Below are 54,849 nucleotides of genomic sequence, written 5' to 3'. Positions count from 1 at the left end.
GTCCATCTCTGACCCCGACTTCAAGTATACAATGACTTCAGTGTCGAAGGAAGCTGTATCTTCCTTGTTAAAAGCAAGGACGTCACTCAGGCCAGCGGTTCCCAACCTTTTCCTTATGGGACCCCTTTTCTAGCATTGAGGTAAAGAACCGACACCCCCGGGTAAGTGGACTATTTGTTAAAATATCGATATAAATTCCAATGCATCGATAACAGATACAGGTAAGAGAACCAACCTAGAAAACAACTGTAACAATGAACCAAATTAGGAAACACAAAACTGCAGGAAGTTTGTGTGAAATGAGCGATTTGGATGAACTTTGAGCAGATTATTTCCTGTGAATACTGATCACAGATGAGTTTTCCTGATACTTTTGTACAATTGTCTGTCTGTATTATGTGTTATTTATTTTTAAACAATCATTCATACTTATTAGGCTTCTTTTTTTTAAAAATCACTGTTTTCTTCTCATTGTTCTAGACAATGTGCAAGAAAAAAACATAATTGTTCAATTAATAACTGTAATTTGATTACTGAATTAAGAACAGTGAGTTACAGACAAATGTAATGTGGTTACAGTAATGTTACATTGCAATGCGTTACACCCAACCCAGCTTCAACAGCTTTCATCAGACACTCTCACTGCTGTCATTGCTTACACTTGAACAGATAACTGACTTGTCACCTTTACTTTCATTTCTTACTCTTCAACTGAGTGTTCACCTGCTTTATTAACTTATACTCAATCTGATTTTTTTTCTCTTTAACTTACAGTTTAACTAACTGACTAAGCTGTCACATGTTGTTTCAGACCAACTGACACTCAAGCTTCAACAATCAGGACCTGCATCCGGAAAGATCCAGTGGTCTACAAGTTTATGCATCCGTATCCAGATCTGTATATCATATCATATTAATTCAAATCAGTATTATATCATATAGAAATAAAATCTGTCAAAGAGCCGGCCTGTCAACTTCTGCATACTGTCTTTATTTTAGACAAATACAAATGTATCACTATATGTTTGTGCATTTTTTCTTCTACAACAACAACTACCACTTCTCTCCGACTTCACCTTAAATTTCAATCGCTATCATCCTTCTGCTAAACAGATATTTTAACTACTTTCATCTCTTGCTCTTAAAATTACAATTTAATTGTTTTCATCTATTTAAACTACGTTTTAACCAACAGTTCAGCTGCTCTCAGTGCTTCCACATAGACTGACATTTTAGTCGCTTTCATGGCTAAGACAGCGACTGACATTTTAGCTGCTTTTATCTCTTGCTCTACAGTTTATACTTTCTCCAACTGTTAGTTCAACTACTGTCAGCACTTACAAACTGACAATTAAAACCCTACGGGGCTTGAAAATGAAACTTGAAAATGAAATTTCAGCTTTCAGTGATTATACTTCAACTGATGTCAACCTCTATCTGCTCTTACACTTGCTCTTTCAGTGCCTCAATTATAACAGAAGTGCAACTACCATACAATATTTCACACGCAAATAATTAACATTTGGCAGTGTTTATGCATGACATGTTCATTATATGCAAAGACACTAAAGTTTCCTTACAAAACTTTTTCTTTTTCTAGTTAGGACTATCTATTTTTAATGAGTTACAAATGGCCTTGCAAAACTGGTTTGTTCTCATAGCTCACGTTGAAGCACTGATTATTGGGAGGAAAAAATATTTTCAGGGTCATATTTGGACCAAATAATGTTTTTTTAGTAACCTGTGCAGTAGTATAGGTTAGGGGAAGCATCAAAGTAAAAAGTAATTGGTGCTGAAGCAATTCAGACTAGTATGACAAACCTATTTTAAGTGCTAAATCTACCAATTGGAACCTATGTCAATATCAATACATACAGTATACAAATGCAAATTTGAGCTCATTGGTTCCACTACATAAAAGGAAATGGCTGTCACCTAGATCAAAAGAGTTCATCCTTTAGCGGCCTGATTTTGTTCAATCAATTCTATTGACATATCTTGTGTGAGGTCATCAAAAGCATTAAGATTCATCGTATTGACTGATAATCCACAGAAACTTTAAGGAAGTTGTGTGTTTATTTGTTATCTGCTGTTATCTTATCAGGAGGCATCATGTGTGACCGTGTCACTTGAAGAAAAATCAGGGTATTTATATTCAACCTCTGAAAATAATGTCCATACCAAATATTATTTAAAAAATATCTATACATTTTGATATTTTAACTATGGGGCAAGTTTGCATGATGTGAACACTAAAGCCTCCCCACCAGAATGTCACTTGTAAAGTAAACTTGTTTGTTTTGTTATAATTACCACAATGCAGAGCAAGTCAAGGGGTAAACTATCTCTCACGATCTCTTGCTCCCCACAGGCTGAGGTCTGAGTCATACAAGAACTTTTTTAATATGTGCCTGTGTCTGTATTACAATACAGTAATTGCTAGGCTCCATTTGTCTTACAAAAAAATCACACAGTTATAAATACTGTAGCGACGACACAATGCTAGCACACCGACTCCCATGGTAACACACCAGTGTCTGTGCCAAAACCATCTGGATAAGGTATTGTATCAGACACTACAGTATAAGGATGTTGGTACAGCGGGGGAGACAGCTGAAACATACAGTATAAATGGGCCTCCTCCACAAACCAGGACAGAGGCCTGGCAAACAAAAGAGCTCGGAGTACAGGAGATATCAGTCCAGAGTAAAACAAACTGTACATTAAGAGGATTATTCCTAAGATGGTAACTGACACATACCACCTACTGGGTTATAAAAATGATTAAAGAGGACCTAAACGTTGATATGTGCTGTGTAGGCTTCTTTAGTATATCTGATGAGTTGTCAGAGAAACTTTCCTACATATTTAAGTTAATGAATGAACATTAATGTACACAGAAGAAAATTAACAATATCATTCATGTAGCCTTTCTCTTTAACTTATACTAAAGTAGTAAAGTAAAGTGAAGCTCATTACAAGGTTCAATTTTGCTATAGCCTATACAGAGAACCTGACAACCTTTATGAGGACAGGGGAGTGCTGTCACTCACTCACTCACTGTCTGGATTGATGGAGGCAAATAATGAACAGTGACATTTGGTCTGAAGCTAAAACGGACTACATTCAGTCGACTACACCAGCCTGCTTCATGTTCAACATAAAATGGCTGGGGATGGCTGCAGGGAGAACTCTGGAGGACTGCAGGGAACATCACGCTGAGGTCACCAGCTGAGCATCTCCAGCTGAAATGCCTCAAGCCCCGAGGGAGATGAGAAAAGAAAGAGATGCAAAAACAGGTGTGTCTGTTGACTGGCCTCCACTAATATTACAGTATGTGGAAATTTTCCAGACAGCAGGTATTACCAGGTATAGACACCACCAGCTTACTTTCACCCATTGATTCTACCACGTTGTAGACTTTTCTTGATAAAGACAGACTGCCTAAGATGAAGTGCTGCTATTTCTATCCTTCCGAGAAGAAACTGAAAAGAATTATACTTACACAGCTCTTCAGTTTGAACTTCGCAAAGGTGTTGACAGTTTATCTTCTGTGCATTAGGTGGCACTATTGCTCTTAAAATGTGGTGGTTAAACCTACAGTCAAATCTGAATGTTCTCAAGTCAGCAATAACAAGCAACCAGCATAACTGATCAACAAGTTGAAGATGGTTTCTATTTTTATCCAAATCCTGCTGCATGCTGTGTATTGTGGTATAACGGTTACAGATATGGTGTCAGTCTTGCAAGTTTCAGTAGCGATGGGTGACATGTTCATATACTAGGCTGCAGAGCAAGAGAGAAATGTTGTCAACACCATAAAGAACCAGTGAATACACTTGGTGTGGAACATGGTTGTCACAGACTGTTGCATCAAATTAGCATATGATTACTGCAATAATTAAAACAGCAAAGCCTCCTGTGGACATTATAAAAACAATATGAGTAGATTATGTTGTTCATGTTTATAATTTACTCAGAGGAACCTAAGATACATCTGCATAATTCTGATGATGTATAGAATCTGACGTGTCTTAAATAGCCTCTTTTCTCATGATAGCTCCACATTCTGTAAAGGTTGGTTGGTTTGCTTCATGTACCTGGAGTTAATATCACACAAGCCTGATCTTGTCATTTTAAATGAAGATGCATGGTGCTAAAAGGCTTACATCCTGCAGCCACTTTGGCTTCATGCGTTCTTAGTGTACTGAAGGATTACCTTGCATTCTCTGTCTTATTATACATGCTATAGGCCCCTAATTTTATGAATAGTGTCTTGATTGTGCTCATGTATTATTTGATGTTATTTGATCAAAGAGGAATAGACTTCGAAAAGAAGGATCGTGGTAATCCTATTTGCTTAGAAATAGGATATATATAATAGAAATATCTGTGAAGGTAAATGAAAGTGTCAAGACGGCCTCATTATAAATGATTCAGAAAGCAGGAAAAGTATTTTTGTGCAGAGTGCCATAGGAATACGTTACGTACAAAACATAAATATGCTGTGCACACAATAGAAGAAGCCTAGAAATATATATAACTCTCTTTGACGTCCCGAAGGATTACAACAAACGTTTGTAGTATTTCATTTAATAGGAAGAGGGTTAGATGGGCAGTGCATTTGTACAGAGAATTTAAATTATTGCAAAATTATTGAGCGCACTTGCTCGGTTGCTTTTAGACTTGCAACGGATGTTCTTTTATATTTCATATAATAGGTAAGGGTTTTTGACCCATTGCCCTATGAAATCTCTCCTGAACACACTGCATTAGGTGTATACAGCATGTCCAAAATTACAAAAACATGTCGCTAATACAGATTGTAGAATTGCAATGCCTGCTGCTGTTAAGCCTCCTGTACAAAGGTAGGGAAATTCACAAATCATGCTATAAGATTGATGTCCTCTTGGGACAATGTATTCTGAATTATTTCTCTATGAATCTGAGATCAGTTCCAGGTGTACAGTATGAACAGCAGGGGGTATTGTGCAGGAGAGAGAAAAACGCTTTCACAACCCCTACAGAGCAAGGTGGCCTGAGCTCCACATCAAAATGAAAAAATCTTCTACACCTGACAGAGCTTGTCTGACAGGAGAGCTGTGTCTCATTACAGGTGACTCATTATCTGATCTACTTGCTGTGTGTGTGTGTGTGTGTGTGTATTTACCTGTGCATTAGCATGTGTGTGCTCATCTGTGTGATATGACATTTTCCCTTTTAACCATACATGGCAATTACAAAGGCATCACGTGTTATCCAAACACACTGTGTGACCATCAAAGGGAAGGCAAGTTTTGTACATTGCCCATAAAGTGACGACAGGGAGAATGGAAGTCAGCGTTTTACTAAACATGACAATTCTCTGACCTTTACTGCATGGTCGTTGTTGTTGCTCACACACATCCTCACATTTTCTCTAAAAATGCGACAGCCGCTCAATTTTTTTCTCTTCCCTTGAACTTTACTCATCTTTATATTCACAGGCATCTAACTCTATCAGCTCTCTCTTGCTGTGACTTTGCCTCACTGGAGAAACCTGTTCAGAGCCCCCAGTTTTACTGATTCGAATAGGTGGCGTGGGTATGTGAGCAAAATACCCTGTTTTTCAATGGAGTGGCTGTAAGGATGATATTAATTAGCATAATTGCAATGACCATGTGGACTGAGATTATTGTGTGGCTGCTAGGCTGTCTGTTCTATTGTAGCTCCTCTTAGAGCCCGTGGATTGCTCATTGACTCACCCAGCAGTAGCGTTTCCTAGCAACGCCTCTTGAATGTACTGTACAGTACTTCCCCATCTCATGGGCGCCTTTAATAATCTGCTTTGCTATTTCCATGTAAGCTTTGTTAAAAGATTTATGGTGCATTTGAAACTGTGCTATTTTGCTGCTGTTCTTTTAGTGTATATTGCAGTAAATCGTGTATATTCATGGAATAAAATGTAGTTTACAGGAGGGCTTTTCCATGCATGCCTGTATATGACAAGATCATTATCATGATGCAGGAATGTACGGACTCGAGTTCATACAATGAGGGTAAAAATGCTGACTAGCAGTCGTAGCTTTGAATGAATTGCCGCAGAATGATAGCAGTGTTCTGCTGAAGAATGGCTTTGACCTGGGCAATTTCATTAACGGTGCTGCACTCCTGATAGACAGTTTTAATAAGTGGAGATAATTTCAGTGAAGGACCTTGTTGTCATGACGAAGCTTGCTGAATGCATAGATCCTGGTGTTACACAATACAGCTGCGCTTTGGCCTCAATCAGGTATATTCCAGTAGAAAAAGGCTGCAAATCTCAACTAATAACTAAATGCAATAGTCCGGGATCACAATCTGCAGTTGCAGTCTATAAAAAGGCAAGAGTGCATTCGAAAGCTGTGAGTTGAGGGCAGTAAGAATTGAGAGAGGTTATCTGTTTGCAGGTGATAAATCCTGGAGTAACTTGTATTGTTGTTGCCTGAGTCTGGCTGTGAAATTTATGGCCAATATAAAGACTCCTCATCATGTGGCTGACAGACAGTATATATTCTCGAGGACAGGAGATCATGACTCCTGATGGCTTGTGAAATTGCGACTGAGATCTCTTTCTGAATCACCATGCAGGGATTTTGTCTGCATGTGGGTTGGTAAGTAGACCTCAAAGCTTTGGTCTTGGCATGGAATTGCAATATGTATGCCCTTGTGATTTTCCAACCACTCACATACATCACCCTACCATAATCCTAGTTGGTACATTTAGAATTCGACCACATTTATTCAAAATGCCCTGACCCAACCCTCCACGGGAAAATTTTCTTCAGGGTTTTGTCATATCAGCTTCTACAGTCCCTAACTTGATATGTATAAATATTAGGCCCTGCAACTCCCCAGCATGCAACAGGAAGCCTCTCAGGAGTGCAACATGTTTCCCCATATCGTGTTCACCTCTTCACATTGTTTTTATTCATGTCTCATATTGAAGTTCAGCTCCCATCATCCAGAGCTAACAGAGGCCCGTGATTGCCGCTTGACTGCAGCATCCAACATCCTTGTGTCAGACCCAGAGTTAGCTCCTCTAATTCAGTTTCAGTTATTTTTCTCATTCTCCCTCTCTCTTTCTTTTCACCTGTTTCCGTCCAGTGCTTTTCCCTGAGGTGAAGAAGATGTTGTCTCCCATCTGGCTGACTTCACAGCAGACTGACAGTCTGTTGCAGTCCTCTTGTGACTCCCTGCTGCACAGTGTTCAGCCCACCGCCAGAAGCCCACTGAATTAATCCAGGCATATTTCTTTTAATGCAACCACAGACAGACACCTGGTAAAATCTGGAAAGATTCTCTTTCCTCCTTTATCCTAGTATAGGTAACACACAGCACATTACTTGCTGTCTGTATCTGAATGGCCAATTTTATTAAGTGTCTGGGATAATAAAAGATGTTAACTGAGTGTGCAGTGCAGTTTTTTTCCCCCCTTTGAATCGACAGTCATCTTGCATGCTTAATCGCTCTTTAGCGTCAGTGACTGCAGGGAAGAAATGTGACACTGATATTACCCCACTGTGATAAGATTCTCTTCAAATCTGTGCCTATATTTAATTTGTTTAGCCCCCCTCGATACCACATTTGGAGCCACAGTTTTACAAGGGTTTCTGAAATCCTGTGACTAATGGCTGAGCATATGGCTTCCAGCATTAGTAAATGTTCTCCCTCAAATATTCTCAAAACACATTTTCTTCTAATTCATGTTTGTAATACAACAACTATGTGTTGTTTGTTATGTTATTGCCATGATCCGATTAAGAGAATTGTAAAAATTAGATATCTTTTGTTGTGTTTCTTATATATATAAACAATTTCCGATCAAACTGTTACTGTAGATGTGCAGCATAATACCTTGCCACGCAACCCAGCAGTATGTCTTGATTAAGCCATTAGGAGGCACATTTCCCAGACCTGGACATGTCTGGTGTTAATGAGCCACCTCAGCTGTCCACTGTGGTTACTTTCAAGGCCGTGTGGTTCTCTTTGGGCAAGGATAAAATAAAATGAGGAAGCGTGAGTCAGCAGTGAGAATTTGCAGTGAGGTGATTAAAGGTAGTAGTGAAGGCCCTTTCTGGGAGCAAAAGATTAAGACGATGCTATACTCTCTCATCTTCCTCAAAGCCAGAGCCATTTGATGTGGCCCCTACAGGCTGCTCGTCCAGAGCCAGTATGTCTCAGCAGCAGATCACAAATGAAAATACACATATTCAAATATGTTTTGATGAGAGTGGCTATCATTAGACGATAAATTGAAAGATTGGCTTGGCACATCACAGAGTGCATTTGAAATTCCTCCTGCTGAGGATCTGGCGACAGAGAAGATTTTGTATCGGGAGCCAAACATTTGCAAATACATAAAGTACTATAGCTCTTCTGACACTGGTGTATTAGACATTTCTATACTATGTGCATCTATTGCTCCATTAACAGTGAAGGCAGAAAAGGTATAATTATTAGAGGTATCATTTATTAGAAGATAAACAGAAAATGAATTGGTAAGGATTTTGATAATCAATGATCAATCAGTTTGGTCATTTAGCTGGCCAAAATGACAAATATTCCAGCCTTTTAATTGAGAGGATTTGCTGTTTTTCTTCTGTTTTAAAGATGTTTTAAATGCATTTTAGCCTCTTTCAATAGTTTTTAAAATGAAGCCTTAATAAGGTTCAGAATGTCTCATTCCTAGATCACTGGAACATTGGCACCTCTATCCAGTCATATACAGATATGATTTCCCTGTCCTAGAACATGTGTAATACAACTAATGTAGTATAGTATAGTATCCCAAGTTATTGAAAGAAAAAAAGTGAAAAGAACAATATGCCTAAATGAGACATGCAGTGACTGTAAACAAAGGAAGGAAAAAAGCAGAGGATTAATTAAGGGTAAGTAGAGACAGTAAGGAAAGGGGATGACATGCAACAAAGGTCCATGGCTGGAATCAAACCAGGGGTATAGCAATTAGCAATTACATGGCATGCCTCTTAACCATTTGGCCAAAGAGACACACCAGTGTTTTTTCTGTTTTATATAGTAAATTGAATATCTACAAAACAAGAAACTCTAAGATGTTTCTTTTAGCCCTGGGAATTGTGCTTGGCATTTTTTACATTTTTTTCTGGCATTTTATTGTCAAAATGAATAATAAATTAACTGAAAAAGTAATAATGAATGATGAAAATAGTCATTTAGCGGTAGCCCTTGAATAAGATGGCAGGTAAAGCAACAATAATGCTGACCCCACAAACTTTGTTTAAGCCTTTGGCTCTTTTCTTTTGACTTTTCTTGGTTTATCTTTAATACACACAGTTCCTGGGGTGACAGGCCTTGAGGACTTAAAATTCATAATCCTTCTGTTGAAAGCCTTTTCCCTATATGGTGATAATTTGTACCTTATCAGAGGAAGGTTAGAGCCTGCTCAGAAAGCTACACAAGCAGCTTCTTGAGACAGTTTGTTTGTGAAATTCTGTGCAGTGTTTGATTTGTGGTCATACAATGTGTATGTGAACATATACTTTATGTGTACAGCGTAGTACAGTGCAGTACGTGCGTAGGTGTATGTGTTGATTTGCCTGTTTTATGTTGTATGAGTGTATGTACAAGCTGAAAGGCCCATTACATACTCTACTTCCATATGTCCCTCATATATTTCTCTAGGGGATAATCATGTTAGAGTGAGTCATACTTAACCTCCCTTGCAGAGGTTTTAAATAGATCATAAATACTGCTGCAGTGTGGTCAAATTACTGATCTGTTAGTAACATCTATGTTTAATAATGTGGTATTTGCCAGAGTGGCGAAATTGTAATGGCCTTAATGTGGACAATTATTCGTGGTCATTGTGAAGTTTGGGCGATGGAGCAAATGATTCAGACAAAAGGTTGTTTTGAAGGCATTCATACAGCCAAGGTCTCTGTCCCTCATTGCTTTCACTGATATCCTGATGTAGAGATGGCCATTGTACTGTACGTAGATGATGCCATTAGCACAGATACATTAAACATGAGCCATGAGCCAGGCGCTGGAATAAAATGGAACAGATGGTAAGCATATTTTGAGCTGAGCCAGAATTAATAATTCCCCCAACTGATGACACAGCAACGCCAGCAACAGCTTTGAAAAACTTGTAGTGAGCAAAGTTTTAGTTTGTATATTCAAGTTGTCTTTTTTTGTCTCCATGTCACAAACCTTGGAATAACACTTTATAATAGATGTTTTCTGACAGATCTAAAATGCAAAAACATGTCAAAGTGTGAAAGCAGAAAAAAAAAGAAAAACACTGTAAAATTCACAACGCCCACAAGCTCGTTTTTAAATTTAATCTTTTTAGTTTGCGCTCTCCTCACTGTGATGATCTTTGGTTTACCTTTGTAAACAAGCCGTGTGTGACATTCTGCTTTTACAGCAGCTTAGCTTTCCAGGTTCAGATGCTGGATGTTTGTCCTTGAGGGGACAGTTGCCCTCAGACCTACCTGTCAGTTTAAATAAGAGGTGGCAGAGCATTTTGCGGTACATTTCCTGGAAGTACTCAGGGTATAATCCATTTCAAAAAAGTAATATGGCTTAATAGAATTTTTCCTGCAAAGCGAGGTTAACGTTTTCCTACAATTTTTCAAGTAAAACCCTCACATATTTTTAAATAAATGCTTTGACGGATGACTTCTTCATGGAGTCAGTGACATGGCCAAGCACATTATGTGGTGGGTCAGATTTTTTCCACATCAGCTAGCTAGCTCACATGTTCGGGAAAGGCCCTGGTTTTTGTCACTCCACTGGTCACTAACAAATCCGAGTGTGACCTTGTGCTGTCAACCATTTGCTTTAAAAAGCTCACCACTGTCCATAAATTACAATTCAGTTCACGGCACCGGCGAGCATCAACATTAACTCCTTCTAACAGCTCATTGTTTTAACAAAGTCTTACTTTGTTACTGTTTACTTCTTTCTCTCTCTCTTTCTCAATGATGATGGGCTTTGACATTTGATGATAAGGCAACGGAACCAAACCACCGTGGTCATTAGTTCTCCAACGTGGGAATATTTTTTGCAGTAAAGTTTTGTTTGACTGCATTATGCATTACAGTTGCTGAATGATTTATTCCGTCTGACAAGTAGCCCATAATTGAATGTAGCCTTCAAACGCAATGCTGTGAAAGCTATCACACTCACCCACGTTCGACTTCATTGCCTCCAGGAAGTCTTCTCCCTATTCTACCCCAATTAAGATTGTTTCTCTGTGTTATTACTTTCAGTATAAATCTCTAATAATGAAATACGGGGAAGATGGGAAGAGGAAAGAAGAGTCAAATGTAAGTTTGAGCAAACCAATTAAGCTTGATCTCACCGGTCCTTCAGAATAACAGCAGGGGAAGAACATTAAGCTCCTTTGTGCTTACATGACCCCGACAAAAAAGTAAGACAGAGAGGGGAAAGAAAACAGTGCTTCATTCTGCAACATTTAGTCCAATCAGCTCCCTGAGGCTGAACGCCGGTGGGAGGCCTTTCTCCTGTGGTGAAGGAAAGTGGAGGCTGTGAGCGTGCTCTATTTTTCTATAGCATCAAAAATGCATGCGGGTGAAGTGCATTATAAATTACATGCAGAGCTACGTCTTACAAATCCATATAACCTGCAAGCACATGGCTGTTCAGCATCGCAGTTTGAGTGACTGGCATCTTTATCATGAGGCATCCAGCGTGGATTATTAATAGTCTATTTTTACAAAAATTCAATGGTAGAGACGGAAGAATCTGACTTTAATTGTTATATACATGGTTGGTTGCTTGACAACAATTTATGCACTTGCAGCACAGATTGTTCAACAGTGATTTTACATTGTTGTTTGTAATTACTGGTTATAGGTTCAAGAAAGGGTTATAGATGCCAAAATTACATCGTAATTGCATATTAGCTAACAGCCAAGCGTTTGTGTACAGTGAACAGAGTTTTTTGGCAGCGTGTAAACACCTGACTACCTGGGGAAGTCAAAACACTGTTTACAACCAAGGTACAGAAACAAATGGAGACTCCTGAAAAATTCATCCCACTACCACAGCAGACACTGAAACGGCTGTGAAAAGACAATGACGAAGTGAACGACTAACAGCAGGACAAAAACTTTACCCAGCCGAGTGAACCCCCCCTTGAATCTGCCGTAGGTTTCACTTCTGCTGCTCAAAAATACAGAAAGAAATAATGAATCAAAACCTCCCCCCCTATAGAAAATATACAGAAAATAAATCTACACCTAAATTAAAACATGTCGAGTCCTGGCAACATACAGACACACTGTATTCTGGTTGCAGTTGCTAGGTAACAAGTGCTTCAGGGGGAAACCCTCATTATGAAGTATTTTTAACGCGTCATTAATTGCTAATTTGCAGATAGAAGTATTTGAATACTTATCTTAAATACTATTACCCACATCAGTAAGAGCTTGCTAGCATTTAACTTGATTTCTTCACATAGTTTGAATCTTTTTCAACAGAAGCATTACCTGAGTGAACATTTTATTTTTATTTTCCCACGTAGGATGTGTATGAATGGCTGGATGGGATTTTGCATTGTACTGTAGCTAGATAAAAAGCCTTCATGTTCTGTATGTCACGCTTGCAGAGGAACAGAGGCACACAGTTACGTACAATGCCTTTCTCATAGCTCCACACTTATCAAACAGTTGCCTCCATAGCCAGTGCTGAGGATGCAGCCGAGAATCCACCACCCTCGTCTGAACAGGCTTATTTTTAGCAGGCATGGATTGTGAGAGAGCACTTGTTTTATTTCAGTCCTACTGGCTCTGCCTGAAGCACCACAATTATTTGGTGCCCTTCGAGTATGCAGAGTCATTTTCCTCAAGCACACATCCGCCACATGGATGAACAAAAGGTGGTAGGATTTATGAAGGTTCGCTGCAGCTCACAGACACATTCCTCGTGGCCATGGATAAGCCTGGTTTTGCTCATTCTGCAATGTCACTTGAGTAAGCTAATGATGGGGTAATTTGTCATAATTGAACTATTTCAAATGTATACAAACATCAAAATCTTTTTTTAATTCTGTTTTTTTTAAATGCACAAATAAACAAAAGGCACCAAATTATTACACACCACACTCAAACAAGAAAACCTTGAATCATTTTTCAGTGCGAAATTAAAATACTAATGAGTTTCAAATAATTTTCTGCTGAGGAGGAGGAACAACTGGATAACATGCAGTGGCTGGGAAAAAAAGATCCTCCACGCTCCCTGTGCTCTCAATATTTTTGGCAAAGGAGGGCGACAGTTGCTTACTGATCTTAAAGCAAACATGAAATGGATGGGAGCAGATAAAGCGAGCATCAGGCAAACAGGCTCAGTATTCTACAGAGAGAGTGGGCTTGGTGTGATGTGTCCTCCTCAGCTCCTTTTTCCCTGCGCTGTTGGCGACTAAAGCAGAGATAGATTTTGACTCAGGTGCAAACTGAGCTGTTTTGCAGACGCCCACACCAGCCCGTTATCTTACAAATACAATACACCAGAGACAAGGCATCTGTTGTGGCTGTGTGTGCATGTGTGTGTGTGTGTGCGTGTGGGCGTGAGGATGTAAAAGTATGCAGGGGTGTGTTTGTGTGTTTGTGGGTATGTGGATGCTGAAAATGATGGAAGACAAACAGATGATTTTTTTTTTAGCATCACTTGTCCTCTCCACCTTTCTGTTACCATAATGCAAACATCTGACAATACATTGTGAAAAACCAAAAAAAACAAAGGGAAGGATTGATCACTGTGTAAACGTCAGGGTATGTAACACAGCAGTGTGCCGTTATGATAGCGGTTGCATTACACTGTAGCAGCTGTTTCCACACTGAATTATCAAACCTATTTGTATTGCCAGGATAGGAGCTAAGGGATAAAGAGGGAAAGTGTAAATGTAAAACAAGTCATGACAGAATCTGACAAGAGACAGAAATATCCTCTCTCCCCCTCTGGTGTTCTCCTTTACACTCTCTCAACCATTTTAATCTCCCCCTTAATACCATCCCTTCCAGACTCAACTTTGATCACTGTCATTTTGCAAACTTACAGGATTGGAAGGATTGAGACAAATGCATTATTCATCCCACACACCAATTTGGGTCTCCTCTGCTGCCTGTAATGCACTTCTCTCATCTCCGTGTCAGTTTTGTCTTTTGTTCAGTTTATGTCATAGGACAGCACTGATCTTTGGGGATCTGTAATGGACTGCAAAGTTTAAAGACAAAATATCACGGATTCACACATTTTAAGCACTTTAGAAAGAATATAAATTTATAATACAATCACAGTGTGTAATATTATATGGAAATGCATTGGCTTTGAAGAACACATAAATTGCATATTACTGTTAAATTCTTAATTTAGCAAATATGTACATGTACATCTTCATTTCATTCCTACAAGTAGTGCCCCTCTCTAGTAATGCGGCTTCAGTTTTTGTTCAGTGTCAGAAGGCATGTTGAACAACAAACAGTAATACTGCCCTCGTATTTGTTTCACGGTGCAGATATTGTCTAACCACCATCATGATCGCCTTGAGCTGGAGAAAGCACTAAGCTTTTCCAGCCCCACCTGCACCTCAGTAAATCACACCCAGAGCTCATGAGTCAGGAGCCACTGCAATAAAAATGAACTGGAAATCACTACAGAGGCCTTGAACAGTTGATTCATTCTCTAGTTAGATGGACTAAAGACTAATCTGACGATTTGAAGGAAAAGAAAATCGGACTGTCAGTCCATCAAGGTTGCATTATTCCCAACTGCTGGATATATTCAGGTAGCAACACAACAATATGATAAAACATGTGTAGGTTGTAGCATGAAAAAACAAACACAATTTTAGGCACTCAACTGACTGTTCAATTCCGACTCTCCCTTAGTTATTGTTAGCCTATTAAGATTTCTGTCTCACATATATAGTTAACAGTGGTGATCAGGGTAGATTTACTCGACACCCTCAATAATTTTTTTGCGTCCTTGATTTCTCGCACAGGTAGAAATAAGCAGGCTTCTCATTTTTAGCTGGTGACTGTCAATTTTGTCGGCTGAAGCCAGCAGAAAGAATCAGTTGTGGCTAGCTGGCTAAGTAAGTAAGTCGTTGTAAACCTTGTCTTTTTAATGTTGCCTGTAAAATGAGAACCTTGTAATGGTGGCTACTTATGGCTACTTACATGATATTATGCTAAGACTGAGGATATAAAGGCACCACTTTGCTACAACATGATCGAAGAGTGTCTGAACCCCCTTCCCCCACACCTTTCTGATGTCAGAATAGGGGAGGCTGCATCCGACAATCTCCAAAACCGACATGTCGACATGCACGCTTCATGTAGCTAGCACAGAGAGTAAGCAGGTTTGAATTCTCTCTCAATCTTTTTTCAGTCTGTTACTTTTTATGTGTAAAAAAACACCAACATTATGTAACGCTTTCCAAGACGGACTGTTTAAAAGTGTGTGTGGTTATCCTCATATTTAATTAATTATTGTGTCTTGTCCCTCTATCCAACAGCTGGCTTTTCATTCTGCCCTCCAATGTGGTTAGCAGACACGTTGTACAGACTATTTCTTTTATTTTTTATTTTTTGACATAAACCAACCTTGCAACTTAATGATCCATGTAGAAGACACGCAAATAAAGAAACATACAGTAGCTCTTATATTGCAATAGAGTTATTCCTATTGCAGTATTATATGATTATTTCATGCTACTGTAAATTACATACTGTATTGCTTGACAAGCAAATTCCCAAAATCCAACTGAGCAGGACACCGCTCTTACTACTGCCATGAAACATGAACACATGCTTGAACATGTGGAGAAATCCACAGGCCTGCTGTGCGTACGTATGGTTGCTAAGCTATGTTTTGACAATCACTGTTCGGAGGAGGGGTCAACTGGATGGTTAAAATTAAACAGCCTTTATTAAATATGGATTAATACATTATGAATATACGTCAGTGTGTAATAGCCCATAAAAGCCAATATTTGTCTTTTTATTTGATACCATCAACAACAATTGGATTGTTCATACCACACTCCACCTACGGAAGAAGGCATGTCTTTTTTCCTTTTTGAACTTACATGATGAGACACATTCAATTTGCATCTGAAACTGCAGACCAGGCCTGTTACATTAAAGGCGAAACACAGCGAACCATTGAAGTGGTGGGAGGACATTTGTCTTGTTTTGCAATGTTTCATGCAGTGCAAAGTCACCAACAGTTCGGTCTTATGTTGCACCATTCTTCATTTGTGATCTGTCATTCCACCCTGGCGCAAGAAGTGAGAGATGCCAGTTCAGACGGCCAGTCAGCATGCCATATTTAATTTGGAATGTCCAACAAAGTTTCACCCTCATTTACTTTCTTAACAACACAATAGAGTTATATTGGGAAATGTCTCACTTTAAGAAAGGGTTTCTCTGGAGGTAAATAGATTTGATTGTGGGGTATTGAGGGGAAACCATTTGAATTCAATGGAAGCTGTGAAGTGAATAGAAATGCTGCCCTTTCAGTGCAAAATTGTGTTTCATTTGTTCTGTAATCAGCAAGCAATGCCCGCTGTTGTTTTTTGCCACTGGCTGAGTCTGTGTCAGATATTATTTGTCAAGAAACCTGAAAATGGAAATTATCAAAACATCGCTCAAAGACTGATATTTTTCTGGAATGCTAACAAGATTTTAAACTCTGAATAATCCTTTTCTTGCCTCCTACTACAATCCTCCCACATTTTCCAAATACACTTGAGTCAATTATTTTAGTATTGAAATGCTATTTTTGTGGAGTGGCAGTAATGGCTCTGCTGGAGAGACCTCACATGACAAAGGACAAAATAACAAAGAAAATATCTCCTTGGGGATAAAGGGTGGCTCTTTTCTGGCAGAGCAAGTGTTGTTTTAAGGTGGTCCAAAGGGATTTGCACCCAATTTCCAAGGAGTCAGAGGATAATGCCATCAACAGTTTTGATATTCTGATCCTGGGTTTATTTAAGAGATTCAGAAGAAAAGTCTATCTCAGGATAAAGACAGAATTAACCCAAGTGCCTGTAATACCTGCAGTTATAGCACTGACTTTATCTCCACAAGTCTTTAAGGTTTCTCTTGAAATACAATTATTTACATAGCGTATTTGACAGCAACAAAGAGTGTACTGTATAATATGGACAGAAGCAGTGATTACACAGGGTATGATCAAAACAATGAAAGCGCCAGAAGAAAAGACTTCTGGCAGTGACACTGGCTCCGTGTCGATGTGGGATCTTTTATCTGGCACAGTTTTGGTCCAGATTTAGAAATAGATCACATCAATTTGCAGCTCTGCATGTGTTGTCAATAAAGTGAGATAAACGTACAAAAATAGCACAGCTAATCCATTGTGAATGTTGTATCTTTTGTGTTTTTTAAACAAAAACGGTCTGCAGACTGTACCACTCAACTTTAAAAAGATACAATCTGCATGTTTGCCCCCTGAGATTTTTGACAGGGTTTTGGTTCAGTTATCTACTAGAGCACATGTTCAGTATCAGTCGGCATAGGAATTTGGAATGATCATCCAAGTATATATCAATTTTACTGGGGTTTGCTCATTAAATGCACACATGTGCTGCGGAACATTTACAAAGAAAGACTTTCCTTAAAAACAATAGTTGTTACGTAGAAATTAGAATTACTTGGCATTGCTTTTCAAGAAAGAATAATATATGTTTTTGAAATAGGAGGAGATTGATGCTAATCTCATACCCGTACGGTTAACATGAGGCTATAGCCAGTAGCTGGTTAGCTTAGCTTAGCATAAACACTGAAAAGAGGGGGGTACAGCTAGCCTCACTAATACATTATATCTAAAAAAACAGAGTAAAAATGTACACACAATATAAAGTATGAATTAGTGAGCTTAAGAGGTGCTGGTAGGTGGTTTTCACCTTTGGGCAGAGCCAGGCTAGCTGGCTCCAGTCTTTCTGTTAGGCTAAGCTAACCAGCTATTGGCCATAGCTACATATTTTTACCATACATGAGAGCGGTATCGAACTTCTCACCAAACTCTCTGCAAGAAAAGTGTGTTTCTCACATGCCAATCGATTGTTTTAAGCTGAACAGTCAAAATTGATATGTGCACAGTGATTTGAATATGCTTAGCTTTGGGCGATGATGAGACTTATTATTCAATGGTAGATGCATCCACACAGGCCCATCACAGCTCTTTACGGTGAGGTAAGTGTGTTGTTGGCCTTCCATCATTTTGACCACCCCCTGTAAGAAGTAAGTTAATAAAATGTAATTGATTTGAACAGGTAAAGCATGCATTACATCTAGTCAAAGTAGCAAGATGTTAAACAGTTATGTTAGATCTTTATTCCTGAAGAGATTGGGTATCATACAATGTCTTTGATGCATTTAGAGAAAACCAGATTTCATGGCATGGATTCAGTAAACAGAATGAATATTGGGCTGTGGTAGACCCTGTGGCTATATAAAGATTATAGTCATTATAATATTATTGCTTTCATCACAGAGGAGGGAGATTATGGGCCCTTAAGACAAAGGTTATGATTTCCTTATAGGCCCACATCTAAATCTAACCAGTAACACCTAAGTTGAAATTCTAATGGAGTGTTTTGTATGACCACACAGGCCTACAGTAGATTAAGTTGATTTTTGTTATATAATGGAACAAAGTGATTGCACAGTACTGAACTACTGCTCTAAGCAGTTAATTAATGACAAAAATGCCCATAAATGCTTTCTAAAATCACTGGGGATTATATAATGATTGCTTTGTGCTTATCAAGTACAAGTATTGACTCTTTCAACTTAAGTGTTACTTTAATAAGCAAGTGAAAATTGCGTAGCATTGTGCCCAGTTCAGATGGGTCATTGATGCCAATAATGCATTTCACATCAAATGTGAAATATGCATCATCTAGCAACATACTTTGTGTTTGATCAACTAATAAATTCATAAAATCGCACATGGTAAAATAGTCTATATATGAAATACCAAAAATCCAGCTGTGAACAAATGTGAAAATGGAAACAAGGTAATATAGTTAAGGCTAAACATCTTTGTCTATTACCTTTGTATAGCTAAGTCAATAAGAGGAGCATGCAATCAACATAACATTGCCACAATTTTACATTAAACAACAAAAGCAACCAACTCAAAACAAATGTATGTGCCTTTTGTCACCACAAATTAGAACCATGTAATGTAGGTTTTCCACGTGGTAAATCATATGGCTTTGTGCAATTTTTCACTGTCAGTAAATTCACTAATGAAATTGTTTTTGTAAAATAATATATCAATAAATGTCATGCCAGAAATTATTGAGATTCTGTTCTACATGCGCTGTTTCTTACATGCCAGAGTGTGCTAATTGTACATCATCCTAAAAAAAATATCAGAGGTCTTTCGTCATAGCATGTACACTTACATCCAGGGACAAATGTGCTTAATTCCATCACCCTACTTTATATAAGGTATTTGTGCACATATTCTACATTTCTTTTAATATAAGAATATTGTCCATTAATAAATTAGGAATAGTACAAGGACTTCAGGTAGGGAAATAAAGGTGGATGGCATAAGTTAAAATATGTTGCCTGCTTTATGTAAAGCGATCTGAATTCATCTTTCTGAGTTTAGGTGGCAGGTGTCCGTCCATCCTGCCCCCTCCTCCCCCAGCCAGTCGCTGCAGCTTGGGAGGTAAGTCCGCCACTGACTTACTCATGGGCTCTGTGTTGATCTTGGAGGCCTTACCAGCCTGTTTATCATCAGAGACACCAGGAACAGAGCTGATTCGCTGCAGCTTCATGGGCAGGTCTCCAAAGCTGTAAGTCATCTCTGAAGTAGTGGAGCTCATCCTTAGTAGCTTCTTGGGCAGGCCTTCCCGCCCTGTGATCTTCTGGAGCTTGGTGGGCAGCTTGGTGGTGCTGTCATTGTCCTCCAGGCTCTCCAGGCAGTCCAAAGAGCTGTTCTTCTCCCCGCTGTTGCACAGGGATGGAGCCATGAGGGGCGAGGAGAGAAGCAGAGCCTCCTCCTGCTCCTTCACACTGTATGGAGTGGTGGGCACCTCGAATGTGGCGTGGAACTGAGAGTAGTCCACCTTGAAGAAGCCTTCCTCCAAGGAGATTACCGGGAAGAAGCGGTGTCCCCAAAGAACCTCGTCCTCAGTGTATGACGTCCTCGCTTGGCAGGTCATCCCTGTAAAAGAGAAAATAAACATACAGAAAAAGACTGGATGAATTGACAGGTTTGTTTGTAGAAATTAATGTTGAGGCTTCAAAAACTATGACATATTATGTGTCATTGTTCTGCTACAGCTCCACACAACATTTTAGGATGAAATGTTTCATGACTCTAGTATTAAACAACAGAGTCCTGATTTAATTATATGTTTGGCACCGTTCCATAAGAATCAATAATACGGTATTCACAAGGACTTTTGCCATTTTCAGATCACAAACCAAACAAATAAAAGTGCCTCAATAAATAAGCACTTACTGTATTACAGAGCCAGCTGCCTAAATAAAAAGCTTAATTGATTTTTTGGTTTCCAAACATGATGTTTATGAGCAATTTCCAGCCTAACATGAAAAATAATTAAAAGCACAGCTGAGTTATTTGTTGTGTGTGTGTGTTTTATAGTGGCTAATTATTTACAGTTTTATACAACACACAGTCCTCCATACTTAGTTATTTTTTGTCAGCGCAACATCCTATCTATCTATCTGTTTATCTATCTAGACGGGATTGTGCTACCTTACAGTATATGAGCAGAAATTAATCAGAAATGCTGCAGTACACTTAAATAGGCCTTTTTTCTACCATAGAATAATAACATTTACAGAAAACTACGGTAATGCAATACAAAACTATACATACTTGTATAGGATAGTGCTAACACTGTCTTCTGAATTTGGCCACAACTTCTCATCTACATCACACCTTAAATCCTCTGCAAATAATCTAGTCTGATTCCTCACAATCGCCCAGACATCCAGCACTCATTGAATCCAAGAGGGACATCTGATCATGTTATTGGTGGTCATACATTTTTCATCTTCATGAGGAAAAGAATTCCTCTATATGGGGTTAAGGAATGGAGATTAAGGTGGAAGGAAAAGTGACACTAGGATAGGCTGTAAACCACTCTGTGACTGGTTCACCTCAAGTCATTCATAGACATCATCAAGGAATTAACACACACAGTATGTTCTAGTTAGGAGTTAATATATTTTTATTTATTTATATATAGTAGAGTATATAGTAGGATCTAGTATGTATTTGTAACAAAATGTAAGAAATTGTAGCTTCATTTACAGTAATGGTGTGTTATCTTAGGTGCTGAGCATAATAGTTTTTATAATAGTATGTAAACATGTGCAAAATAAAATACACATAGTTTTGGTGGTGGTTGAGTTTAAAACACGTGGTCATTTTGTGTCAAACATTGTCCACAATGACTTCCGTTGTGCTGACTGTGTGAAGAGATTTGATGTGTGTTACCAAATATAAAATAATTACAATTCGTTCTGAAATTACTGTAAATTAGACATGGGAAAATTCAATTTTAATTCACAAAGTAAACTTGATATGAATATAATGTTCATATCATATTAAGAATAAGACAATGCATAACATTATATATAGGGAAAAGGTAACGCTTTGAGAGGCAGGATACTTGTTTCGGTTAGTAGAAAAACAGCTCAGGTCTTCCCCACATCACCTCTTGTGCTACTTAACAGTTCAGTCCACACTCTAAGCTTAGCTAGTAGCTACAAAAGATAGAGGATTAAGATAATCAAATTGCTGGAAAGGCAAACCCACAGGACTAACGGCTGCAGGCAAAGGCTTCAGAAGGTCTCGCTCACACTAAAAAATTCTTTGGAGCTTTTAAAGGGAATCCAATTTAATCCAAAAGACAAAACGTAACATGAAGAATCTGTTACATAACATTGTTCAGTTTGAGAAAAGCCTAAATGAGTGTGACAACTTAGTTAAAAGCATTAAATTCTGTCATTTGGAGATTACAAATTAAAAGAAAATATCCTATTTTGCATGTTCTGCGCTTATGTGTGTATGCGTAACTGCGCTCTGCAAATTCAGCACAAGATAGAAGATTATGATACACTTTGAATACATTTTCCCTCAAAGGGGACTGTGAATTAAATCCCTGCTTAAAAACTCCCCTCACGTCCTCAGAAACAAATTAATGCAATTAGCAAAATCATGTGGTTTGAATTAATGATCAACAACTTTTTTCCATGCAAAATTATTGGATGCTTATTAGTGATTACTCATCACCATTATTCAGCAGCTGCTATCATAGCTGTCTGTGCCTGTATCATACCACACTGCTTACAGCAAAGCCCTATCCATCTTATTATGGTTAGCATTATCCTGAAAAACAACTTTCATTTCTCACTGAAAGTGAGTATAGAAAAAATCTATAATTAGATTTACAACTTAAACAAAACACAAGGTTGTTTATATCAGTCCAAAAAGCCCTTATTTAGGCATAGAGGAATGGCTGGGGGCACACATGTTAAGGCTTGTTGAAATCCATTAGGAAATCAGCGAATGCAGTAGGTTATTATCAGATGTTTTAATTACCAGCTTAACATTGCTCTAGCAGCAGTTGGGTCCAAACTAAGACGAAGCACTCATTCGCAGTGAGACACCGCTGCTGATTGCGAGGATGTCATCACCGAAACTAGAGACATCTGTGATTCCGCACGATTCCCAAGGTCATAAAATAATTCACTGATAACAGCTCTGTACACAATCGCAGATGTGCAAGAGACTGAACATCAAATGCGTTTGGGGTATTCAAAGCATTACTTCTGCACTATTGCTTCAGAGTCCCGGAGCCTTTAGGCATATGGAAGTGAGCTGCAGTGAATAAAGTAGGCAAAGCTAATGAGAACTTTAGGGCCAAAGCGATTGAAAGTTAAGTGTGAATGGAAGTCTTATTGCATTGTGAGCCTTTTAAGCTGCCTCCAGTCAAAACATAGTCACCATTTGATCATCCGCAGGCTTATATATACTGATTCTGAGAAAAACTGTGGTGTAAAATGTGTTTTACTGCTGTTGCTTTTGGTTTTCAAACAGCTAATCACCACCAGAAGTCAGCCGTGCCTGCTCTATTGAATAGTACAGTCGATGCGGCGACGTTAACTGGACATCCATACAGTAAATACAGGGCTGCAACATCAATAGCGACTTTGCTGGTGCGTGATAAGAAAAGAAGGTTGCGCCTAAAGCAAAAGGTTGCTACAGTAATACACAAGACACAAATAGCTTCATGTTACATCTATTAATAATGCTCAATTGTCCCTGCAGATGGTGTATGAGTTACTGTAAGACCTCTGTCTCTCGAAACCCCTAAACCCTGGGACTGAACCTGATTCCCTTCCTCTAAAGCCACTCAACCCACAAAAAAAAAGTCTCACGAACGTGGATGGTCTAATCAGCTACCCTTCTTCAAAACAAAACAATGGCACTAGACTTAATCATGGTCATTAATATACATTTAATTTCCATACATTATTCAAGGCTTGGTGCCTGAGCCATGTATAATTATAGACAGGGTTGCATCACATAGTATGTACAATTGTGTTGCTAAAGACCAGCTGTTCTGAAACACCCACACTCATATGGCGCACGGCATTAACAGACACTGCAACGGTAATGAACTGTGTGCCTCGACTTTCACTGAGGCCACGACACAGTTCGATTTGTGATGGAAATACACACGCTATGTAGAAGAATATCTTAGACAGAGACCTCAAGGTGAAAGCAGAGTACAGTTAAACAGCTAAAAATAGCACAAATGTAAAATAATAAAACCTGATTTTGAAATTTTCTGCAATTATTTAATATAATTCCTAAAAATAGCAATCCAGTCACGTACCCATGTCGGTGTGTATTTCGTATTACTGGTAAAAGCTTATGTAACTCTAAAATACACGCCTGCCTGGGACTCAGTGTTTCTATGGAAACAAAACTGTAGGAATGTGTGCATGCGACAGCCATAAACCTTTTCATTGCTGAGTTTTGTCAAAAGTAACAGTGACAACACAACACTAAAGTCTCTCTCTTAGATCACGACAAAAATAACAAACACCCAAACTGCACAAAATGGATTTTCCATTGTGGACAGGGTCAAATCATCCATATGACTCCAGAGTCAGACCAAAATGGTTTTACTGTCACTGAAACGTGACCTTTTGCAACACTAAACCCCAGCTCAAAGTGCCTTTGTTTTGGTGGTTTGGGTAAATCATATATTTTGGTGACTTCTCATCAGTGAAGGCTGGAACCCACATTACAGATGTCATCTTTATTAAAGCATAGAGCCATTTTCTCTTCCTCTATCATCTATCACTCTTAGTATATTATAGTGGTTTATGTCTGTGTCATCTTCATGACATTACATTCTTTATCATACAAACGTGTGTCATAAACACATGCTGCAGGGGAAAAAAACAAAACAAAAATGTTGTCCTATCTCTGCTGTTGTTTTCTGCTGGGTAAGAAACACCTCAGAATACCAGTTAGGCTAATTAGTTAACATCAACTTAATTTATTTTGAGTGAGCTTGTTTATTAGAGTAGATTAGATTAGATTAGATTATTTTGTGTATGTTTTTTTGTACTGCAACTAGGTACACCTGGCTTTTTTGTTGATGTTGTATGTTTTTTCCTTTATTCCACATAATATAAAGAGAGACAGGAAGAGAAAGGGGGTGGTGACATGTAGCAAAGGTCGCCAACTCTCTCACCAGGAATGTTGTGGTTACACTGTGTGCATCTTTAACCACATGACCGTGGTAAAGTCAAGATGCCTGACACCTGGCTCTATCTAATACCAATAAACTATTTCAATACAGTGTATATCATTGCTAGTCTGTGTATATCGTATATCTTTAACATGTCTTTGACTTTTAATGAACCATGAAGGCTACAGTCACACATATACAAACGCAGGTGAGTTACCATCGCCTGCCGAGGCAAAATGTGGGCAGTGGAGGATGTGCTTCAGTTTGCTGATTTGTAGTCCATTTAAGAGGTCAACCACACACACATATTTGCTACTGATTGAGGCTGCGACTTCGCCGGTCAAAGTTCACCAATGTTGAACTCCACATGGAGTTAAGATGTGAATCTGCTTTGCAATCAAAAGCTAAGGGTTTGTTTTGCTCTTTTGCTCACATAGAATAGAGGGGAGGTGAATATTTACAAATGTTGATTTTGCGTATAAGTGATCGAAGATGTTTTTCAGGTGTGGCGACACTCTGAGCCGGCCTCTGGGTCATCAGGGAGATTCAGCTCACCTGATCTGGTGGCAAGAGTATAAACTGGAGGCAGTCAGCCAGTATTTATTTTTTTCTTCCATGAGCGACTTACATTAGCTCAGCTTGTTTCTCTGATAACTTAAGATCCAGACGTTCTGGAGGTTTTTACCTGGTGCAGAGGTCTTCTCCTCTCCAAAACAAATGGACAAGGACAAGGTTTTACATTAAAAATAATTTAGGTTAATTATTCTAGTTTCCCTGATACTGTTCACCGTAGAAAGGACATCATGGAGTGGCTGTGGATTGAGCTGCTGCTAACGTCAGCCCAGTCTGATGACTAAAATCCTTCATTCTGTTAAGATATATATAGCTAAAAATGACTAGGATCTCAAATGTTTTGCTTATAACTTGATAAAAAGTCTATTTATGACAGTTTTATGACACATGTGCAGAGGGGATATGAATCTATTGACAGGCTACCGTTGAAACGTATCATTAACTGAAAAAAAAAAATCCAGTGTTCTCTGTTTGAACATTGAAACATTTGCAATAATGTAAGTACTGTAATGTGGAAATGTTATTGTAGCTTTAAAACTTTGTTTCTGAGCTTAATTTAATACCTGTATTGGCCTTAGACATAGAACAATATGTTAAACAATTAATCCTTCAGTTTATCTGAAAACTTAAAAACCCCATATCTGGAAATCTTTGTTTTCCCTGGCCTTACAATATTACTTGCTCTCAGCCATGATACACACATACCAAAAGTTCAAAAACATAACAATGGTATTTGCAAACTTAAAATATGACACACAAGAATAAGACCTAAAAGTATTAGTTAACTAATCAATACTTGAGATGTACAACAACTTTGATGATTGATTAATTACTAGAATTAAGTTTTTCAAATGTGTCAAAATGTATGCTTCTCTTTTTTTTATATGATAGTAAGTTGAACATTTTTGGGTTATGGACTCTCTGTTGTAGAAGAGAAACATTTATTTGAATGCTTTACCTCGGGCTTGGGATGTTTTTACCTATTTTCTGATATTATAAAAATTGGTTCACAGAGAATCCGATTGATTGATGATTAAAATAATCTTCGGTTGCAGCCCTAACTAGACTGAAAACAATAAAAGCAAATCAACACATGATCAGATTCATGAAAAAAAGAAAATACAGTTAAACCGCATTAGCTCCACTGGGAGAAAAAGGCAGAAGGAACCAGTAAGAAAAAAACATCTTTGGGATCGATGAAGAAACAATTCCTCATTCAACCCATTAGGAGAGAAATTTGTAACTCTGTGGATCCATTACACAACTAATTTCAGTAAATGGTTATCTGTTCTCCTCTGTGACTCAGTATAAGCCAATACCAATACATTTCAAATCCTCAATGGAGTGGCCCTTCTAAATAAAGCACAGGCCAGTCAGAGACTCTGTACCATCTGGTTGTTTTACCAGAGGCGTTACATATGTTTCATAGTCATATCTCATAGATCGAGGGGCGCCCTAGTAGCTAACCTGATGGAGCTGCCACCCAGTGTACCAAGGCTGCGTCCTTGCTGCAGTGGCCAAGGGTTCAAATCTGACCTGTGGCCCTTTGCTGTGTGGTGTCCCCTCTCTCTCACTCCCTCCTTTCCTGTCATTGTACAGCTGTCACTATCCATTAAAGGCGATAAAAAGCCCTCACAAATATATATTTAAAAAAGAAAAATCTGATAGATCGTTGTGCTTTAGTATCTGTAAGTATATTTGACAACAGAAAAAAAAGATCTAACAATAATTCTGCAAATTACCTTATGTTTTAAACTAATCAGTCAACATAAGTTGTGGAAGAAGTGCCAGAGACCAGCTCGAGGTCTGCTCAAGGTTTCTGCTTCTTAAAAGGACGTTTTTCCTTGCCACTGTCGCCAAGTGCTTGCTCATGGTGGAAACTGTTGCGTCTCTGTAAATAATTTTATAAGGATGCTCTATTTGAAGTGTCTTGAAATAAGGTTTGTTATGATTTGGCAATATACACAAATAAAATTGAATTGAATTGAATTAAAAGTAGATATTTCACAATGGATGGATGATTACTTAGAGGTCCTGCATTAAAAAATACTCACTTATCAATAAATGTATATATTCCAAATTAACAAAATGACTATTGCAATGGTTAAGAGGTAGCTTGTTGTGAGAAACCAACACAAAATTACTGACTCTGCAGTTCCACTCAGCTCTATAGATACATATAGACATTTGAGCATCTTTTGGGTCACTTTTTTTTACGTCCCACAACTTCACTGGTCTGACATTCTCACTGCTCTTAGCGTTACTTACAGTACAGTACAGCAGCAGGAACAAAAAAGTTCCGATAACCCAGCCTGCCCATCACCAATCAGCAGAGAAACAAAGTTAGTGACTAGCTGGTGACTATAGTGGAAATATGAAGCAGCTAAAGATAATTCTTTTAGTGGAGAGCTTTAGACCATAACAGAGCTAAAAAGAGTGCAAATAGTGGACCTGTATTTCCCAGGTGGCCAGAAACACGACTTTGAATGAGCATTAATGTTGCTCCATGTCTGCTGGAGATATAATTAGCCAACTGTTCGCTATAACAACTTTATGAGGTATAAATACGTGAGTGTTGTGTTTACAGCTTGCTGCCAAATGGTCAAAAACATGAATTAATACTACAATAAATAACAGACAGTTGCATTCCCAGGTTACCAAATACTAACACTTTGACAACACTTTGGCAAGCCAAAGCATCAGTATTTGAAGACCTGGGAGCACAAACGTCAACTGTTGTGCTGTGTGGCTTGCTTCAATCTCAGCCACTTTGTTCGTGTCCAGCTGTCACATACTGTAGTTGTTACTTTTTCATTTAAGATTAAAGCATCATTAGGGCAGACCGGACCCCAGGAAGAATAGCTCCTGCAGTGCTGTAGCTAATGGGGATCCTAATAAACTAAACTGTATCCGGGCAAGTGGGAAATTTACTATAACCGGGCAAAGAGTCCTGAAGAGGACGTTGACAGAGCTAAAAAAGAGAAAAAAGACAATGGCCAAGCAAGAGGACAGCGGCCAAGAGTAAATCTAGGACTGGCTTTTAGTCGAGAGATTTGTGAAAGAAAAGGCTGCTGACCTTCTTGTTGTTGGACTAGTAGGTATTAGCTGGCTAGTATTGATGCCTTGTGTTGTTGCACTTGCTTGATGTTTGGCTGTGTTAGCAAAGTTGTATTTACGACAGTAGTATATAAGTGAACTGCCCTCTGAAACAGGGAGCACCAAATAGCAAAAAACACCAATTATTACATCATGTTCTTTCTGCTGTATCATATTTTTGCTCCTCAGGTAAAAACCTTTTCTTTTTGTCTCTGGATTAGGGTTCCTTATTTCATCTGAATATCAACATTTCATTATTATCACATTTGTTTTTGATGTATACAAATGAATGAAATCTAAAGGTGCCTACTGTACACAGGTTTTGAGATATATGATCTTCTCTTACTGGCCAATCCTACACAAGTGTGAAATCCCTTCAGAAGTCCCTCATCGCTTAAGTTCAGCAGGCAGTTTACAGCTCTCATACTGTATGCAATATGCATGTGACAGCATGAACGGCATTAGAATAATCCTTTGCTGAATCCACAAATTCAAGACAGATATGAAAAAATGCATCTTATTAAAGTAAATTTCAGAGGTGAAAGAATATAGACAATTATAGTGGAAACATTTTCTGCATCAATGTTTGCATTTGTTTTACATGCTTTTGTGCCATCTCACCAACAACCATGTTTTTGAATCTCCAGGCATAATCCAAATATGAAAATCAAACGTAATTTCAAAAAATGAAGCACTTTGGCAATGACTATACAGCACTGAGATGGGATATCTGTCTGGAGATTACAGGTGCTCTACCTGCACTGTACAGTATATGCAATATTTCACAGGCTCTCAGCTGATTCTATTATGGGCTGAAAAGAGGAAGTGTTGAGAATAAACTTTGAGATTTAGATGCCCAAAAGCCATCTCAGCTTGAGACTCTAAATAAATACACTTTTCCTTGATAACACAGAGCTGGCTGCTTCTCTGGTCTAACAAAGTGAAGCAGCCGCAGACTCAGCAGAGTGACAGCAAAGATAAAATGGGTTCTTTGGGGGCTGGAATAGAAAAGCACTGTAAACTCAGAGGCAGCCTGCCAGTGTTTCTTGATAGTAGTCAAGAAAAAAAAAACAACCTAAGTGGTATTCACAGACTCGGTCGTCTCAAAGAAGCTCATCCAGGTTGTAGAAGCCAGAGGATCATATCCGTTTGGTGCCTGGCTCAGTCACATTCTCAGCTGCAAATCCACACTTGACACACTGAGGACAGAGTAAAGTCAAGGAGCAGACCTGAGAGCAGAGATCTATTTATTGCAGCCCTGTCAAACCTTTTAGGCAGAGTCTCAGTCTGGATTTTTGAGGGGGGGGGGAATCTGAGCTATTATATGATTCGACAACCCACAGGCACCAAGCAAATGACACTCAAAATTGACTGCTATGTGAAAATGAAGGTTTATTCAAATTACTTCTCTAGATGAACTCTCACAATGCAAGTCACTGAAAAAGGGAAGGTGGGTGTGGAAGAGTTCTCCGCAAACCTCCTATTTTGTGACAAAATCACAAATAACCTCTCTCTCTCTCTCTTTCTGTCTGGCTCTCTCTTTCACTCAGTCACTCAAATGGCCACACACACACACACACACACACACACATACACACACACACAGTCAAACGCACTCACCAGTGCAGTGCTGTCAGCAAAGTCCCCTGACAGTCTATCATGGCTGTGGAAACAGCTCAAGTGTTATGTATGAGAAAAATGCTAGAAAAAACAAGCACGAGACTCTGGACAGTGCACACACAGAGCACCACCACACAACACCGTCCAAGATTCATCCTGATGTCATTGTTGGGCACTCGCTCTGGCCAAGGCTATCCACAAAATGCCTTTGCTACATTGCTGGATTGTGAGGGACAACAATTAACTCCAGGCAATTATCCTGTTCCTCATTTATTTGCAAAACAGGAAGCAGAATTCCCCTTTGTCTTCTTTTAGGATGTGTGTTACATCATATTTAGCTGCTGAGCTAAATATGGTAATGGGAGCTGAAGATGAGGAGCTGGGCAGTGTGTTTACTGAAGAGTGGAAAGTTCAATTCTCAGTTCTGAATAATATGGTTCTTGGTAGGCTTTTCACAAGGATGTATTATTTTCAATGAAATGTTACAAAGGATAGAACAAATTGTACCTATAAAATAATCGAAACTGTCTTTTTGATACAGACACTGCTATTGTGGCCACAAGTCCTGTCTGATCATCTGTTTCTATGGTGACCACCATTGAGTGGTAAAGTCTAGAAAAATGCACAAGCATTCAGTGACCTGTTTTTCACAGTTTGACTTTTCAAAGAGGGAAATAAGTCCCCTCCCTCTGTTAAATACTGTTTTAGTGTGTGATCTATTTGTGAGGGTGGCTTCCAGTTGTTTTCAGCTCTGAGGTTTATTCCACCCATACAGCATCGGCTGAGCAATGAGAACAAGGAGGAAGCTGATGGAGGGAAAAGGCAGGAGAAGTGCACTGCTGTGGGGGAGGGGAGAGCCTGCTGGATGCTGAGGCAATTGCTTGAGTGTGGAGGTTTTTGGAAAGGGAAGGAAGGGAAGGCAATAGGAACAGGGGCTGCCAACCATCTCCACACAAGGAGGGGTGTCAGGCAGGCTACAGGAACATATGGCTGTAGGCCATTAACACAGCTAGGAGAGCACATATTACCAATGAAGGCAATTCTGAATACTGCTGTAAAGGGAACTAGTTAAGCAAAACGGCAATCCATGGATTTCCTTTAGGCCAAACAACCAATATTCGTCACACTGGGCATGTATTAACACCAACCGGGATGAACAATTTTTTCTTCATTATAGATCAGGAAACCATTTTCCTTCCATAAAACAGACTGAATGAGTGAGAGCCGTAATCTTATATTGATCTCGGCTATTAAATCTACTTAAGTCATGAAGAGGAGTTACAGCTGAAAGGGGGGAGACAAAAGAGGGTTTTTAAGCCTTAAGAAATCTCAGACTTAGATGGTGCTAAAGAGAAGTAACACGCTGCTAAGAAGGCGTCCTCATTGTTTTTTTCAAGTTTGTCACTTGAGCTCGAGAGCAGATTATCCCAGTAAACCCGAGTATGTCTAGGTGACAAAAACATTAAGGTGCATCCCAGAGGAGTGTCTTGCTAGAAGACAACATGTACACATGCGTTGCATTTAGGCCACAGGATTGATTCACCTGCACTTCAGGGACGGTTGTACCTCCGGCAATCAATGCTGCCAGTGACCAGTACTGCAAGTGCATCACAACCTTCCTTCTAACCTCTTAAACAAGTGGAGCCACAATAGTATCTCAATTATGGACATGTGACACTTTGCCCTGGGTGTCCATCCTCCATCTGGACAGGGTTAATATTGAGGTCTACAGTTTGTGTTGTTAATTACGAAAAAAGTGTCCTTCTCACAACTGCATGGCATGTGCGTCTTCTGAGACAAAGGCAACTGAGACCTGGTCAATTATCTTCAAACTGTTCACGGCATGATGAGCAGGCGGAGGCATTGTTGGGGAATACATTTCTCGTGCTTTCGTCACACAAGTTCATCCCAGGCCTGCTGCCACACCTCCTCTACCAGTGATTTATTGCCATCCAGCAGGGACTTGACAAATCCCTAAAGACACAATTACCGTGCTCCCCCTCGGGAAGCCAGCACAGTTCATCTAAAAGGGATAATGAATCCAGGATGTCATAGCTGGTTCGCTACAATGCCCATTATGTGGAGTTCATCCCCAGTGCAATTATTATATGTACAGTAGTCATAAGAGGTAAATCTCATAGATGTGTTCCAAGAATACACTTGTTTGTTTATCTAAAATTAGTAATGCTAATTTCAGTGTGATTCAATACAACATGCAAGCTAAAGCAGGCTGCATTCGTGCAGAGCAGAATGAGTAGCAATATACAGGGGGTGGACAAAATATCATGAACACCTTTATAATGTAATCAAACCTTGCGACAAATCTCCAGGTTAATATTTAGATTGTGTGAGGCATTGACTAATCTTTATGGTGATTTTGAGAGTGTAATTTTTGTTGTTGTAATGAACTGAATTAAATTGTAAATACAACCCCTGTCCACAGTATATAGTGCAGACTCACAATGCCGTCCAACATCATAATCAAGACTCAAATGATGAACCAACATTTCTCTAAAAGTCTCTCTCATAAACATTATGTACCACAAAGTTAGTATTGATTGCAGGGCTGTTGTAACAGGTTGCGTTAGATTGTATAGATCTTCATAATATTTCATCCATCCTTGCAAACGTATGTACCACATCCTGTAAAAAGTATTTTTCTCAAGCTACTTTTAGAAAAAATACAATCCTGACATGTGTAAAACATAATGGTGGAAGATGTATTCCGATCCTTTACTAAAATAAAAGTACCACAATATAATATTATAAGAATATCTTAAAAAAAACTCCAACCAAGAACCAAGCAAACAGCAGTAAATGCAGTTACTGCACTCTCCCTCAGTTTCTCAGAGCTTTGTCTGCAGTTACTGCAGCTTCAGTGTCTGTAAACCCCGTATTCTAGCAAATTTCAGGACAAACTATGGAATTGAAACTATGAGAATCTTTATGTTCTCAACTGTGAACTCTTACTTACTTCATCTGTGTATAATTAGCTAAGCCAATTGTAGTAGATAGTAATAATAGTTTGGATATTACTGTGCTAGTGCTAGCTAGCTAGACAGGACAAGCTATTACTGTGCTAATTAAACTAAATGTGTTACACGTTAAACCTTACAAAATAATACTTACATTATTAATTGTTCATTTATTTCAACATGAAACACTAAGAAATACAGATTTAATAAAACATCCAATTAGATTTAGATTTTCTCAGGGAAAAGACACTGAGATTGTAGTTACGGCACTACCTATATATCTGTTTATGGTAATAAAGACAGACTGCAGTATCTGAATTTTGGTGGTTATAGGTCAAATAATTGAGAGAATATATATTTAATTAGCACTAAACCGCTGTTCTACCCATAACACATTTTGCTGGACTGTCAAAAAAAAAACAAGGATCTATTGGTAGAAATGGAATACAATATTCATAGGTATGTTTTTGTGTATAATCACCTGATAATAGGAATTGTTGTGTTGTTGTTACTTTATAATGAAAAAAACACTGACAGAAACACACTGGCTCTAGATGCAGCCCTTCCTGTTTTTCACGCATTTCGCAGCTACCGTAGTTTCTCCTTCGCACTTGGAAGGGCAGGGTGAAGCGAGGGAGTTGCGATCTGTAACTACACTGCTAGATGCCACTAAATCCTACACACTAGACCTTTTAGTAAAGTTATTCCAGTAAATTCCAGCACTGGTAACATCTTTGTAATTTAGATGAACTTGATAAATAGTAATAACATAATGTCTATGCTTGTTAAAATAAAGATTAGAGGGAAAGTGTATCAGTATATCATTGTATTCAGATCCAGACATTATGTATCACTACACATCTTCGTGACACTGCAAATATGCTGAAATATTTAAGCCAGGTAGATGGAAAATGAACCAAAAGCATGGAATACTTTTTAACAAGAGAGCTGTAAGGTATCCAACATGTGGCTTATTGCAGGTGGAACTCAGCAGGGACAGCCACTTCTCTCCTGAGTTCTCACCCTGAGCACATTAGTTTTAATTGGAAACTCCTGCTCTCACCTGATGTGCAGCTTTAACGTCCCCACAGAAGCCACTTTAACCCTTTGACCCTGCAGGGATGTGGCAGGGAGCATGACACCAGGAGGAGAGGATGCACTCTCAGTATAATGATTTAGAATGAATTATGGTCAGTTTATCTGGAGGATGGCACAGTCTTTCACAGCTGGCTCATATCTGGGGTTGCCAGTGTTTACCTCAGTTCTGAAGCTTCTGATGCCAGGCGACCCCGGGCCTCTGGGGCTACGGCCTCTTACTCATATGATTGAAACTATTAGGCCTCCGGTGCAAGAGAAAGCTCTCCATTTTCATTTCAATTACTGCTGCTGATGATAAAACACAGATCGGGCCATGACATTGGCTGCTCAGCTAATCAGTGGCAATAGATGTTTCCAATTAATTATGCTGCCTGGCTTTACTACTAGATGAAGTCTGCATCACAGCAATTATTGCTCTTAATTTCCTTTTCTAAGTATACACTTTATGTATATTTGTCACACAACAGCAATAACTTAATTGAAGCCATGATGATAGTATTATATAACAAAATAATTTTTTCACAACAAAGGTCAGGTAATTGATTTTTTATTTACCTAATGAGTTGAGAGTCTGTTTAATGCCTTTTTATTAAGAATGAATATATCGGATCATAAATCTTAAAGATTAAGCTATGTAAACATTTAAAAAATAGAGTTATAGAGAGTAATACAGAGATGATTTGCACAATCAAATACTGAGCATACAGGTATGCGATTCATTATTCAAAGCTGCTCCAGTCACATACTGCATTTATGCAAACAAACACACATGAATAAACATTACCAGTTGATCCAGTCTATACTCAACCAACCTCCTGCCACCCACACACATTTTAAAATGAGCAGATAGCTGGGATATTCTATTTTTTATTCTATAGCAGTGAATCATAGGAAAGCCTTGTAGCAGTATGAGGGGGCTGACAGAAATCGTTGAAAACAATCAAAATCAATGCACGACTTTATCGAAGACAAGCGAGAGCGCTCTTTTTGCCATTACTTGCCTCATAACCAAATCAAGAGACACAATGTGATGCTGCGTTTCATGTACAACACACACATTCAGTGTAAAATCATTTAAAAACTTGCAGATTATGAGGTAGTTCAGTGTTTGCCTGCAGTACAAATGTGCTGCGTCACCAGAAGAGTGAAATAAAGTCTAACTGAGAACTCTCAACTACAAGCATTCACATAAACACCAAAATAGCTGAGTTTACCATGAAGTTAACTTAATGCATATGAATCCAAAAAAGCCGTGGCAGTTTTTCTAAAAAAAAAAATGACTTATTTGCAGCATTTTATGAATTTCACGGCAAGTGTAATGATCACACGCCACACATTTGCATGAAAGTCACATCAGTCTGGAAAGGAAAAGAAGGTTTATGCTGATGATACAGTTTATGAATCATTGCTTTTCATAGCTGATGAGTGAATTTAAAAACACTTTGCAGAGCTTGTGAAGATCTAAACACTGTTTTGCTACCATGTTATACCCCAAACACACTATACAAAATGTCAGGGATAAACTAATGCACTGACAGACTTCTTTGTGTTCTGTAATGAAAATGAGTTTCCACATGAAGTAAATCATCAGCTTGTTTATTTTTGTCAGTTATTTTTTTTTCTAATCTGAAAACTGCCTGGTCTTAAATTACATAAATACACATTCGATCTTCAGCATACAGGAGCTGCAGCATTCAGGCAGGAGTGTTGTGGTGTAACTGCATCCTGTATAAACCAAACACTGAAAATCATTAAATGAATTTAGTTGCAATACACTGATTAGTTTCATGGTTGGGGGAACCTAAACGTCTCTTACTGGCAGCTACAGTTTATTTTAGGTCCTCAAGAATCAGCTAATGAACAGATTGCCTCTGGCTTTGTATTTAAGCCTTTAAAGTGTTGAACAGCATCACTGGTGTTAATGGGACACTTATCTAAAGTTCTGATATATTTTAAGACTGATGTAGTAGTTCTCAATAACTCAGGTCATCATCCTCTCTGTAGTGGTACAGTGAAAATGATTCTGCAGTGCTATTAATAGATCGTTATTTCATCTACATTACATTTACGATACATTTTAGAAGAGGCCTTATTAACGTTCAGGGTCCTAGTATTGTGCTTTTTGGCTTGCTGTGACATTAAGTATGTTACCATCCACCTGTTCTTTTATGTGCATTTTCAATTCAAAAATAAAGCAAAAACATTTTTCTCTCTTTTCTCTGAGGTGGAAAAGCTGGTGTATCAATAAAAACAAAATGTGTGTGATGGAAACAAAAAAATAAGCAAATAAATGAAATACACGATGTGCATGTGCAAGCATTAAACGTCCACTGAAGCTTCAACTGTGTTTTCCACCACTTTAACTTTGACTGTTACTTAATTATGTCATCTCGTTGCACCCATTTCTTCTACAATGGTTTGATGGCATCAGACTAGAAAATTAGCGCCACCAGGCTGTTTATCCCAATGAACATTCGCAAAACAGTAGTGGATGGAAACACACATTTATTACCATCTGTGACAGCAGGGCTAGTATTGTTTTCATCTTTCTTTTGAGTCTGTGTGTGTGTGTGTCCTTCTGGAGATGAGCTAATGTAGCAGGAACTGCTACAGAAGTGGTTTTGAGTGCTTTTCCAGGTGTTTATATCTCTGTGGACAGATGTTTTAAACACAGTAATATAACATTCATGGTAAGATGTAGTCCCAAACCTTCACAGGTGTGTAGCTGAAATGAAATGAAGACAGAGTTCGAAGGTGGCTGTGGTCCCATCCATGAGTACTCATAATAATGTAGTAATGGCTACTGAGTACTCATGGGCCAGAGCAAAAACATGTTGACGGGCTTCATGGCTGGTGTGATCCATCACAAAATGGTCTCTAGTTTTTATTTTATTTTGCAAATTTCTTGAATTGGTTAAATTTTGCACAACATTCATGCATTCGTTGCTGGGACACTGGGAGTTTGTTAATGACATCATTAATACCTGTGCTTTTCCAACTATGACAAGTCAAAATGCACCCACACAGGTGTTTTCATTCATCATGTCACCAAACTCTAAGGGCCAATAAGAATTATAGGATAAGTTGTCCCACCCTGAAGGGCTCTACAGAACGAACAAATTCATACATGCATGCAGAGTTCTGATGAGAGGTTTAATTAGGCAACATAAGTGAAAACATCAGTGTGATGTGAAATAGTTTTAGCTGATATTGGCTTAATACACATCCGCTCTGTGTCCTAAAATGTACATTTACTGTGTACAGTACATTCTGAGTTGTAATCTTGTTTTTCTAAGGGTGCTAAATTTATTTAGCACATGGTACTCGTAGTCCGTGGTCATGTTTAGGTAACAAAAGCACTTTGGTATATATATTGCATATTTTCACAGTGATACATACATAACCATAAAAAGTTTAATGATGCTTTAAAGCTAAAAACTGATATTGTATTGCAAGAGTCTCAATTAACATTCCGGGAGTTTGTTTAACCCCAACTTTTCATTATGTTGATAAAAAACATAGTTTGGGCAGTATTATATTTCTCATAAAACATTATGGCTGTTGCAAATAAGTAGCACATAAAGCATACTTGCATATATATGAATATCATATAACAATTCAAAGAAACAATACTGAGATAACAGAACAGAAACTGTGAGCTGTTGTCCAGCAGACCATGTCACAGCTGAGCAGATGTTACTGCACTGCGGACTCTGCACTTATCGCTCAACATAATGACAACATTTCAATAACTTGTTTACATGGTATTTATTATTAATTAGTATTAGCACTATATACAGACATCCTATATCAGCTGCCTGCAGTCATTATTTGTTATTTACTTGAGCTGTATTAAATTCCTCTTTTGTTTTTTAAACACCTGCAATGGACAAATAATGCAGAAGTAACTCCGCTTGGTGTGACTGTGCTGTGAGATTCACATTAACAAAGTAACAGGGGGCTAAAGCGCTCACACAGAGCCTGCCATGCATATTAGCTCTGTAGCCAATGACACTGTAGTAACTCTGAAGATACTTGTTGGGGGGATTGTTATTGTGTCAGACAATATTCTTGTTGTTCTCCTTATTTCTAAAGGCTCCTTGTTTGTACTTTTTTCTCCCCTACGGCTAGCTAGTTTTTCAGGGCAAGCAGTCAGACAGCATGTACAGTACGTTAATTGCAATGTGATGTAATGCCAATTTATCCTCTGCAGCACAACATCTTTCCGCAGCCGTGTTAGAAAACCAACTCGATACCACAAAGCCACAACTGGCATTACTCCAGAAGAAAATATGCTGCTACCAGACATCCTACATGTCTCATTTGGAACATGCATCATACTGAGTTGGTGATCAAAAATGCTCCGCTTCCAAAGGCATGAGGGACAGCTCATGCCTTTTTATACAATGTAGAGGTTGTCGGAGGTTAAAGCGAAATACACTCCTTTTTTATTTTGTTGTGCGCAACTACAGTCAGTCCAAAATATTTTTGTGTGACCTCTGGCGAGATTACTATGTCAAAAAGGGTACACTGCTGTGTCTGTTATTATCTAGTAAGAAGAACAATGACACATTGTGTAGCTTTAATCTGCAGCGGTGAGTATTTTAACTTGTGTTCCAGACAGTGGTTTTTCACACATAACAACAAAAAAACAACAACCAACATAGATGTGGGGAGTTGGGCAGTTTCCTCGCTAGTAAACAACAACCCTCCTGAATATTTCATTTTATTCTTTTTCTCTGCTGTATCACCTGTTCTGGCAACCACTTCATAGTACAGTAACGCCTCTGTGTGCTTTTTCCTATTTCAGAAGAGATCCTCCTTAATACCAAGTGATGTTGTCAACAAAGCAATTTCATTTCATGTTCGCCATCACATGTTTGCCTGGTTTATTACTGAAATTGTGTTATGATTCCTATACCATAGGAATAAAAAACCTAAGTTTAGGTGCAGTGCTGCAATCCTGAATACTCAAGGAGAGGTTGCCATGGAAACAGAGTTACATTGGCCAGAAATGAAAGCGTCTGAGGATTTAGACTTTCACTGTACATACATTTTTAACCATAGATTGTTTCTACATCAGCCTTTCCACCAACTTCACACAACCACAACTGCTCCTCGATGCAGAGATTTCTGTGAAGTAAAGCCGTGAGCACAACAAGCCAGGCCAGTTTAATTAAAACTGAGATTGTGACTATTATAAATGAAGACAATGTGATGACACATGCTTCTGTGACAGTTGCTGTAATACTATAAATGCTTGCTAATGATAATCCAATCACATCGCTACACTGATTATTTTTATATAAAATCAAAGCAATCCTTTTTCAGGTGTCAGGTTAATTACCTGCACATTACAATTACTCTCATAAAAAAAACTTGAGATTTAGATTTTTACACCAACACCGTGTTTACTGTTTTATAATTTAAATTAATAAATAATTGACTGAAAGGAAGAAGAAACAAAACAAGAAACTGTAACTGAGAGAATCAGGCGTTCAAACACAGAGCAGACCAAATGTTGTGGGACATATCTAACGCTGTACCCAGACTGTACCGATACTCCATACACTAATATCCATGTACACCATGTCATAAACTGAAGAATCAGATAAAGCTCAACTGCAAAAAGACTTTTATGCAACTGAATTAAATGACTATTAAAACGATCTACTAGGAACTGAATATCTCTGCTAATTGCTGTCTGCAGTGTCAGCCTGCAAGCCTCTCTGTCACATCTCCATATGCTGTTTTCTCTGAAGCAACCCATTACAACTGTTCCCTCTATAGCACTGAAGGAGCTCTCCCCACACTATATCAGCTGTGTCAAATAAACGGTTGAATTTAAAATGACCACAGTGGAAGAATTTTACTTGGGGCATTACTCATCTTGTGGAAATGGAATTCCCTAATTCCAAAGGGACCTTAGAAAGCAAATTATTATCCCCTCTGAGAACAGCAGCCACGAGGTAGGTGCTGTACGGGCACAAAGGCGGAGGAATGCAATTTGTTTCAGATGAGAAAAAGAAAATGTATAAAGCATAACGTTGACCCACCGGAGTTTGAGAGTGTTCAACGTTCATATTTAGCTTGAAACTTGGCTCTGCTTCTCTTAACCTAGAAGGTGTTTTAATGCATAGATTAATAAATGGTTCGCTTAATGCCTGCAACACAAAACCAATCATCTATGATGTTTAAATACTAACCACTGCTATTACTAGCTTCTCTGCATGTTTGCCACAGAAACAAAAATCAATAAAATGCAATCAAGAGCTCAATAGTGAGTCTATTTGGATACCAGCTGTCAACACCTATGAAAGAGCTCAATATTATTCATAAGATTTGTTACGGAAAAACAATACAACATCCACAGCTACTGTACATTCAGCCTGCGGCCACAACATACAGTAGGACAGGCTCCAGGCTCTCGTTTGTAGGCCTGTAAACATGTTTGTGATTACTCACCTGTGGTCTCCACTATTCCTTCTAGTATCACCACAATTTCAAACTGCTCTGTTTGCATGGACCTCTGGGAGAGGTCGTAGAAGGGGCTTTTGGTGTCAATCACATGGCAGATCGTGAGTGGTGAGACGAGAAAGAGCTGGTCTGCCCCGGTGCTGAAACCCACGTCCAACTCCAACTGATCCAGCGGAAGAAACTCGCCTTCGGGTGTCTGGCGAGACTAAGGAAGCGTACAGGAAGAGACAGAGACAGAGATGTTTGGTGGGGGAAGGAAGGGGTAAGGCAGACTTATCTATCGCTCATCAAGAGCCTTTTGTTTTCAGATTTTACATGCAATCAGAGCAACACGTCATCTGTCTATCAGAACAATTACTATATTTTTTTTCATGATATCTAAAGATCCATCTGTACAGCAAGAATATCCAACTCAGCATTTAATTTATTGCAATTCTACTGAATAAAATCAAATGTTATAAATGTTTTTATATTGTTGCATTTGTCTGCTGTGTCAGGACATGGAAACTAGAAGCAAGTACAATGCTTAAAACTGTTTAAATAATTTACTAAGATAGATGTGGTTGCATTGTGGCTTTGGTAAAATGTACTGAGTTTATACTTTTAATCGCCTGTACTATCACTATATTGCTGTACTGTGTATTACCAGGATAATTGGGGGATAAACCATGTTTAAAAGTTTTTTTTTAGGTTTACTAGACAACAGGGACATCCATAGATAATATTGAGTTAATTAGGAACAGCAGCACATTTATGCCAAGTTGAAGCACACTGCCACTTTGTCACTTTGTCTCACTAAAAACAAGAAGTTCTAATCAAGGTGTGATGTTGTGCTGAAGGCCTCTTGGCAAACTCCTCCATCAGTTGTGCAAAATATGTAATTTGTGAAATAGATAAAAGGCCTTTCTGCTGATTGCTAATATGGTTTTGCTTTAATTTAATTTGCTTTATTTCCATCATTGTAGTGGAAGGTTTGGAAGTGAGAATGAAGCTTTGTCTGTTAAAGGCATCGTGGCTTCATGCACAGTTAGGAGTAGGCTTAAATGTCAGTGTGTAGGCCTTTCAGTATCAGTTTCCTAAAAAAGAATAAAAACATGGACTGAGCCATGATAAACAATGGGATAAATATACTGGACGCCTCCTTTTTTTTAAAGAAGCATCACTTACTTTCAGCAATTTGCAGCGGATCTGTGCAGAGACCATATGGCTGTTACGCAGGTTGCCGACCCTGAACATGAGAGTTAGTTTCCCATCTCGCATAGAAATCACCGCATGTTCACTGAACATCAAAGTCTCTGCCCTTTTCTTGGGCTGAGACATCTTGATGAACATGCAGCCGATCAAAAAGGCATCGACGATCGATCCGAGGATCGACTGGAAAAGAAAGAGAATGATCCCCTCGGGACATTTGTCTGTGATGTATCTGTAACCATATCCTATAGTGGCCTCAGTCTCTATGAAGAAGAGAAAGGCTGAGGGAAAGTTATAGACATTGGCCACACATGGAGTGTACTTGTCATTGTGGGCTCTGTTGAGGTCTCCTCTGATGTATGCGATGAACCACCACATAGAGGCCATGAAGAGCCAAGCGACTGTGTAGGTGAGGATGAAAATAAATAAATTCCAGCGCCATTTCAAATCTACGAGTGTTGTGAATAAGTCTGAGAGGTATCTGCTGGTTTCACCACCCAGGTTCCCATGCTGGACGTTACATCGCCCGTTCTTGTCCACGAACCGCTGCCTCTTCTTCTTTTTCTCTGGGGGAGGCTGATTGAATCCAGACCCGCTAGATGAGGTGGTCACTACCTGATAATCGTCCCCAAATTTCTTTCGAAGTGCAGACATACTACGATGACAGCAGCGAAAGAAATAACAAAGGATTCAATGATTAAAAAAAAAAAGTCTGGGTTGTAGTTGCTGCAGTCGTCAATGCCCGTGCGCAATGTCTCCTGTTTGGAAATAAGGCGATAAAAGTGCGCTGTCTTCGCCCCGGTTAGTCTTGCACCGTCCTCTTTCGCCACACACCACTGTTGCTACACTCTACAGCCATGAAATATCAATAATGTACGAGTAGTTTACGAACCCCGAAATAGAAGCCACATGAAAAAATAAAAAATAAGAGACGCACAGGATAAGGTATCCAAACGCGCCAGCCGCACTCCAGGTTTTACAGGTTTATCAGTTGCTGCGTCGTGGATTACTCATCGCCCGTGAAGGTTGGGGCTATATCGACCTGTTCAAAAATGTACTCGCAGAGTAAGTTTTCATGCGAAAGTTCAAAATCCTTTAACGGCCCACAAAACATCAATATCTCTGCGTAATTAATCGCTGGAAACGGTTTCCAGGATGAAACGTCTCTGTGCGCACTTGCGGCTGTGTTGGAGATTATTCGGCTTCCAGTCCTTCCTTTGTGATCTGTATACATAGGAGATGAATTGCATCCAAGCATATGACTGTAAAAAATGACGAGCTGGAACAAGAGAATCACTGTCCCACTGTCGTCATTTTTGGCTGCGCGCATCGACGCTGATTACCAGGCTCTTTTCGGACACCTATTCCACTCTTTCAGACAAATGTCGACTGGATTCTCATGGTTCAGCGACAGAGATTCACCAGATGCTCTTTTTGGCTGCTTAGATCCTTCTTTGCCTTCAATTTCCCTGCGCGGCTCCTGCGCACTTCCACGTTTCCAGTGATGCACTCACTGTTGCCTAGTGGTACTACAAAGACAGACAATTTGGAGGAGGAGGGAAGAGGGTTTGCCTGATTTGACAGTTTTTTTTTTCAAGTGATCAGATATGTGAAGCTGCAGCCAAGATGTCATGATGACTTTCAAATAATCAACACTGTACTATTTTTTTTACAGGCCCCTGGCTCTGTAATATTGCCAAATTGGTTAATATAATGATACATTCTAGCTATTATAAAAAACGGGAACAGAAAACAACAGTATGTTGCACATTTATCTCTGTGTTAATGCTGAACAAATATATTTCCATTGTCCACCCAATTTTCTCTACAATATATCTACAATTCAAGAAAATGTCCTCCCATCTGTGGTGGACTTTTACAAATGCACCTTGTTTGCTGTTTGTTTTTCTGGGTCACCTGTGGTAACAGCCACTGATGACCCCACTTCCATCCCATGGGTGACTGCACCCACTTTATTCCGCGAATGCTTCATACAAGAGACCTCAACAGAGTAACAAGTTCTGCAGGAAAGCTGCTGACACTCACAGTAAACTGTATTAGATCTCAGGGGGACAAAGAGCTGCAACCAGGATGCGCTACTCAGAATTCACTCATCATATTATTACCAAGATCATGGCCACAGAGGAATACACCCACACCATAGTTACCCAGGCTCACACACCGTCTCTCAAACACACATGAGGCAGGCAGGATGAACAACATACCACCACCTCTCTCACATATAATTTACTTCTTTGCACCCCCTCTCGCTTCACTCAGTATCACCATGTTGTACTAAATCAGCGTGTTCTGGCAATATTTCTCCCCACTAAAAGAACAATTAATACTTAATCAAGAAACCATTGATGAATGCAGCTTTGAAATTCACAGGGCAACCAGTTTTAGCTGGAGGCATGGTGTATCAGCAACAAGCAGTTTAAGGATCAATTCAATTTTCATCATTTTCATCCCAGAAAGAGTAAATATCAGTAGATATATACATGAAAAATTGAACCTCCTTACTTCTGAATCAAGTCACCTACAAGACTTGGATAGTGTATAGCATCACACACAATCTCATCTGGGTATGAAACAGATCTTTTTTGTACACTCTGCAGTCATGTCATGCAGCATCTGTTGATCTATTATCTGCCAAAATACACTGTAAATACGTAGCTGTTTTAAACCATTTTTGGATCCATTGTCTGAGCTCACATGGATCAATATGTTGTCGAGTCAGTCTGGTTCCAGGCGAAATCTACCTCCTATTATCCTGTAGCTCCCTGTGGTTTACTGCATCATATTCCATGTCCAGTCTGAGCCCAGCATGCCCTACTGTAGCTTCTAAAAACAGCACGATGGCCTGACATAACCGTTTCCAAATGAACAATTGCATGGCAACTCAGTGCAACGTTGATGTGCCTCCAAGTGTTGTCTGTGAGGCTCTTTGATTCAGTCCTCCTGAGGGGGGACCGACAGGAAAAGATTTTCCCATCAGTCACCAGGCCGTCATAATTGCCAGGTGAACATTAGCTACAGCCTCTGCAGGACTCTATGCTTTTATAATGAGTGCAGGGGGACACGGGTCATCCACCATGCATTCTGGCCCTCATTAGAAGGAAAAGGCTATTCACATATTTGCAGAGCAAAAATAAGGCTATTAGTTTGGACTGGCCAACAGCCAGCCAGCACCATGAGCTAGAAATTTTTAATTGCTGTATTTCACAGATATACATTGAAACAAAAGTTTTTTCCAACAACTCTTGTCAAAGTGTCTGTCCTGTATGTAGAAAAAGCAATTAAGTTCAGGATGCAGTGGGTTGGTTGACGACACAGTCTGTTTGCAATCCTATCTGGTGTTCTTGAGTTTTAAAGTAACTTCAAATCAAAGTTCTTCTCTAAATCATTAAATATTCATGACTGAATATGTAACAATCAGAGTTGAAAAACAAAAACACCTTTAGCTGTTATTTATCAAGAATTTAACAGTCAAAATATCAGCTTATTTGCTTCATCAGGACTGGTTTGATTACATTTGATTGACAGGGACCAAACAACCCTGCAGCTGTCATCAGATTCTCATTCAAACGTTGATGAATCCTGATTGGTGCACAGTAAGTAAGTGACAACACCGCTTCCTGACTAAGTCACGTCCACTTCAAGAAGAGCAGAGAGAGAGAAAAGAGAAACAGAAATCTCTCATGGGAAATAACCAAAAATGTTGATTAACGATACCCACATGTGTTAAGACATATATACAATAGTCTGCTTGGAACAATAATGTGTCTGATATGTTTTTTTTCCACAAAAAAAAAGTATAATTTCCACATTAATCGTTAAAAAGTAATTTATTCCCTCTACCTCATTTAAAATCCCAGAAGCTAAATATGCACATTTTGTTTATTTCTAAAATGTTCCTGCTGGACACAAGATGTCTCCTACTTCACTGTAAAGTCCATTCTCAGTGTTTGTGCACTAGTGGCTTCAGGTTTCTATATCACACTTACAAACTGGACCAGGACTGACTTCCAAACTATTTGTGATGTCATAAATCATGCTGGCCCCTAAAAATCAGATTTTTAATGAGCACAGATAAACTTTCTACTTTCAGCAGATGAATGNNATCCTTCTACTGTCAAACTCTGCAGATATATCATCCTGCAGAGTGAAGCTCAAACATCCAACTGTAGGAACAAGAAGAAAAACATTGGAGTGGAGGGACTATAAAAAACATTTATGAGGGTATTAAGTGATACAGTGGGAAAATGTTTGTAAGAAACCTAGTGACAGAAATTGATTATTGTCACATGCACTTTATTTCCATTTTCAAATCTTGTTATTTTTCATGTGTATCAAACAGTATCAACAAACTTCATTCCAGGATCAGTAACAATCACAGAGACAAACATAAAATAGCATGTGGTGTAAAGGGAATTGTAATGTCCATGGAAACCCGTATCTGAACCATCATTCAAAGATTTCCACCCCATAGAAACATGTTTTTAATTCTGCTCAACACATAGGCTTTGTCACTGACAGTTAAATACAAGAAAGAGGTTAAGGTCCAGGCTTGTTCTTGTCACACACCAGGAGGCAGCTGATGTGTAACACAGTGCACTGAATTGGAATATATGCAGATGAGTTCTTACACTGGCCGGATTTGGAAAAACTGCACATTTTGCTTCTACAAAGTAAAAAGGTTTTTCAGCGACAACAAACGACTGCTTATTCACAATGAAACACCTTCTTCCATCACCATCATTGATCAGCGTGCTCTATATTCTCATGTCAAAGTGCCGTGAGTCAATGATAAGAAATTATTTTCTGATCTTCTGTAACCCATTTTGTAAAAATAGCCCTGGCAAAACCTGATGGGCAAGTGGGGATGGGATTGATTTATTAATCTAATCAGACCAATGTAGGACACAAGATGCATTTGTCCTCCTCTCTGAATCAGCCAGGATAGCACTTGAGGTCATTCTCCGAGAAGATCAGCCAATCACTTCAGACAATCTTCCCTAATTTTCCATCTTCCTTTATAATCTCTACAATCAGAGACAGAGCAGGGAAAACCACCTCCGCTTTGATGTTGACTTTGATGGATTTGTTCTTCTATTTCCCCCCACAAATGTACGACTTCCTCGCTTAAAAAGTCTCTTTAATCTTATTTTCCTGCAACAATATTGACTTTTGAATTTCAAACAAACAATCCTCTTCGCATGAAAGACATGAGACTGTGATTTTTCTCCCTGCCCTCCCTCCAACGATTAGGTTTTAACATGATCTGAGGCATGCTCACTGGATGCTGAAGAACTAACAGGCTCCCTTCATGCTTGGCATGTAATGTGAAACCATGTGGTGGATGAGCAACATCTTTAAACCAGTGATTCCATGGGGTACAGCAACTGGGTCAAAATATGGAGCCTCCAAGGGACATATGAGATTGTCATCATCTTGTGGTAATCAACGGACATTACAGCTGTTTATGAATAACTGTGAAAGAAGCAGCAGCATTTAATAACAAACTGAACGCTCAGTGGGTTATTATAGGTTTACTTAATAGGTACACTTAAAAAGCAAATGGAAATATTGTTCTGGTGTTTGTTGGTTTTTCTTTCCCCAGCTGAAGCAAGACCTTATTAGTTGTCACTGTGGTCAAAAATAGCAACCGAACAGGAGTGTGTTGTGGAACAGCTCCTGGAGATTGATGATTGATTACTATACAATTACTGCTGAAAGCAGCAGGGCCCCTCCTTCTAATCACTGCTTGCGTCGCTAAAAGGAGATTATCACATAGGAGAAGCTTGTTAGAGCCACTTCCTCCCTGCAAATCAATAAAAATTACTCAAGAGATTGCAAGCATACATCAGAAATGTCTCAGTTGAATCCCTAGGCTGGCTCTGCACATTTGAAGACAGGTACTGTACATTATTCTGTGTATGTGTGTGTGTGGGTGTGTGCCTCCTATGGCAGTAGATCTGACCCCCACTGAGATACTGGCCTCGAACCATGTCTAATTAAAGCCGCTTTTCAGTGCCGGTGCTCTGGAACTTCAGGTCCTCTCAACAATTAAGTGCTGGATTTTTACTCTGGTCTCGAGCGAGAAGAAAAGGCACATCCAGGGGGGTTGATTATCCCCCTCTCCCTCCCCACTTTGCCTCTACTCATTATTGGATTCACTTAGTTGATGGAACCCCATATATTGAGCAGGGAGAGACAGCCAGACCGCCATACAATCAAGTACACCGGAGACACCCAGAGAAATAGGACAGAAAATGTATAGCATTGTATTTTAAGTCGAAGCACGAAAGCGTTAAGAGCTTCTTGTCACCATGGTCAATTAGAAACAGGTTAGAGAGATAGTCACATAACCAGAAGGTAAGAGGTTCAATTCCTGCTGCTGTGTCCTTGAATGGTGCCTTGGATAAGAGCTAAATTTGTGATTGTAGTGTTTTTTACATTGCCTGGATTTAAATGTTTATATGTAATACAGATTTAATTTTAAATTAAAATATTATTGCTTGTAAACGCTACAGAATATAGTATTAACAGTAAAACCCCAAACACATAAAATCAAACCTTATTGACCTCTTAACATGGACTCATTATCTTTTACGTTGATGTACATATTTTACTGTTACCCACAGAATAGTTGTTACTACTAAATAAGTGGCACTTACCAAACACAAATTAGTCATCGCAAATCACTGTAATTGTCTTGTGTGGCTGTATGCCCAGCCTGCAGCGGTCCACTGTACTAATGACCTCTGCTTTTAAATAATTTGACTGAACACTTGGTACAGAAAATGTAATTCTCATCATTCTGTCAGCAGCACTCGCCGGTATCACAGAGAGAATTGCTCTGCTGCAGTGAACCTGACACACTGAAGCTGCACCATCATGTTGCTGTCAGTGTTGGAAAGTACATACATTTACTACTACTGTACTGGTTCTTGTATATAACTCAAGTATTTCAATTGTAATGCAATTTTTTTTTACTTCTACTCCATCTCTGAGGGAAATACTGTACTTTCTACCCCACTTCATTTATTTGAAAGCTGGAGTTAATTTTCAAATTAAGGCTCTACATAAAAAAAACAACAACATAAAAGTAGTTTATAAAACACGAAAAACAAGTTACCAAATGATTATTTCCCCTCTGGTCTTCTCAGATGGGAGGGTAAAATTATCTAATATTTCACAAAAAGCAAAGATAAGAGAAAATGAAATAAAAAAAGAAATATTTTGTGCTTTACCTATTAATCATCTCACAACTCCCCAGACTTATCTTGTGATCCTTTTTTTTTACATTGTTGTATCTGCACTTTTGGTTCTTTTACTTAAGGTTACTTCTTCCACCATTGGTTGCTGTGACATAAAGCAACATAAACTTCTATAACCTTTTGTATGCATTGATTTATAATATCAGTGACACAGAATGAGGCCAAAGAGCAAAATAACACTTCAGGTGTTAAAGAGCAAGAAAATTGTTAGAACAAATAGTAATAATAATTATAATAATTGCAATAATAGGAATTATTATAATAATTGTTCAAACTAATTATAAGATGAATAACTTAACTGAATAAAATAAGGGAATCAGACCCAAGGTTTAAGACATATCCACAGTTACACATTTCCTGAGCTTTAAGGACCAGTGTGTAGGATTCAGTGACAGCTGTGGTACAGATTTCAACCATTTGAATACAGCTCAGCCTTTCAAACAATCAGGAGAATATGTTGGCAACAAAACTCACAAACATATATGAAAGGCCCAATCTAGAGCCAATATTTGGTTTGTCTGTTCTGGGCTACTGTAGGAACGTGGTGGTTCCACATGTGAAGACGAGGACCCACTCGCCCTGTAGATGAAAACGGTTACGAAGGCTACGAAGGTAGGTAATGAAAACAAGTATTCTCATTTTCAGGTGATACACTAACAAAAACATACCTTTGAATATTATACTCCATTTTTCGCCAATAGATCCTCCTAAATGTTACACACTGGACCTTTACATAAGCCTGTGCTTTACAAAGTCGAGAACTGTACAGTGTCCATGTGATCATGCACTACCTTTGAGAGCCACAGTGAGCCACAGATAAGGCCTCCATTAGAGCTGTTATTTTAAAGCATCTCACCCCTTAATGGACTCTCCTGGCCCAGCCACAGACCCACTATCTTATCCTCACTGGCCCAGTTAACCAGCCAGGGTTTTGCTTTGCAATAGGTGTGAGACTGTCCGCAGAAACCGCAGTCAGGGCCCCTGCTGAGAGTATGGTGAGGTGCTGATGTGTTGGCAGCTCCACAACAACTATTAATACCTCTGCAATGGCAACCTTGGGGAGGTTTACAAATATTTGAATGGAAATATACAGTATACATGCAATGAGAGTGTGAGTTATTAAAAATAATAATAATCTATAAACCAAATAAATATTAAGTTAATTTTGTAATATTGAATCGCTAAAATGGTTAGCTGATGAATTCATCATGTCTGTACACTAAATATGAAGCTACAAGAAGCAGCTGGTTAGCTTAGCATTAGGACTGAAAGTAAGGCGACACAGAGAGCATGTCATTTACACTTTTGTGTTTGAAACAACCAAGATGTAACATGCTAATTAGTTAGCTTTAGAGGTGATGGTTGGCAAGGCTAACCGAATCATTTCCAGTCTTTATGCTAAGCTAAGCTGAACAGTTGCTCCTTTTAGCTTTATATTTAGTGTACAGGCATGCAAGTATGATTTTTCATCTAACTCTAACAATTTCTTTAATCAATCCACTGAGAGAAATCAATAATCACCAAGTTTGATAAACGATGATGAATGGCTTCAAGCAAAAATGTCAAACATTTGCTGTTTTCTAAACCTCAGATGTCTTAAAATAGTTGTTTGTTTCTGTCTTATATCAATCTAAACTGAATATCTCTGGGTTTTGGATTTTCGGTCTGACAAAACAACCAATGTGAAGATTTCTGGAAACGAATGATTTTCCCAATTTCCTGGTCCAATAAATCAGTTGATTAAAATATTGGGAAATTAATCAGTAGCAAAAGTAATCATTAGTTTCAGTCCTACAATATTCACAACTCTAATTGTCACCTGGATAATCCCTGTTCGCCATCTCCACTGCCCTCTAATGACCCTTTAGCTCTCCTTTTCTCCTGTCTCCCATTCAGGAAGAGTCATCTTGCCTTTCAAATTTGAACAAAGCCAGAGTCACCTGAAAGGTCAAGCCTTCCTCGCTTAAATGTACAGAATAAAGAGCTGTATCAGAGGCACCTTCATCAGCTGACAATGGCAGGTGCCTTTAGAGAAACCGAACAAAAGAGGAACATCCATTACTATGTAGTTCTTATGGCATCCTGTCCTCACGCATGTTCCATGGTCGCCATGGAAGAGAGGCTGCAATTTACCACATTTAAAAGCCCACACACTGAAGCCTGTTAATGAGATGTACTGGGGTCTTAAAAGCTTCAAGAACAAGGTTTATTAAACAACTGATGTATTGGTTTGATGTGCTAGTGTTCACATTTTCATCAGTTGCTTGACACCGAAATTAATGCTAAATCTAAGTTCAAAGTTTGTTTTGTTTTTTTCCTACAAAAAAAAAAGGCAAAATGTACAAACAGGTAACATCACTTTGCAACCAGTACACTGAAACATTACATTCCTATTTTAACACCATGCACTTTAAGATAATGAAAAACAATAAATGTGTGTGCGTAATACGGAAGAGGTGATTGAATTTTAGTCTGAATGCCAAGTAGGCACTTGGCAAGGATTCAGTATTCAAGCAGCATTGATAGTATTTTACCATTAGTTGCTCCCTCATGTATGCTCGCCTAAGGTCCTTTAGGTAGTCTGAGAATTGGTTTCGTGGGGCCGATGATGATTTCCAAAACACACCGCAATTTCAAAACCCAAGGTAAGCACTGGTTTTTATTACCACGATTCCAAATAACACTGCAATACCTCATGATCTTTTTACCATTCAATGTCTTTTTCTCTGAGGAGTGTTCAAGTTTTTACAGCATCTTAGAAAAATAATTCGTTCTGTATGTACAACAACAACAATGGTGATAGAAACATGTTAACAACATTATGTACAACATTTGTTGCCTGATCCTGATCAACGATGTAGTGAAAAGTACCTGTCACATGGGTGATGGGTGAGTATTGATATACTGAACGCTTACTTCACTGTAATTAAATCTTTGATCAAGAATTAATATGATTGTGACATATTTATGAGATATGAGAATTATTTAATATCCATTCGCAGTATTTTTTTTTTTTTACTCAAAATGACAAAAGACATAACATTCTCCTTTTTCAACACCAAAATAATCAAATCAACTAAAAATCAATAAACCAAATACAAAACAACTTTCTAAAGGCACACGTCACTATTCGGCTCCAACACATCAGGATTTCTTAAGATATTAAAAATAAGTGGGCAACATCTTTGTAGCTGGAAACTTTCAGAAACTGATTGTGTGAAGTGTTCCTGTGTAAGTGTATATGTAGTAATGATGCTTTCGGATAGCCGTGATAACAGTGCAGTTAAAGTATTTCAGAGTACAGTCATTATCATTCAGGGAAAACTCCTACATTCATTTAAAATCAATTATATCTACTCATAGTCTTGATTACTTGCTACTTCCTTTGCCTGTTATAAATAAACGTTCATACAGTATGTCGGTAGAAAGAGCTGCCTCACATTTTTCATCCATACTGTACCTACTGTAATTCCTTTTTGTGTCTTGCAGTCTAGTTTGAAATCCACCTTACTAACGAGAGCCCAACCAATAAATCGGCCGATATTAGCTTATCACAGATATATTATTATCTGCCTACATGTCAACCAATAATTAACAAGAAACTGCAGTGAAGAAATGCCAAAGATATGTTTTAGGTGATTAAGAAATAGCGTTCGACTGTTTGTCAACCAGCCCTGATAGGTAGTTTGGAACATATTTATAATATTGTTATATTTATATATAAATATTATATATTTATTTTTTAATAACCAAATTTAAAGAAAAATTAATGATTATTTATGTTAAAGTTAAACCGAAATAACAAGCTTTGCTCAGAAATCCGTATTTGGTTAATTACCAAAAATTATACATTTTCAGTTGTATTTATTTTTCTGCAGTGATAGCGCCCCCTACTGTACATGAGTGTTTTCCAGGGGATGTGATTTTTGGTACCAACCATACACAGTCTATGCTACTGACAGTCTTGGTACAGTCGGCGTTGTTAGCCCATGTTTAGCCTCATCTTTGATTCCATTGTTTAACTACTGTGTTAGTCCGTATGTTACTCCGTGTAGTGGGTCGAATCAGGGGGTAGACAGTGTGACAGAGTGCTGAAGTTTCAGGATCAGTTTTGACAATCTGGCCATTTCCTACAACTAGATCCATTAAAAAGAGACAATTAATGCTAGTTAGACCCCTCCTTCGTGTTCAGTCAGCTGGACTAACATGAACAAAAAAAAAAACATATATAGGGAATTAGCTCCAGGCTAGCTAGCTTCCACTTTCCAAGTGGAATATAAACTTATGGGTCCTCCCAAATGTCTCCCAATTTAAATTTAAGTTAGAATTTAAAACCAAATGATCAGTACAGTATGTTATGATATCAGCTTCAGCATTGGTTGGGCTCTATTAACATCACTTCGATCTTATTTGAATGTAACACAGACACTGATATGGAAAGAGGATGAGCAGCAGTCATAACAACAACAGTCTTGTTTTTAGATTGTACCTACAGTGGAAACCAACCAACCCACTGTACACAGCAAAAGTAGTCATTTACAGTGCAGACCATCGCAGAAATGGGCCTTGCGATATCCTTTGTATAGATGCTCTTCTGTTTAATTGTTTGTCCAGCAGCTAAGCAGCAGTCTGAGCAGCACAGTGGACGCCGGGCTGGCAGCTGGCCGACTGTTGAGTGCTTAGATTTCAATGTTCTCCATGCAGAGGCCTCACACACCGTTCTCCCTGCTTGGACACAACAAGGTCACCAAAGCCACAGCTCGTCATTCCACCTGAATGGCTAGTGCAGCCGCTCTCAAACCTGTGGCGAGCTGTAAAAGGAGACGTCTCCCTAATGGAAGATAAGCCGCTGCTGCCTGGATCTCTGTATATTTCGGCGTATGATGTGTGGTTAGAGCCACCTGGTGAGGGCGTGGAGAGCCAGGACTGGTTAGGATGAGGACAGAGTGGCGGGGGGAAGAGGCGAGGTGAGGGATCAGACACTCAGGGTCATGTTACGGAGCAGCCACTGCTGGGAGCGGCTGTCGTTGCAGTCTCTCAGGGTGGGCACCATCTTGTCCTCCTCAGACGGCATGTCCAAACACTGGTTGCTGTTCACGTGCAGCAGGGTGAGTCGCTGGAGAGAGGACGAAGACAATTACACGGATGTAAACACATTAATGTACAAACACAAATAAATCAGCATTTTATAATGTACTGTCTGTTTTGAGGATTATTTAGTGTTCAGTTACAGTTTCTCAACTTGCCTCATCGACTGCAATTCAACTCCTCTGTGGAGAAAGTTGAATCCACCTGGATGACTAAGATGAACCTTCAAAAGACACACTTCAACTATTGATTTCCCCCCACACTTCACATACCTCTCGAGCCAGTAAATGGCCTGAGCTTGTTACACTTCGTAGCTGTAGCTGGAGCAAGAAAAAACAATAGGAACATATTCTCTGTAAGTGACCATCGAGAATCAGAAGCATCAAAATCTAACCTAATGTTTATGTTTACAGCTACACAAGTAATATGTTGGATCTTCTGGATAATTAAATGAGTTGCATGTGCCAATAGCACTGATGACCGACACACCAGTCTACAACTCATACCAGTTTTCTGTCGCTTTTAATTCAATGTTTTGGTTTGCGAACCAACTGTATGCTCCCTGCTCTGCCTGAAGTTTGTATATGCTAGGCTCGTCTATGTTTCTGAAGATGTTTATATATATATATATATA

The 54,849-nt window shown here is 38.9% G+C and overlaps 2 protein-coding genes across 2 annotated transcripts in view; both read right to left on the bottom strand.

Moving 5' to 3' along the window:
• Positions 1-18,423: 18,423 nt before the first annotated feature.
• kcnj3a (potassium inwardly rectifying channel subfamily J member 3a) lies at positions 18,424-43,282 on the bottom strand. The gene is made up of 3 exons (XM_035676054.1): positions 41,821-43,282; positions 40,642-40,858; positions 18,424-20,235 (listed from the first exon to the last, which is right to left on the bottom strand). The coding sequence occupies exons 1-3, from the start codon at positions 42,496-42,498 to the stop codon at positions 19,640-19,642; spliced, it is 1,491 nt and encodes a 496-aa protein (XP_035531947.1). The 5' UTR covers positions 42,499-43,282; the 3' UTR covers positions 18,424-19,639.
• An 8,045-nt stretch (positions 43,283-51,327) lies between these two features.
• The window catches only part of galnt13 (UDP-N-acetyl-alpha-D-galactosamine:polypeptide N-acetylgalactosaminyltransferase 13), a 34,387-nt gene continuing 30,865 nt past the window's right edge, over positions 51,328-54,849 (bottom strand). The window contains exon 12 of the mRNA XM_035677217.1: positions 51,328-54,243. Coding sequence (XP_035533110.1) covers positions 54,103-54,243 — 141 coding nt within the window. The 3' untranslated portion in view covers positions 51,328-54,102. The remainder of the gene's footprint in view (positions 54,244-54,849) is intronic.

This window comes from Morone saxatilis, unplaced genomic scaffold (assembly GCF_004916995.1).
Source record: "Morone saxatilis isolate NCDOM2014 unplaced genomic scaffold, NCSU_SB_2.0 Contig5, whole genome shotgun sequence".
Classification (NCBI taxonomy): Eukaryota; Metazoa; Chordata; class Actinopteri; family Moronidae; genus Morone; species Morone saxatilis.
This window is presented reverse-complemented; position numbering and strand designations above follow the sequence as displayed.

What these genes read in the sequence shown, in the direction of transcription:
- kcnj3a (XM_035676054.1), bottom strand. Translation starts at nt 42,498, where the DNA reads ATGTCTGCACTTCGAAAGAAATTTGGGGACGATTATCAGGTAGTGACC. An exon ending in TCCGCTGCAAATTGCTGAAA is followed by an intron (nt 40,859 to 41,820) that starts GTAAGTGATGCT and finishes ACGCTTCCTTAG; the next exon opens with TCTCGCCAGACACCCGAAGG. An exon ending in AGGAATAGTGGAGACCACAG is followed by an intron (nt 20,236 to 40,641) that starts GTGAGTAATCAC and finishes TCTCTTTTACAG; the next exon opens with GGATGACCTGCCAAGCGAGG.